Below are 72089 nucleotides of genomic sequence, written 5' to 3' on the forward strand. Positions count from 1 at the left end.
AGATTTCCCACATTTATTTTATTTTAAATATTTATTTGTTTGCTTGTTTGTTTGTTTTGGCTGTGCCGGGTCTTAGTTGTGGCTCATGGGATCTTCGTTGCGGCATGGGGGATATTTAGATGCGGTGTGAGGACTTCTTAGTTGCATCATGCGGACTCTCAGTTGCAGCACGTGTGCGGGACCTAGTTCCCTGACCGGGGATCGAACCCGGGCCCCCTGCATTGGGAGCGCGGAGTATTACCCACTGAACCACCAGGGAGTCCCCAGATTTGTCTCTTTTCAATATCATACATATGTAAGATAAATATCATAAATATATAGGATTACAATATATAAATATGTAAGATTACACTCTGAGCATTTACTAGGTGCCAGTCGATTCAATCAATGATGCTGTTATTTTCCCCAAACACACTTGGAAACCCTCTATCCTTCTTTGATTTCTTTGTCCTCCAAGATCCGTTTGGTGTTTCATCTCTTGTAATGCTTATTCATTTGATGTGCACTCACTTATTCATTTTATTCATCTGTCGCTTCATTTACTAATTATTCAGGAACATTTATGTAATAGACCTTTTTATTATTAATTTTTATTGGAGTATGGTTGCTTTACAATGTTGTGTTAGCCTCCACTGTACAACAAAATGAGTTAGCCATATACATACAGATATCCCCGCCCTTTTGGACTTCCCTCCCATTTAGGTTACCACAGTGCATTAGGTGGAGTTCCCTCTGCTATACAGTATGTTCCCATCATTTGTGTAATAGACCTTTTGTTGAGGGTGATATGGGTTCCAGTTATGACCAAGGCATAGCCCAAGTAGCTTATAATCTAGATGATGAAATAAGGCAAACCTAATAACCAAAATATAAAAGGTCCCTTCTCTGTCCTTTCTCTCCATCCTCCCCATCCTAGTCCAGGCTTGATTCTCTTCCCTATTTGGCTAGCCCTCCTGCTTTTGTTTTATTTTCCAAACCATGCTGCATACCTCTTTCAAGTTACTTTCTCCAAAATACTGCATTTCACCCTGTTCACAAAGTAAATGGCTCCTTTTTTTTTTGCCTACTAAATGAAATACAAGCTTTTAAATTTAGTTTAGCATTCAAACCCCTTCCAGACCTGTTTATTACCAACTTCTACCTCTCTCTTAAATTTCCCCCTTTGAACCCTCCTCCCCAGTGAGCTTTTCTGCCAAGTCATCTACACCCCAAATCCATGAAGCCTTCCCCACCTGTCCTATCTTCCTTTGAACAGCTAAAGTAATTATTAACTCTACCTCTGATTTTATCATCATCGTGTCCTATCTTATATTTTTAATAACCTTTTCATATGTTGATATCTCACATCCCCTACTAGAGTATAATCTCCTTGACATCAGGAATTGTGTCTTATACTTCTTTTTTTCTCAATACTTAACAGTATTAAATAAAAGGTGCTCAATAAAAGGGTGTTGATGAAGGTGAGAATATTGGGACGCTCTTGGAATATGGGGGTAGTTATGGGGGGTTTTCAACAACATTTCAATGGATTCTTTTTCTCTTATCATTAAACTAGAGTATATCCAAGTCTCTCCATCTTAAAGATGGAGATTAAAAATTTCCTATGTGCCAGTAGGTAATTGCCTCTCTCTCTCTCTCTCTCTCTCTCTCTCTCTCTCTCTCTCTCCCCTCCCCCCTTTCTCTCTCTCTTCATCCCTCCCACCCTCCCTCTCTCTCTTTCCCTTCACAGCCAGACTTCCTAAATGAATAGCCTACACTTGCTGCCTCTGCTTTTTCACCTCCCATTCACTTCCTCAACCCACTGCCATCTGGCTTCCTCCACCACTATACCAAAAATCTCCTGGCAGAGGTCACCTAGCACCTCATAGATGCCAACTCAGATGGACAGTTTCCAGTTCTTTTTGCATCTCATCTCCATAGCATTTGATGCTGTTTCCTCCTACCTCATTTGGGAAACTCTCCTTTACTTTGGGTTTTTAGACCACACTTACCACAGTTTTCCAGTACCTCTCTCTATTTCTTCTCTAGTTCCATCATGGGCTTCTTTTTCCCGAGTCATCCCTTGAATGTTATTGTAGACCAGGTTTCATCCTTGCCTGTCTTAATTTTCGTTCTCCCAGAAGCAGACCCTGAGACAAGGATTTACATGCACATGATTTACTGAGGAGATGATCCCAGGAGGGGAGTGGGGAAGTGAGGCAGGTAAGGGAAAGAAGCCAATAAAGCATGTAATATCAAGCCAGTTACCACTGTGAGCAACTGGAGCATAATCCCACTGTAGAACGCATGCTTCAGAATTATCCTGCTTGTGGAGCCACCAAGCCTATGAGTTGTTGGTTGAGGGCTATTTTAATTCCCTGGCACTATTCACCTGTCCTCAGGCAAAGAGTCGCAGTTGCCATAGTTGGAAGTCAGCCTGCTATGCACAGAATGTTAAGGGCTGAGGGATATGGTTGGGGCACCAACATCAGCCATCTTCTTTCCTCACCTTAACCATTACTCTCATCAATGATAATAAAATTAACAATGATAATAGCTAACATTTATGTACTAGGTTGGATGTTTTACCTATGTTAGCTCATTTAATCCTTACAACAGCTCTGTGAAATACCATCATCATCCCTATTTTATTGAGGAGGAAACTGAAAATCACAGGGGCTAAATTGTCCAAGGTTCTGATGTCTCTGCACTTATTTACAACCCATATTGCTCCAAGCTCTAACTAGTATTGCCATTTGCCAACTGGATGTCCTCACCAGGTTTCTATCAGCATCCCAAATGCAACGCATTCCAAATGAACCTATCAGAAATTCTGAAAAAGTCTTGACACATTATGATTCTTCTTAACTTTTTCCTTTTTGACAGCTTTTTGGCTCTTCACTTAAAGAATAATTTTTATCTTAAAATGAGTTTTTTTATCTAAAAATAAGGGATTATTATAGGGATTTGGGAAAATATGGGGAAGTATAAAGATTGCAATAAAATTCTCCATAGTTGTGCCACACAGTTGATACTGTGGGCATCTCCTTTTGCCCAACTGTCTATGTATTTTTAAGATGTCTGAGAATATACTCTGTGTGTATAAATTTGCATATTGCTTTTTACATTATAAGCATTTCCCCATGCCATTAAAAAATCCTTATAAACGTATTTTAAAGGCTACATAATGTTCCTGACATATAGATATACCAAATTTGCTTAACTCTTCCCTTGTTATTGAACATTTGTATTGCTTCCTTTCTTTACTCCTATGACAGCTGCTGAAATCAGTATTTCTATACCTAAGTCTTTATCTGCATTTTGGATTATTTCCGGAAGAGGAATCATTTTTAAGGGCAATAACATTTTTAGGGTTTTAATATGTACTGCTTTCCAGAAAGGCTGTACCAATTCACACTCATACGGAGAGAATGCAAGAGTGTCTTCCACCACACCCTTGCTGGCAATGAGTATTTTCATCCCTTTATAAACTTGTTAAATCTATAAGAGAAAACTACTTATTGGTTCCACATTCATTACCTCAGTTTCCAATGGGGTTAAATTTTTTTCACCTGTTTGCTGACCATTTATGTTTCCTTTTTGTAAACATTGTTGGCCAATTTTTCTACTGGTCATTGTGGTATTTCTTATCACTTTTACAAATTAGTGATAAGTCTTTATTATATTTATGGAAAAATTCCCATCTTGCCATTTGTCCTTTCAATTTTTTTTTCTTTTTTTTTACGTCTTTATTAGAGTATAATTGCTTTACAGTGGTGTGTTAGTTTCTGCTTTATAACAAAGTGAATCAGTTATACATATACATATGTTCCCATATCTCTTCCCTCTTGCACCTCCCTTGTCCTTTCAATTTTTACATAACAGTTTAAATGATGTAGCAGAGTAACTCCCTTGCTGCAGTCTTTTGAAAGTCAGCCCTCTACAGGAGGAGTTTTAAAAAAGAAAAAAAAAAGATTTAACTATTTTCTGAAGTCAAATCTAACCTTTCTATTTGAGATTATTCTGATTACATTTGAGCTTTGACAGTCTTTTGCCATCCGAAGTTTAGGTAAATATTCACCTATATTTTCTTCTAGTATTTTATGGTTTGTATTTCTGCATTACATTTCTTTTAAATCCAATAAAGTATTACATGAAACTGATTTCCCCACTCCCCCAAATGCAGTACCTGCTAGCCAACTTTTTATTTATTGAGTTCTTATACCCGTTGTTATATGATATCTCCTTTGTAATGGATCACATTGTTTCGATTGCTGAAACTTTGCAATAGATTTTAGTATCTGTCATAGGAGGAGTACTATAATCCTTCCCCGCTCCTAATATTTTCTCAGCTATTCTCATCTATTTATTATTCCGTATGAAATTTAGAATCATTTTATTATCAGGTTACAAAAAATTCCAGTGTGTATTTATTGTAATTACATCAAATATAAATATTAGAGAAGAATGGATCTATTTAAAATATTTAGAGCTTCCCTGGTGGCGCAGTGGTTGAGAGTCCGCCTGCTGATGCAGGGGACACGGGGTCGTGCCCCAGTCCGGAAGGATCCCGCATGCCGCAGGGCGGCTGGGCCCGTGAGCCGTGGCCGCTGAGCCTGCGCGTCCGGAGCCTGATGCTCCACGGCAGGAGAGGCCACAACAGTGAGAGGCCCGCGTACCGCAAAATAATAATAATAATAATAATAAACTATTTAGTGTTTCCATCCGTTAAGATGATGAATGATCTCTCAATTCATTAATGTCTTCTCTTGTGTGTCACACAAGCTCCTAAATTTTCTTATTAAGTTTATGCTAGTGTTTATGTTCTTTTTCCTATTTCGAGTGTATTCTTTTGTTTTACAATCTCTTATGACTGGTTATTTCTGTTATAGAGTAGATCTATTTATTTTTGTACATTTGTTTGTTTATCTAGCCACTGTGATGAAATCTCATTAATTATAATAAATTTTAGTTGATTCTTTTGGGTTTCTTCCTTTTTTTCATATCTACTTCTACTACTTTTGTTTTTGCTGTTTGGGGTTTTTGCTTTTGTTTTGTTTTGGTTTTCCAGAACTTCTAAAACAATGTTAAATAATAATTCTTTTGGTGTATCACAATTAATTAGGCATTTACTGCTATACTGAGATTAATATTATTATTCATGCTATGCTAGTTTTTCTTTCTTTTTTAAAGCTATTTTTAAAATCAGAGGTGGCTATTGAATTATCAACTCCCTTTTCAACATCTATTACAGTAATCATGTGATTTTTCTTGTTTGTCATCCTGATATGATGCATTATATTAATATATTTGCTAATATTATATTATCCTTATATCCCTGGGATAATGTTACTTGGTGAGTTATTCTTTTAATATGCTATTAGATTTGATTTGCTGCTGTATTATTTTATTGCATTACATTCATACTGAGATTAGACTACAATTTTTGTTTTCATAAAATAAGTTTAGTAATAAAAATGGATGGGAAAGGTTCTCATCTATTTTTTCTGTTCATGAACCGTTTATATAGCATGAAAATGATGTGTTTCTTGCTGCGTAGAAAGAACTCACCAGTAAAGCCATATGGCAAGGATAAATTTTTGTTATAATTATGAATATAGATAACCTGCATTGACAGGCAATTTAGGAAGAAATTAATTATTAATCATTAATCGTGCAACATTGATATTGTGCTTTCTTCATTTCTAAAGTACTCTTACATATGCTACCTCCAGTCATTCATTCCCCCATTCAAAGAAACCTTTATTGAACGCCTTCGTGAGCTAGATAGAATAGTTGATGCTGCAGAAAAAAGGTGAATTGCCTGTGGTCCTTGATTTGGGGAATTCTTTAGCTAAGTGAGACAGACATGTCAACCAATAAGTCTAATAAAATATGACAACTATTTTAATAGAGGCATGTTTACTCACATTATCTTTGGTCCACTTATACTAGCATCATTATGCCCTTTATACAGGTGAGGCAACACTCCAGGTCAGTGGATTTGTATTTGAATACCTCCAGTGACCAGTAATTCAGTACCTCCTGAGGAAAACACATTTATCTTTGAACCAGTCTAATAGTTGGAGTGTTATTCCGTACGTCTTCTATGGAATAGAAGAAGACATGGTTTAGCTTCTCCCAAACCATGTTTCTAGCCCTCAGAACCATACAATGAGTCTGATTCCTTTTACACAGAATGGTTCTTCAGATTTTTTTAAAAAAAATACTTATTTATTTATTTGGCTGTACCGGGTCTTAGTTGCAGCATGCAGGATCTTTCGTTGCAGCGTGTGGGACCTTCCTTGTGGCATATGGGATCTAGCTCCCTGACCAGGGCTCAAACCCTGGTCCCCTGCATTGGGAGAATGGAGTCTTAGCCACTGGACCACCAGCAAAGTCCCAGTTCTTCAGATTTTTAAAGACTGTTATAACCATACCCTCCCCCCACCGTAAGTCCTTTTAACCAAGACAAAAATAAATCTTCAGTTCTTTCAACCTGTCTTTATACAACACAGTCCTGAATAACTATCATCTTGGCCCCTTTTCTCTGTATGTACCTCAGTTTGTGTTGTTTCAGAATTCTGCCCAATACTCTACATATGCTCTGACAAAAACAGGGTATAGAATAAATACTACTTTTTTCATTCAGATATTACACTTACTAATGTAGTACCAAGTCAACTTGGTTTCTTTGGTGGTGTGACTGTCAACTGACATTGAAGCTGTTAGCCACTGAAAACTTGAGGTTTTTTACACATATGCTCCTGAGTCATATTCCCTTCACCCTGAACTTGAACAGTTGTTTCTTGGTACTCATACCTGATACCTCCTACTTTTCCCTGTCAAATTTGATTTTAGTTGTTTAAAATCATTACTTAATTATTAGAAGATTTTTTTGGATCCTGAATCTGCTATTGATTAGCTAATCTTTCTAGGTTCACTGATACATAAATACGATGATCCTGGCTCTGCAAGTCATGATAAGAATACCAGATATAAGAACACTAAGGACTGAGTCCCGTGCCATAACAGGAACCACTTGTCATGCTGGCATTGATCCATTAATTAACACTTGCTAAGTATAGTCATTGACAAAGTTACTTTATTATGTGATATATATTTTGTGTATATATATTGTATATACAATTCTTGCACTTGGCTCACACATCTCCATCTTGTTCACGGTTGCATATAAGACCTGTCAAATGTCTCTGACATTGAGATCATTGCTTACTAAGAGAAATTAAAACATACATCCATACAAAATTTGTACATGAATGTTCATACAGCTTTATTCATAATACCTCAAAATGAAAACCCCAAATGTTCATCGACAGGTGAATAGATAAACAAAATGTGGTATAGCTACACAATGGAATATGACTTGCAATAAAAGTAACATCCAACAGCATGGATAAATTTCAAAAACAATGCAGTGAGTGACAGAAGCCTGACACAAAAATTTATATACTATATGTTTACATTTATATAAAATTCTAGAAAATTGAAACTACAGTAACAAAAAGCAGATTAGTGTTTGCCTGGCACCAGGAATTAGAAGGGGTTTGACTGCAAAGGGACACAGAGGAACTTTTGGGGGTGATGGAATGTTCTGTATCTTGATCATGGTGATGGCTACATGGGTGTACACATTTGTCAAAATTCATCAGACTACACACTTTAAATGGGTGCAGTTTATTCGTTGTAAATTACACCTCAATAAAGATGATCCTGGGAATTCCCGGGCTTTCCAGTGGTTAGGACTCCGCACTCTCACTGCTGAGGGCCCCTGTTCAGTCCCTGGTTGGGGAACTAAGATCCCACAAGCCCCGCAGCACAGACAAAAAAAAAAAAAAAAGATGATCCTTTAAAAAATAATATTGCTTATTGCATTCCCTGGATTATCATAATCATCTAATAATTTGATTAAAGAAAAAATTAGTCTCATTTTTCATGAACCCCTGCTGGGTCCTAGAGACTGCTACATCATTTTCTAAGTACATGTAAATTATTCTTTTAATATGTTCTAGAACGTTTCTGAAAATCAATATCAAGTTCACCCAGCCATACTATGTGAAAGCTGTCTTCTTCCCCCCTTTGAAAATGGGAATTCTACTTCCCTGTCTCAGTTTTCTGTGACTTTTTATATTACCAGTTCCCACAAAGAAATAATGATTCTGTCACCTCATTTGTATGCTCTCTTAGTTCCCTGGGATGTAATTCACCCAAACCAGGAGATTTAAAACTTGTTTGGAAATATTTAGTGCTCTTTCATCTTGGGCTTCCTTTGCAAAGAGACTTTTGAGTTGTAGATACTGTGGGAGAATTTAGGCTGCAATTTAAGGAGCCGCTCGCCGCTTATGAGCCATTATGTTAGCCTCTGTCAGGATGTCTGGCTCCACGTCTGGTGCGGGCGATGTCTGAGGAGCTTTCTTTGTGAGAGCACCACAGTTTCCTGCCTGAGAGTTCAGTATTGATCTGGCTCAAACCACTAACGGATTTTTACTCTCCTTCACTTCTTTGGTGGCAGGAGACAAGGTTACTGATGCTTTTATACTGTGTTGATTTCATATATTCACGTGGAATAAATGCACGTATAATGCATGTCATGCTTGGCATTCTATGTTAATGTTACTGAGAATATGTTTCCTCTCTGTTTCTGCAGAAACATTTTGAGCCTGGAGGAGAAGAGAGAGTGAGGCGACAGTCTGCATTCTGAGCTGACAGCCTCTAGCTTCTATTTCATCCAGTCCTTCCTGGCCCATTGTAGGTCAAGTTACAGATCAGAAGGGAATGCTGGTACATCTGTGACAGGGAGCTATGCGCCAAAGGGTAAGATTTGGAAACCCTGGTAGGTGAGGAGCCCCGTGCCCTCCCTCTTCAGAGCACGGGATAGTAGACAGAAAAGTGGGCGTGGAAAAGTAAACAGTGGATGGAAGAAATCCTTTGTGCTTTGATAGGCATGCCTTTGGAACTGTGGCTTTGACCTTGTTGTCCATGGATCACACGATAAAGAGGAGTACTTACCAAAAACTCACCAAAACAGAATAGCCCTTCTTAAAGGGCTCTGGGTACTTCTGTAAGAGAGCTTATTTATACCACTAGAATACGATAACCCTAACAACACAATCCTCCCAAATCCTCAAAGCCTAAAGTACACTGGAAACAAAGGAAGATCACTGTGGCTCCTATGTCAGATTTAGAGATGTTTTCTTTCTGAATTTGGAAAGTCAGGATCACCAAGCACTGTGAGTGTTAGAATCAGTTGAGGGTTGGAAGAAATGTTTAGGTTAATCTAATCTATCCTCCCACCTAATGCAATATCTCTGACAGATGATCACCACGCGCCAGATAGATATTTAATGCACAGGAACTCAATTCTTACGAGGCTGCTCATTTCCTTGCTGGAACAGTTCTTTCCCACTCGGAACCGAATGCCCTCCCTGGGTAACTTGTATTCAGCGCTCTTACTTCTGACCTTTGAAGCCATATAGAATAAAACCGTATTCTTTTGAGTCTGAGAGTCGTTTAAATATCTGAAGACAGTGATCATGTTTTCCATTAGTTACAGCCTCCCTACTTTAAACATCCCTAGTTCCTTCAATCATTGCTCCTTGATACAGTTTTCAGATCCTGCCCTGGATGCATTTAAAATAACCAATACATCTCTTAAAGTGTGATCCAACCCTTAAACACAGTGTGACTCATTGGCGTGACAGGCACACGGAACACATACTGTACGACACTTCCATTAGAGCAGCTTAACAGTGTTTAGCTTAGAGCTGACAGCAAATAGCTGCTCTGGCATAACTGTTCTTTACTGTGGAGGGGTTGTGGAGTTCACGACCCAGAGACACAACTCCTTAGGCATGGGAGCCTTTGCTAAGACTATTCAAATTACCAATCTATTTTAATCTTTTAACAATGATCCCATCAAAGAATGTTTGTTCCTTAAAATGCATAGCGAACCATCTCCTGAAATGTGATGTAGAATAAGATTACTTTAATTAAAATATAAAAATATAAGGAATTTAGAAATGGTGAAATTATATCTACATAAGCAGATAAGTAAGGTTGCCCGTATATTTGAGTACAGAACATGTTGCTGGGGATCAAAGCCCTGGGGGCATTTCAGAGCTCATGTTAACTTTTTTGTTTCCCTGGACAACATTCCTCTTTCCATTCGTTGTGATTCTCAAAAACTGCATGGAAGCTGATGGGGGATGTTTGTTCTCTTAAGTTGGGCACTATATTATGTCCATATTTGTTAGAAGCAGTTTTGTTAGAAATGAAGGTCTATATTATTTGCTGAAAGTTCTGGACTTTAGAGTAGCTGGGCCCATTTGGGGTTCAGCACATTTCTCATCTTCAGCGAAACACGTTCTTCGTGGCATCGCGACACACAGAGATGAGACGCCGTGGGGTAGATGCTGTGGTCCCTTCATTGTGTCTCATTATGTAGTTGACTTCACACTACGTGAAAATGTGACCTAAAGGGTGAGTTACTTCGCTTTATCTAAGTCTCCTCTTGTTTATGGGCAGCTGATCATTTTTTTCTCCTCTTTGAAATCATGAGAGTGTGACTTCGGGGGTCTGTGTGATGGGATTTCTAATGTAGGGGAATGGAGGAAAGGGATTTTTGAAAACATGAGTCTATTTAATCTTTAAATAGCTCTCTCGTGTAGACGTGAGAAATGTAGTCTTGACAAAACAAAAGCAAAGTGATCCATTCAAAGTCATAGTTGATAACAGGTAAAGCTAACATTCAAATACACATGTTCCAGAGAATAATTCCCTGGAGGTCCAGTGGTTAGGATTCTTGGCTCTCACTGCCAGGGGCCAAGGTTCAATCCCTGGTTGGGGAACTAAATCCTGCAAGCCGCGCGGCGTGGCCAAAAAACAAAAAAAAGTTCCAGAATCTAAAGACTTAATTCTAGATGCTATGCGTTATGCTGCTCTGCGTGTCTCCCAAGAGTTGTAGAGGAGGAGTCCAAGTGTTCTTTTGCCCCTTCAAATTTGTGGACATAAAGACAGATATTGTCTTAACTTTTTCACAGGATACATACTGATGGCTGTGCATCCATTCTCCCTGCTTATTCTACTGATACTGATGGCTACCAACCCATTCATGATTTCTACTGATAGGAGCCTGTTATTGTTCAAGGCTGCACTGTGTCCCCAGACTCCTTTACAGCTAGTGTCCATGTGATCCATTTTTGTCCAGTGAAATGTGAGCAGATGTCAAATGGGTGAGGCTTCCCCAAGAGCAATCGCTCTCCTGATAGAAAGGGGGACACTACAAAGGGGCAAACTCAGTGTCTTTCCCTTCACCCTTCTCCTTCTTCCTCTCTGGGATGTGGGCACGATGTGCTGGTGGAGCAGCCATCTTGCAACCTTTGAGATGGTAGCCGTAGCCCAAAGATGGCAGAATAGAAAGATGAAAGTAACCTGTGTCCCTGGTGGCATCTTGTACTGCTACTCCTAGAATTCTGATTTTCCGTACATTAGAAAAAGTTACTATTACGTACAGACCAATGTAGTCCTAACTGATACATCGATTTTCTCCTTACTTCCCTTCCATTTGTCTACAAGCGCCAGACCATGGTTAAGAAGAGGGTATTCGAAGCCTTAATTTGGGAATTCATGTCAGAGTTGTTCACAGGATACTGTGAATTAAGATGCTTCTCCTCCACCACCCCCAAACCAAAATTTCATTGTACCTCCCACCACCCCCAATGCTGTGGGTGACCACATGCCTGAACTAGGGAAAAGCAAAATGGGATGAGGGGTGAAGAGAGAGAGGTAGGTTCTTGGACTCCTAATTATCAAGCAAGGGTGGTGTGTCCAGAGCCCAGGGTTGAATGCCCTGAAGTCTTCTATATTTCATCTGTATTGAATTTTAGAAGAAAAAGGTATGTAATATGATTTGCTTCAAAATTTCGTTTCTATGGCATTATCCCTGGATATCTTGGTGCATTTTTTTCAGGTGGAACTATTTAAGTCAAATTTATTTTAGTGTCCCTCAATTCTAAGAAGAATAAGCATATCCTATTTTAAACCACAGGGGAATTGTCACATTAAAATGAATGTAGAATATGTAGAATAAATCCACAAAAATAGATCAGAATAAAGCTTCCTGAGTGCCTCTTATCCAGTATGACCCTCCTATGAGAGGGAATATTTATTCAGCACATTCGTATACCCAGAGGGGATATTTACATGCCTGTAAATAAGAAAATGCTATAAGAGATGAGTAATTGTTAAAGTAGCATCTGAAAGTAAAGAGTTATTCATTATGGTCTTTTAAAATGTTTTCTTGCGTTAAGGACTAAAGATGAGCAAATGAAACACTGAAGCATGTCTTCTTTGCAAATTAAGATCAAAATTGCTGCATTATCCTTGGTTGCACTTATATCACAATGATAAAGGAAGTTAATGAAAGATTCTGTGTGAAGACGAAGGAGAAAAGGAAATTACAGAAAGTGGGCCTGTACTCTTTTTTTTTTCTTTATTTGAGCTATAATTTAGAAGACAACTGGGAGTAATGAACAGCTCAGTGGCATAAAGTTGGTCTGCCATGTGTCACCCATTTGGGCATGATGTGGCTAAATGAACTCACCCATGCGCCTGAATGTCAAGGGAGGGGGACAGAGAAGAGAGATGGTGAGGGTACATACCAGAAGTATTAGCCATCTGTGTTTCTGTCCATTTGGAGAATCCATTTTCAGGGCCCCAATCAGGAAGTCTCTCTTTCCTCAAACAGGAATGAAATAAAATACTCACTCTCTTCTCTGCCATTTGAGCAGAGCATATGCTGAATCCACAGTGGCAGGAAACCCTGGGAGAGCACAGCGAGTTGGCCTAGGGGATTCAGTCTCCTCTCTTGTCTCCCATTACTTCCTGTCATCATTTTAACTTACTCAACTCTCACCCCCCCTTAAATTAATAAACAGATCCATTGCTGTGACTTTGCATTCATCCCCAGCTGCCCCTTGTCTCTTTTCTCCCCTTAGCAATGAAACAATTTTTCATTTACTATAAAATTAATACAAAAAGAAGGAAATCCTCCCATTTGCGACAACATGGATGGACCTTGAGGGCATTATGCTAAGCGACATAAGCCAGAAAGAGAAAGACAGATACCGCATGGTATCACTTATACATGCAATCTAAAACAAACAAACAAACAAAAAATCAAACTCATAGAAACAGAGAATAGAAAAGTGGCTGCCAGGGGCTGGAGGGTGGGGGAAATAGGGAGAGGTTGGCCGAAGGTCAAAGGGTACAAACTTTCAGCTATAAGATGAATAAGGTCTGAGGATCGAATGTAAAACATGGTGACTATAGTTGATAACACTGTATTTTCTAAATGAAATTCACTAAGAGAGTAGAACTTAAATATTCTCAACAAAAATAGAAAAAAAGATAAATGTGTGAGGTCATGAACGTGTTAATTAATTAGATATAGGGAATCCTTCCACAATGGTTTCATACATCGAATCACCATGATATATACTTTAAATATCTTACAATTTTATGTGTCGATTATACCTCAGTAAAGCTGAATTTTAAAGAAACACAAACAATTTTTTTAAAAAATAGCAATACAATTGTACTATAGGTTTGCAAGATGGCACCACTGGGGGAGCTAGGTAAAGGGCACAGGGGAAATCTCTATTATTTCTTACAATGCATGTGAGTCTACATTTATCTCAAAATGACAAGTTTAATTTTTAAAAAGAAGGTATGTGCTTGACACAAAAACACTTAAACGCTACCTTGTTCTAGAGTATGTACAGTCCTGCTGCCACTGGCATGGTTTACCTACATCAAAGAATAACTCAGGGATATTTAATTCTTTTGTATGCAAGTTGTTTCCTTACATGTGAGAGAATCAGTTGGTAGACTGAATTAAAGAAGGCCAAAACAGGATTTATAAAAGGCTGGAGAGAGGGGGAGGGAACACCTGAAGCTATTCTGGAAATAGGGAATCTCCTTTGCACATTTATGGGGTAACCTGATTGGCTGACAGCTAACGGAGCAGTCCCTCTGGGCATCTGGCCTTGGTAAGGGCTTCAAAGAAAACAATTTCATTTGTTTTTGGATTCTCCATCACATTTTGAGGGTCTAGCTGGGGAGCACCCAAGTCGGGTTTCCTAGGTCTGCCCATGGCCTTTCACCAGCACCTGAACCAAAGTTAGGCCCATTTTGCACCATTGTGCACAATAGAATCTCTCCCCAGCGTGGAAGAGCAGGCCAGGGCTGGCTTTGGAATCAGGAGTAATAGTTGGATTGCAGCTTGACTCCACCATCCATTCATCGAGAGGCTTGGCCAAATCGACCTCTCCAAGGCTCTATTTCCCCACCTCTAAAAGAAACAGAGTATTGTTGTAAGAGTTGAATGATAGCATAATGATGGGTCAAGTCCTCTACATGTGCTATGTATTTCTCCTGCTGTCGTCTGTGCATTCAGTATGAGATATATAAAAACACATAGGGTCAATTTCTGCTTGTTCTTCCCACAAGGAAGTTGTAAAGTTAACATAATTCCTACCTGTTTAATATAGGCCCCATAATTAGATCTGTATTATCGATTACAAAGAGCTTTCAGTGGCTGTTTTAAACCCTGGCTGAAAAGGATATTACTTTCACAAGTTTTTTTTTTTTTTTTTTTTGCTGAAACACCATGCATCATTTTTTTTAAAAGGAAGCAAAAAAAAACAAAAACACCTGCTTCTCCAAGCCTCGAGACCTTTGACCCTCAGGCGAGAGCTACCATTATAGGCACCAGCTGGGTGTCTGGGCCCTGTTGGCACAGCTGACAAAATGTCAGTGCCCGTCATTTCTTCTGGGAGCTCTTGAGAGCTGATTGAGCAGATAGCTCAGTCTTTTTCAGAAACAGTTCTCCCCTACTGCTTTATTGATCCCTGCCAGGTACCTCATTTTTGATCCTTTAGCTTGATGTGGCCAATTCTCCATTGAGTTACAGTGGAGGACTGTGGTATTAAATTGTCCAGCTGGAAACACTCCCGGTCCCACTCCCATCACCTCTCCATTTTTTTTTGAGCTGGCTCTGAAACAGCTTCTCAAAAATGAAGAATTGTCTGTGTCGTATAGATAACACTTCTTTAATTCCTGGTGTCTCAAGATTAAATTAGCTATTTTGATGGGCTCATATTCTGAGAACACTGTGTTTTTGAAAAACAACCTTTTATCATGCTGGGAGCCATTTGAAAGCTTTGAGTGAATCTTTGCCAGACCTAAGTATTGATCTTTGTGGCAGGAGGTAGAGAAAGAAATGTGGCAGACAGGGCAAACGAATAGGAATTGAAAGGTTAGAGAACACCGCTGAGTTCCTCTGTGTGAGGAAAGTGCTGTTGTGAGGAGCAAAATGGGCCAGGGGAGGGATACAGGCACATCCTGGGCTTCGATGATTTTCTTAAAAGCGGCCCTAATGGTTCTCAGTGACCACCAGGGAAGGAACCTTGTAAACGTCAGAAAAAACTTATTCTTACCATCTTCAGTTGACAGTAATCCTCCCTCTGAACTAAGTTTTTGTCTTCAAAGGTTGATTTAGTCTAGGGTGATCAGCTCATTTGACGCTTTGGTCAATGATGTCACGATCTGCATTGTGTTATTGGGGCATCTTAATAATATTTCCCTCAGTAACAGTTAACAATGATGATAGTCTAGAATAAGGGCCAGCAAACAATGGCCCACCACCTGTTTTTGTACAGTGCCATCAGCTACACTTTCAAATGGTTGGGGAAAAATCAAAAGAAGAATAATATCTTTTGTGCCATGAGAAAATTATATGAAATTCAAATTTCAGTGTTCATAAAGTATTATTGGGAAACAGCCATGCTTGTTCACTTACATGTCTTACATGACGTTGTCTGTGGCTACTTTCACACTACAACAGCAGAGTTGAGTAGTTGTATCAGAGGTCATACGGCCCACAAAGTCTGAAATATTTACTATCTGGCCTTTCCCAGAAAAGTATTTCCTTCCCTTGCTCCACACCAGTGCTGCCCAATAAAACTTCCTGCAGTGATGGAAGTGTTCCATAACTTTTACTGTCTAATCCAGTAGGCACTAGCCATGTGTGGCTAGTTAAATTTAAACTAATTAAAATTCAGTAAAATCTAAAATTTATTTCCTCAGTTGCTCTAGCCACATTTCAGTGCTCAATGGCCACATATGGCTAATGGCTACCATATTGAACAGCACAAGTCGAGGATAATAAATAATCTCTATCAAGGAGCTCCATTGTTTGTTCCGTGGAAAATATAGACCTCTTTCATTGCTTCTTCCTTTTTCTGGTAACTTTTTAGGGGTCACTTTTCTGCTTCATTTTACAATCAGAGGACAGTAGCTTTCTTAGCTTGGTTACTTCTGTTCAGCAGCCTAAGACAAGGGTTTGGTTGCGTGTGGTTTATATGGAAGGAGATCCCAGAAAGCATCAGTAGGGGTGTGGGGAAGTGAGAGAGAGAAGGGAAGAAAGCCAATTAGTAGTGTGTTAGCCATCCAGTCACCAACGTGGGCAACCGGAACTCAATCCTACGGGGAAACTCTAGGAGATGGTGTAGAATATGCCTCAGAATTATTCCACCTGAGGGTTAAGGAAGCTGGGGCACTTATCTACCAATTCCCCCATTAGTTGTTGGTTGAAGGCTACTTCTGGGGGCATTAGCTCCTCAGCACTGCAGACTGAGTATGCTTTACAACCATAAAACTTGCCCTGAGGCAGAGAGTCACAGGTGTTCACGGTAAGTAGCCCACAGTAAACAGCAGTATTGCCAAGGAGATATGGGCAGGGCACCGATAGCATCTGCTACAGTAAGGCACGGAAGGCATAGCACAGGAAACTCAAAGTATGGCTCTGCTCCTCTGTAATAGCTTTGGTAAAAGGCTGGTGATAGTCGTTAGATAAAGTTAGTGGCTAAAATTGAGACTTGGGTGTATCTGTAAATGACTAGTGTCCTTTACACTGAAATGTGCCTGTAGTAGCACCACCTGACCATACTCTTTGAGGTCATGGCAACCAGCATTGCTGCCACATGTCCTGCTGTGACCACATGGAAATATCCCTACTGGCCAGCCCATGTTCTTTGACAGTTGAACATTGGTTGACAATTGAGCATTCTTTCAGGATCATGCCAGAGGCCAGTACAATATTACATGTACAATATTAGATGACTGACCCAAGAGGGCTAGGTGGAAAGTGGGAACTGAGAAATTAAAAAGTGGTCAAGAAGCCAGGAAAACCATGAAGATGGATTGACCAATCTAGGTGGCCTTGAGAAGTTCCAAAGGTGCTACAGATGCCTTGGATAGCTTCTGATGCAGTTCTTATGGGCTGGCTTCAACATGCTGGCACCCTGAAGCAGGACAGATGAATGATTCTGAATATGACAATTCAGAACAGCAGTACCCAGCTTGTAATTGATGACAAGAAACAGAGAAGTATACTATATACCAAAAAGTCTCTGGGAATTCAATACAAAACCTCAGTGCTAAATATTGGCCTAATTTTGGAGGAGATCAGTCAGGTCATATGTTTCTAATTATGTAGGGTTTTAAAAACTTTTTAAAAATATACGTTTTTCAAACTTTCCAAATACAGGCTGTTGCAATTGGGAATCAAATTTTTAAAAAATTTAAGGAGTTAACCACCCTTTCTTCCTGCATCTATGTAATTGGGAGAAATGGGGTCACCTTTTGTCTTTCTTTCTGGCATGTTTGTGTGCTCAAAGGAACTCTGCCCAGTCTCCAGGTGCTTAGGCTTTGGGCCGAGCATGTATCTGAAATCCCTTCCTTCTGGGGAGTCAGAACGACTAAGTCTTTAAAATTATGTTATCACAGTGGAAAACTAGAAAAAAAATCTAAACAGGTCATCAAGTAGATGTGAATAATAATTTTGACAGCCATATAAAAATGTCTCTTCTATTAGGTTGAATTCCATACTAGTTAAGTTAAAGCTAGCTGTTTTAATACGTAAACCCTATAATCTTGGTGGTTTAACAAAACAAGTTTATTTCTTGATCATAAAAAGTACAGTTGGTACAGGGAGTTGGGGCTAGGGGCCTCTGTGTTCTCTCAGTATTTGGGACCTCAGGCAGAAGAAGTATCTAAAATCTTTAAAACATGGCTTCCAAGATTACTCCGAGCATCAATTCAATCAGCAGATGGTAGGGAGGGGTTAGATAGAGGGAGAGAGAGTAAGAGAGATCGCTTGCACAGGAGGAGTTAAATGGCCCAGGCCTGGAAGTGGCATATGTGGCTTTTCTACCCATATTGCATTGGCCAGAACTCAGTCATGTGGCACGACCTAATCACAGGGGAGGCTGGGAAATGTAGTCCAGTAAAGGGCCAGGGGGAAAAGATGAGGGTTTGTTGAATAGCCAGTCAATTTCTGCCACACAAGTTCTATCTCTTTTCTTCTTCCCCCTTGACCTTTCTCTACCACAACTGAGATATGGAAAAGCCCTTATGCCTGCCCCCACTGGTTGGGGCAGTGTGTCCCCAGTGGATCCCTTCAAAAGCCAAGTTCTAATCTCTTTGCCTTTTCTCTTGCTTTTTAAATTCTGCTAATCTCTCTGGTTTCTGGGAAGAGCCTGAGGACAGGCCAATGGTGAGGAGCGGAAGGTAAAAGCCACGAATTCTAACCGTGGCACTCCCACCAGAGCCATTGCTGGATCCCTGGCATCACACCCAAAGGTACAGATTCTTGTGGGCCCAAGACCTCAAGCGTGTAGTGATGTGTACTTCCTGCTCCCAACATCCTTGAAAGGACTGGAGATATTGTCTGAAGTGACCTGCTCCATTGATAATGCACCTTGTCTTCCAGGGATGGGAAGAGGATTCATTCTTCAGAGGGCACAAACAGCAAATTCTTTTTTCGTCTCCTATGAAACAGAGTAGGAGTGCTGTAAATGCCAAGCAGTATGGATTTTTTAGAATGATGAGTCACTGCTTCTGGTTTTTTCAAGGCAATTATTCATCCAGTCTGAATCTCTTCAAGATGAGCCATTAAGTCTGTTATATAGACAAAGAGCACGGCTGAGATTGCCAAAAGATTGATTTAGGTCAAATAGTAAAGCTGGAACAAATAACTTTTAGAAATAGTGCATCTGCTTTGAAAAAAGAATTGAAATTCAGAACTCCAGGGCTGAGACTGCTGGCCAGTGTAACCCTTGGCTTCAGTGATCCTCTGGCACCAAAGGTCTGGGTTACATTTGTGCGAGAAGGAATCCAGCTTATGCTTCACTTTCTTCAGGCAGGTACCCAGCTCGTAGAAAATGCCTCCTCAGCTCAAAGCTAGAGAGAGAGAATTAATTAACAGACAACGATATCATGAATATTAAATCTGCAAGTTGTGTAAGGAAACAAATCCCCTCACCCCCAGTCTTGTAAATACCTCCATTTCTTACAGTTTCCCCATCCGTAGTGTACCCTCCACACACACCCACCTACACCCTCCTTTTATGCCTACAGTTTTCCTCTGCCCTGAACCAGTTTTCCTCTGCCCTGAACCACCATCTTTTGGCTCCAAAGTTATGATTCCAGCTTAAGCTGTTCCCTAGGCTTCTTTAAGTGCCCAGAAAATCACTGCCTGTTGCCCTTTGCACACCCTTAATCCTGGTGGGAAAAAAGTCCCCTCTGTTACTTATAAAAACTGGGATTCCTTCCATTTTTTAAACTCTATCTGTTAAAATGGGATGATAAACCATGGCTTGCTGCCGGAAGAAGAGAACGAAACATCCCCACCTTAACTCCTCCCAAAGCAGGCCTACTCCCTAGCTTACGCACATGCCAAGCCAACCAGCAAACAATAGACCTATTGCTGCCTTGCATGGATCTGTGAGCCCAGGAGCCTGAACTTAACTCATGAAGAATTTTTGTGTTCACTTGAGTGTTGGGAAGTCTGGGATACTTTACATTTCTTGTGCCACCTATGCGCCATGTGGCACAATCCTGCATTCTAGTCCCTGTACATACTATAGGAGACATCATTTGCTCAGCGACTTTGGATCATTGATGCCTTTACTTTTTAATGATCAATAAGAAAATGTGTTGCAACTAAGAGATTGTAGAAAATGTCAAGTTTAAATCTTCAGCATCATCTTTAAAGACTTCAAAAACATTAAATATTATTCCATTTTGCAAGGATTAACTAATTCAAAAACTGAGTTTGGGAAAGGCAAAACAATGGCACAGATGTTGAAATTCTAGTTACGTAGTTAACACTTTGCGAATGGGATTATACCAATTTAAGTTCTAACTCCTAGTTTGACCTGATACATCCAGCTTGGGCACACATAGTGCAGAGAAGCAGGTGGGAAAAGGTTACATCCTAATGTCAAAGTCATCAAGTACTTGCCCACCCTCCAGTTCAGTGGATGAAGTTTTTGTTTTTTAAAAATTTCACTTTACTATTATTTTTATTTATTTATTTATTTTTGGCTGCGTTGGGTCTTCGTTGCTGCACGCGGGCTTTCTCTAGTTGCAGCGAGTAGGGGCTCCTCTTCGTTGTGGTGCACGGGCTTCTCATTGCGGTGGCTTCTCTTGTTGCGGAGCATGGCTCTAGTTGTCCAGGCTTCAGTAGTTGCAGCACGTGGGCTCAGTAACTGTGGCTCACAGGCCCTAGAGCACAGGCTCAGTAGTTGTGGCGCACAGGCTTAGTTGCTCCACGGCATGTGGGATCTTCCCGGACCAGGGCTCGAACCCTTGACCCCTGTATTGGCAGGTGGATTCTTAACCACTGTGCAACCAGGGAAGGGCCCCTCAGTGGGTGAAGTTTTAACCCACCAAGCCTGGGTTGTGAATCCTGGAGGCTTGGACTCAGTCTAGTTCTTTGCTCCAACAGTACTTAGCAAGTTGCTATCTGTCAATAAATATCTAGCTCTAAAATTCCACTCTGTGCATCAGTTTTTCTAAGTCATGGATTTTTTTTTTCATTCTGCATACTAAACATTGACTACATCCAAAGCTTGGTTTAAAATGACTTCATGGGGTATCTTCTCCTCAACCAAAAGACGTTGACTCATGCCACACTTCTCCATGCAGATTTAGCTTTTTGGTGTACTAAAAATGGGCAGAAGTTCTTAGTCTATAAAGCATATGGAGTGTCGGGGTTTGGGAGGAACAAAGCATCTTAGAAGGGCTGTATTTTTCCTACTTTAACACCTAGGGAATGCTTCCTTCCCCTCTAATTTTTCAGCAAACTTTTCTGTCGGTAGAAGTAAGCAAAAGCATTCAAGTCAAAACATCATTTGCCTTGGATTTCAAAATCATAATCTGTTTTGTTTTATTGTGCCTAGCTAAAACCCTGTGGGTTAGACTTCGTTGCACTGTAAAATAAATAAATAAATAAAAAATAACCTTTGATAAATGTGATGATGAGAGCACACAACTATAAATTCTAGCACAGCCTTTGTGTAAGAAGTTGTTCCCTATTCTGCCCCTCTTCTCGTATTTAAAGTAGGAATCATCTTCACCTAGATATTCATTGACAGATAACATCTTGCTAAGTATTGTTGGAACAAAGAATTACACTGATTCCAAGCCTCCTAGACTCACAACCCAGGCTTAGTGTGGTAACACTTTACCCACTGAATGGGAGGGTGGACAAATACTTGATGAAATGCTTCTGCTGATTCCTGAGGTGGTTGAAGCATCTCTTTACTAAATCACAGGTTCATGGGCAAAATCTGGAGATGACTAAAACTATTCACAGTTCTGATGGCCAGGATTTTTGGATGTATCTATGGGAGAATTGTGCAATAAAAGTTCTCATGGATATATCTGAGTAAATGATTATGGGTTTAAGGCAAAGCAGAAGGACTGTTGCAACACTGTAGTATTGGGTGGCCACCAGTGGGCTTATTTGGACTGCTAATATCTGTGATAGGGACCAGGAGCTGTGTTTTCCTATCAAAGAAGATGCTGAGTAATTGTTTCCAATATTTCCCCGCCTCACCACCCTGTTACATCCCAGATCTTGTGTTTTTATTCTTGTTTAGATGTCTGTTGTTGTTGTTATTGTTGTATCTGCTCAGGTTCATTCACCCACCTAGGAGAACCCACCAGGTCCCCACAGTAGCCAGAATGGCCTTTTAAAAATACCAATAGGAAATCAAAGAGGATGGAACCCTTCCAAACTCATTTTACCAGGCCAGCATTACCCCAATACCAAAGCCAGACAAGGACAACACAAGAAAAGAAAGTTACAGGTAAATATCCTTGATGAACATTGATGTAAAAATCCTCAGCAAAACATTAGCAAACTGAATTCAGCAGTACATTAAAAGGATCATACACCATAATCAAGTGAGATTTACTCCTGGCATGCAAGGATGGTTCAACACATACAAGTTAGTAAATGAGATACACCACATTAACAAAATGAAGGATAAAAATCATATGATTCTCTCAATAGATGCAGAAAAAGCATTTGACAAAACTCAACATCCTTTCATGATGAAAACTCTCAACAAATTAGGTATAGATGGAATGTACCTCAACATAATAAATGCATACAGTCGTCCCTCAGTATCCACAGGGGATTGGTTCCAGGACCCAGCACAGATACCGAAATCTGAGGATGCTCAAGTCCCATAGTCAGCCCTCCATATCCACAGTTCGGCATCTGCAGATTCCACCAACCCCAACCGCAGATCATGTAGTTCTGTATTTACTATTGAAAAAAATCCATGTATAAGGTTGGTAAAAGGGTACAAACTTTCAGCTATAAGATGAATAAAGTCTGCGTATCTAATGTATAGCATGGTAACTATAGTTGATAATACTGTATTGTATAGTTTTTAAAATTGAGATATAATTGACATATAACATTGTGTAAGTTTAAGGTGTACAACGTGTTGATTTGACACATTTATATATTGCAATATGATTACCACCAAAATGTTAGCTAACATCTCTACCATGTCACATAATTATCTTTTTTTGTGTGTGGAGAGAACGTTTAAGATCTCATAGCAACTTTGAAGCGTATATTGAAGTTTGTTAAGAGAGATCTTGAGTGTTCTCAGCAAAAAAAAAAGAGGCAGATATGTGAGGTGATGGATGTGTTAATTAACTTGATTGTGAATACTCTTTCACAATATATACATAGTATACAAGTATCAAGTCACATTGTACACTTTAAATATATTACAATTTTATCCATCAATTATACCTTGGTAAAGCTGAAAAGAATACCAATAGGATCACAACAATCACAGCATTCCCCTGCTTAAAACCTTTCAATGACTTCCTATTGATCCCAGAATAAAGTCCAAACTCCCTTAGCTCATGAGCATTTTCCTTCTGGATCAGGCCCTTGCTTACCTCTTTTCTACCTTATTTGTATGCTGCACTCATGCTGCATCCAGTTATGGGCATGTTCTCTTATGATTTGCCCATTGAGATTTCCTCCCTCTGAGATCCTTCTTTGCTCCCTTCTCTGTCTGGCTAATGCTTATTTGATCTTTAAGACATGACTCAAGCATCACCTCTTACTGGAAGCCTTCCACGATCCCTCCCATCCACAGACTGAGACAGGTACTCACCTCTGTACCACTGCAGAAACCTCTGCTTACATCTGACCCTATGTCAGAGCCTCTCCCTCATCATACCTCGAGATCTTTGAGTGCAGAGTCTGTTTCTCACCTCAGTGTTCCCAGTGTCTAGCATCCTTCCTGGATCTGAAAGACTAATCAAATTCTTTTGGGAAACAGATAAAGTGCCCTTGAAAATAGAGATTCCATACAAGCTACTGTATATGAAATAGATAAACAACAAGGTCCTACTGTATAGCACAGGGAACTAGATTCAATACCCTGTAATAAACCATAATGGAAAAGAATATGAAAAAGAATATGTACATGTACCCATAACTGAATCACTTTTCCATACACCTGAAACTAATACAATATTGTAAATCAACTATACTTCAGTTAAAAAAAAGAAAATAGAGATTCCATATTGCATGAGGTTTTTAAAAACATGTAGTGAAGGATAGCATTGAGAAAACTACTCAAATAAACCTGTATGTAACTCAAGAAATAGAGCAGTGTCAGCTACCCAGAACACCCTCATCATGCCCCCTTTCAGGCATTATTGCCCCAAGATAAGCACTATCCCGCCACTATAAATTAGTTTTGCCTGTTTTTTACTTTAAATGAATGGAAACATACAATATGTACTCTTTTGTGTCTGGTTTCTTTCACTCAACATTTTGTTTATGAGATCCAGCACAACGATGTTGTGTCTAATTGTAATTTGTTCATTCTCATTTCTGCATAGTATTCCATTGTGTAAACATACCACAGTATATTTATCCAACTATCATCAGGCAGTATTTGCACAGTTTTCGATTTGGGGCTTTTACAGAGTGCTGCGATCCATATTCAGGTTTTAGAGTTCTTCTGTTAGTCACTTATTTATTTTGTTGGTAAAATTACTTTTCCCAAGAAATGCCTTCAGCAATGTCCTTAATTCCAAACTAATCTGCACATTCTTTTACTTGAGTTAATTAGAGCTGGATCAGTGAGGTCAAAAATGGCAGATCAATTATCAAAGAGCTGGTGAGTAAAATCAACCTCCTAGGACAAACATAGCTTAAAAGCTTAAGCAAACAAGCACAATTTTCTACCCCAAACATTCTAACATGCAGTTTCCTGTCATAAACATTCATAGTCTCAGGGTTACAAGTCAACAGTCTTTAGAGTTACTAAAACTAACCTTGCAAGATTATAGAAATGCTCTTTGCCCCTTTTCGGTAAACAGCCTTAGAAAGTCAACTTTATAATGACCATATATAGAAGTAAAGATTTAGCTTAAATGTTGTGAAAACTTGTAGGTAAATATTTGCTTATCTTCTCCCTTATCTGTCTAAGCAAAGGGTAATGGTTAATCCAGTGTTTCGAACTGTCAAAAATGCTTGTGTCACGTCTTAACCTTTCTCCCCATGTTTTTTCATATCCTCCTATTTGAAACTCCTATTTGATTTCAATGTTTATCTCAGTTGAGCTTGAATCATAGATACTCAGGACTTGTTTTATTATTTTCCATAATGGTGTATATATAAATTTATCTGATAATAATTACTCAGTTTCACTGAATTGAACTGAATTAAATAATGTTTTAGAAAATAGTTAAGACGCCCAGCAGGTGTTCTGACGGTTTCATTGCATTGCCTCTTTTCAGAGATGTATACTAGGAAAAGGTGGTATGGTTAATAATGATCGACTGTTAAATTAAGGTGAAGTCAAACATGACCTTGAGATATCTTGAGCAAGAACCTAATATAGAAGAGAGAGAGAAGAAAGGTATGGAAAATACCAGGAGTGTTTCTTTAACACATTGAGTTAGGGTGGCTAGACAAGCCACCATCAGTCATAAGCAAAGTGGGAAAATTAGCAGATCTGAGAAACAGTGAAAGGATCCCAAGTTAAAACAGGGAAAAGCGGAAAGATCTCTAAGGATAGGAACATATTAAAAGCAAGTAAGTAAACATTTCTGCAATACACGTGTGTGGAGGGGAGACAGGAATCTGTGAAAAGATTTTCTCTCAAAAAAACTTACAGCAAATCGGTAGAGAGCTAAAGGCCCCGACGGAGCTTGTTGGATGTCCCAGATGTAAACCCTGAGAGGAGAATTCACGTGAAAGTGATTTATTAGTAGGCGTTCCCAAGCAGGCGAGTGGGAAGCGGGTGTGGGAAGGAAGGAGGCCAAGCAAGAGTGCAGCAGCCCGCAAGCCCACAGAGGGTAACTTGGGCTCAGTCCTGAGGGAGCTCCGTGGACAGTGGAGGTCACACCTCAGAGCTGTCCCCATCGGGAGCACAGGGACTGGAGTTGCTCCTCCTGGCCTGTCAGTCAGTGGTCAAGGGCTACCCTGGGGGGTACCCCCAGCTCTCTTTGCCCAGGCAAAACCAGATTAAAACTGGGGCAACAGCTCCAAAATCGATAGAGCAAGTAGGATCGGAGAGTGAGACATGAGATGCTCTGTGGCTTTGTCCGGGCCGCTCTGGACATCCGGGGAAGGCAAGCCAATCTGAACACTTCCCTGGGGCGCAGCGACCTGGAGCTGAGAGAGAGAAACGCTTTGCCCTCGGCTGTGGAGTTGTGATAAGGTAAGCTGGAGCGTCAGTCACCCATGATGCGGATCATTGAGAGAGTGAAGGGACACCAGATTGAGTGGCAGCGGAACCGTCAAGGGAGCCCTGAGGGCATTCGAGTCCTTAGTTCGATTATTCCTCCCTTTTGCTGTGGTTTGGATTCAGAAATCGATTCTCCTCTTCACTTTATTCTTCAAATATTTATGGAGCTCCTACTATATACCAAGCACTGCTCAACGGCTGAGGCTGTGGATGTGAACAGAAAAGATAAAAGCCCTCTGCCCTCATAGAACTTACAGTCTAGTGGACAGAAAGCCAACTATATGTGTGAATTGTGAATTAGTTGTTTCCCCCACTAGACTGTAAGCTTCATTTTATATATATATATATATATGTATATGACAATGTCCTATTGGGACAAGTGCTATGAAGAAAAAAAGCCAGTCAGAGCAAGCGGATAGAGTGAAGAGGGAGGTGGTTATTTGGAATAGGGAGGCCTTTCTGCAAAGAGATATTTGAGCAGAGACCTGAGTACAGTGAGGGTGTGAACTAGGCAAGGATGTGGGCAGGAGGTGAGTTTCTGTCGACTGCAACCAAGAGAGTCTTGAAAGTCTTTCTGACGATTTTGAAACATGGTGGTTCGTGGGATTGTATTTGCGCAGACCTGCCGTGGTCCCCAGGGCTAAGGGGGGTGTGCGTGTTCCTTCTGTGTCCAGTCTTGCCAAGGCAGCTCTAAGCAGGAGTTGGGGGCCTTTGCTGGGCGCTTTGCCTTGCTACTCAGGGCTGAGTGTTTACAGGGCCGTGGCTGACGCCACCCGCTGAGACGTGACGGTCTAGGAGATTTTCCTTTATGGTCATTTGGATTACAATGTTGGAACTTTTCTTTCCTAGTTCAGTTGTAAAATCAGGTTTTTAAATCTGCTTATGTGCCCTCTTACAACATCAGACTTCCTGGTTCAAGGGTGTGTTCTTTCTGTTTTGGTTTAAATCATGTTTATTAAGGTATCATTGGCATACAGTAAAAAATCACCCATTTTAGGTGTACAGTTCTCTGAATTTTGACAAATACACACAGTTGTGTTACGTGTACCACAATCATGATACACAACATTTCCATTGAAGCCGAATCTAGCCTCTCTATCCCGACACTGAATTAAATCTCAGAGACAGAGTTTTGGGTGAAGTAGAGAATAGCTTTATTGTTTTGCCAGGCAAAGGGGGCCACAGGTGGCTAATGCCCTCAAAACTGTGCGTCCCAACGTGGAGGGGGTAGTGAGAAATTTTATAGTAATGGTTCAAGGAGAATGTGATGAGCTCGTGGACATTCTTCTGATTGGCTGGTGGGGAGGTAAGTGGGCGTCAGCATCATCCACCTTCTGGTTCCAACTAGTCTGGGGTCTACGTGCTGCTGGGCAGCATAGGCAGCATACTGTAATTAACCGTTAACTTCTCCCACCTGGTGAGGGCTTCAGTATCTGCAGAGCAGCTCAAAGATACTGTTACAGTGTGTGTGTGTATCCCTTGGGGGGAACCAGGACCCAGCCCCAAAATTACACTATTGTTTCTCTTGACTGTTCCTCCCTTGTCTCTGTATCCCCTCCCTTCCCTAATTAGCATCTGTTTGAACCTGCTCCTCCGCACTCAGGGAAGGTCGTGGAGGCTGAATGAAGCCGGTTTCCTGTAATCAAGGAATGGGGGACACAGAAAGGCTTTTGTGCCCAGGAGCCCCACAGGGTCCTGCTGCGCATCACTGTCACCCCAAGGATGTGTCCTGGAGAACACCTTAGGTCCTTTTTCTTCTCTCTTTGCTGAGAAGTTGGGGATACAAAGATACACAAGCATGGAAAATAAAGTTAATACTTGAAAACTGAAACTGAATATTTGGGAGTTAAGCTACAGCAGATAAACTATTATGTAATCTTTACTAAACATGTTTTTATATTAATTGAGCTGTTTCTTCTAGATACGTAAACAAAATAGTTAATATGTGAAGATTATAATCTTCACCTGGACATTTGAATTGTAGAGGATTGACTGTTTTTGTTTTTTTTTTTTTGCCGGCTCCTTGGAGTTTATTTTCCACTTGGTGCAAGGCACAGGGTTTTGGGGTGTCAGGAAGGCTCTTGTGTGGCTTGGATAGTAAGGAGTGGGGTCCTCTCAACTTCCTTTTTGGTGTTTTGCTGTTTTAATATTAAAAAACAACTGCTTCCGCTGGCTGCAGCCCGCTTAGTGTCGGGAGGGAAGGGGGGGCTCTGATGAGCCTAGTGCCTTGGAAGGAAGCCTGGCAGCTGTTGGGGGCCACTCAGGACGGGGGCCTACAGTTGGTTTTGCCAGGCTGCTGCTTCCCCACGGCTTCCCGAGGCAGGTCATAGGTGATCGTGCTGGCGGAGGCCTGGGCAGATTCCGAGTGCTCTGAGGACGCAAACACTGTGGCCATGAACGGGAGAGTGGAGTTCCTGAAAAAGAAGCTAGCCCACCCGTGTCCTGGGTGGGCTTTGGGGAGAGCGGGCTGGTGGGGGACGGCTTCCCCAGGGCACTCGGCACTTCCGTAGGAGCTGTTACTGGAAGTGGCACCCAGGCGGCGCCGGTAGTAGTCGTGGGTGGCCACGAGTGGGCCGCTGGAGGGCATGGCTGCCATGCTTTTGCCTGTGGGCTGGGAGAAGCCTCGGCGACGACCCCTCGCGGGACTGGGAGCGCGATCACGGGCGGCGGGAACCAGGGCGCTAGGCCACGGAGCCCATCTGCGCAGGAGACCGCGGGTGGCCGTTCCACCGACAAAGTTTATCATATAATAATGTGAACATGTATGCTTTAAGAATAATTCAACTGTTTCTTCTTGGTAAGAAACTACTATTTAGTGGAAGTGGGATATTCCTTTAAGAATCATCTTGGTTCCAGTGCGTTCAAGACACTCGCATTCAGATGAGCTGTGGATGTGCTTGTTCCTTCCCTTATCCCCACTCCCTCTCGCACCCTTGATCAGTGCCCTTCACTAACTCTCCAGGGATATCTTTCTTCCGTTTTCAACAAGCCAGTTCTCCTCTATCTGGGGGGGAAATCGTTTAATTCTTCTCAAATATAGCTGGGTTCCCAGTAACTAACATTTGTTGAGTGCCAGTAAATTGCTAATTGCTTTTGGTCATTATCCCACTTTATTCTCCCAAACCCTGGTTGCAGGTAATATTTTACAGAAGAAAATATGATGGCCATGTGCCTAGACTTTCGGTGTTATGAAATCCCAGCAGGTCATCCCAAAGGATTTGCTGTGAGAATCAAATGTAATCAGTGAGGAAACTGAGGCTTGGGAGGGGCAGGAGGGTGTATATTTCAGGCTCTTGGGAAATCTGCTTCACGTTCCTCTTGCAGCTTGATTGCTTTGGCTTTGTCCCCAGTCTCTGCAGCATGGCTCCATTTCTCCTTCATTCCCTGTACCTGAAACTCTTGGCCTTTACTCGAGGTTTTTTGAGGGCCACATATTGCGAGAAGTTGAGAGAATTTGAGAAATTCTCTCAAACTGGCTTAAATTTTAAGAGGTAAATATAAAGATAGGGGAGTATCTCACAGAACACAAGGTAGAAAGTACTGTTAGGCTTCTGACAGCACTGGCAGCAGGAATTAGAAAGCAGTCAGGAATGAGGGCAGCATCGTCTCAGTTACTTGAACATGAAATCCTTTATACATAGGATATCTTTAACATCCAGTAACTAGTGTTCCTTAGAACCTTGTCACACCAAGTGTGACCCAGGGACCATCAGTATCAGCTGAGAGCTTGTTAGAAATGCAGTCAGGCGGCACCCCTGGCCTACTGCAGCAGATTTTATATTTTAACAAGATTCCCCAGGTGATTCGTGTGCACATAAAAGCTTGAGAAACCTTAGCACTGGCTTACAGCACAGTTAGGGGAAACACTAATCTATCAGGCCCCCATCAAATTGGGAGATTCAGCAAATGCCTTTATAGTTTTTAACCCCCTGAATGGGAACATTGGCAAACTTGTTTGGTGCATTCATCAAGAGGCCTCCACTGGATAGTCCATTAGAATATGAGCCCCATGAAGCAAGGGCTTTGTTTTGTTATAGCTGTGCTCCTTGCACCTAGAACAAGGCCTGACATGTGGTAGGCACTCAGTTGATACTTGTTAAATTTTTAAAAAGCGCCACAGGACAAAGGGATGTAATAGAGACAGTCCCCTCACTCCCTCAACATTCTGTGGTGCTTGACTTTACTTCAATAGAAGGCACTGTAATGATTCACTGCATGGGACGTACGCTGCTTGGGATGGACTAACTGCTGAACCAAATAGACCTGAAACTATACAAAGGCTCAAATGCAGCAGAACTTGATTTCTTGCTCACTAACTAGTGCTCGACAGGTAAACGAGTCAACAGGGTACTCTCCTCCATGTAGTCATTCAGGACCCAAGCTGATGGAGGTCCTACTACCTTTAACATGTGCGTCCCAAGTGGCCCTGAGAGTTGTTTCATTTCAGCCAGCTGGCAGGGGAAAGCAGCACGTGGGAGTTCTTTCTGTAGGAAGCATGAGAGTAGTAGAGAGCACTTCCTCTGGTAGCCAGCCTTCAAGATAACCTCTGCTTCCTGGTCTTCATGATCATGCAGAGCCCCCTCCCACAATGAATGGGATTGACCTGTGGAACAAATAAGATATTGCAGAAATGACAGTGTGTGACTTCCAAGACTGAGTTTTACTATCTTGAATCACTCACTCTGAGGGAAGCTGGCTGCCATATGATGAAGACATTCAAGTATCCCACTGAGGGGCCCAGAGAGCTCCCACCAATAGCCATGTGAGTGAGCCAGCTTGCAAGTGGATCCTCCAGCCCAAAGCAAGCCTTCCGGTGACTGTAGCCCTGCCCACACCTTGACTGCAGCCTCATAAGAGGCCCTGAACCAGACCACCTTATTAATAGACTCCTGAATGCCTGACCCTCAGGAAGTATGAGATAACAAATGTCTGTTGTTTTAAGCAGCTTAGTTTCAGGGTAATTTGTTATGCAACAGTAGATGATTAATACATTTCCACTCATTTCATTGGCTAGAAATCAGCCACATGGCCACACATGACTGAGAAATGTAGTCTAGCCCAGAAATAAGAGGGTTTTGCTAAGCAGTGGGCAGAGTCTTCCACAGGAGTAGACAGAATAATCCAAAGATAAAATAAGCAGAAATAGAATTGAGAACCCAGGTTCAAACCATAGAGCTAAGTGGACACATTTTGCCCTTCTCTTCATCTTTGCAAAGTCCACCTACTCTTAAAGGGCCATCTCCAGTCCTTGCCTTCTTCTTGAAACTGTCTCTGTGCACTTCAGATCACATTCCTCTCTCTCTCCCCTCTGAACTTCTGTAGCTCTTCTTGGCTTGATCTCTTCTGTATACAGCAATAAATGTCACTGGTTCAGAGATGGGAGGCGTCATTTGACATTCAATCATGCATTTCCTTGTGATAGCCCTTATATCACTGTCTAGGACAATTATTTAACTTTTCATGTCTATATCTTGTTTTCCCAATTATATTTAATATACTAGAGGGCAGAGACCAGTGGAGGTGGATGATATATGATTTGTGACCACATTAGCTCAATAATCTGTAAAGTGATTTATTGAAACCACCAAATCTAACCTTGTTGGGAGTTGAATTTAAATAGGAATTCGGTCCCTTCCCTAGATTACTAAACATATGATCACAACCATGTATTTAAAATTCCGTTTGCTAAGCATTAGATCATATCCTCAGTGGTACCTAGCACAAGGGTAGTCAATGAATATTATTTGAATATAATTTTAACAGTAACTGCAAATGAGAAACTTGATTAAATTTTGTATAAACTCTATAATGATATTTAGAAAAATTCAGTGACAGTAGTTTTTAATCTAGATTTGGCACCACTCACCTGTGGTTTAGCAGATCCTAATCAACTTTAAATTTTAACCACTTGGTCTTGGTTTTATAAAAGCAAGCAATCATATTGCCAGCAAATGTTATTTCATTTACTCTCATTAGCCCCTCCTTGTGATATATATTAGTCATTTAAAATAATTGCAGAGGCTTTATGTTCACCTTCGATTTGAATCTTAGCTTGATGCCAAAAGTAATGACTCAAGGACTGACAAATAGATATTGCCTGATAATAAATTTATGAAGAGTTTATCAAGTGTGTGCACTGTTCTTTGTCAAGCATCTTGTAGCTAAACATAGCAAGCAGGCCATTTAAAGTAACAATGCTCACAGTAGAAGCTTTTAAGAATGATCACAGAATACAGCTCCTAGAAAGGGCCGAGATAAAAAAAAAATCGCCCTGTGATCAATTACTTCAGCTAAAAAATACTTTGGTGACAAGTTTGTTATTTTCTATTCTGGAAAAAGAACGCTTTATTTTCATATCGTTGAATTTTTTGAAAGACCGTGAAATATTAGAATAATGTACACTGGTTGAACTCATGGAATATGTAGTCTAACTGGCTCTGTAAATCCTTGAAATCAATTATTTATACTATGTGTAAGGATTGTTCAAGGAAACTGAGGAATTTCGATTTTAAAATACTGGACCTTTCAGTGTGAGAGGAAAAAAATATGACTGTGAGCTTTTCTCCAAAGATAATGTTCTAAGCTGACTTGGATCACTACATGTTAAACACACATTTTTCCTCTGCTGAATTAAATTAGGGAGTTGATTTGTTTTACAGATTCCATATAAATTACAGTGGCTTTGAACACCAGGCAAACTTACTGAGAGTACAAAGATCATTGGTTAAAAGAAAACTTCTTTGTGTTATGTCTTCATGTGTTCAGATCCCAGAGTCCCTGAAGCAATATCAGCTAAGTATGCCACACTGTGATCTTGTAAATAAAACATGACAATCTGAAGGGCAGAAACTGTTTTACCAGGGTGCTCTGACTGTTAAAAGTAGGACCCATGATTGACACGCGTCTTCTGTACAGTTGTGTCCTTTACTCTAAGTCTGACCAGAGTTCAATGTATAATCACATTTCATATGCTCCCTTCCAGAGAATTTAAAAAAATATGTCCATTGACTCTTAGCTGTTATAGCTATTTCTAAAATACTGCAAGTACCACAGTATTTGTTAATTTGTTCATATCCTGTAAATTTACCATGATTTCATCATTAAAATGTTAATAGAGACTATAAAGCTGATTAGAAAGGAGTACTATAAAAATATACACCATGCAAAATGAAATTAAATTACAATATACTGTTATCACTCACAAGAAACAATAGTGGACTATTTTTGGAAAAATATATCTATTTTGAAATAATGCTGTTATCACCGATCAAAACGATTCAATGTCAATTGAACACCAAATTATTATTTTGTGTGTGTGTGTGTGGTATGTGGGCCTCTCACTGTTGTGGCCTTTCCCATCGCGGAGCACAGGCTCTGGACGTGCAGGCTCAGCGGCCATGGGTCACGGGCCTAGCTGCTCCGCGGCATGTGGGATCTTCCCGGACCGGGGCATGAACCCGTGTCCCCTGCATCGGCAGGCGGACTCTCAACCACTGCGCCACCAGGGAAGCCCCCAAATTATTTTTAGTTAGAGAACATACAAATCAAAGGCACTAATAGAAGGTTTACAGAGGAAGGGATCCCTTCAGACCAGAAGAGGACAAGTACTGAGCAGGGATTTAAGAAGGAGTGGTTGTCCCTTCTGGGTAGTGCCCTGCATTGGGTTCTGGGGCAAGAAAGACCCTTTAAGTGCAAAGAAACTAAGTGCTTGCTTTCAATGATAACAAATGGGGGGCTGAGGAGACCCCATCCAACCCTTCCACCAGTTTGGGAGAAACCCCTCAAGAAGGGGAAAGCTTTATAAAAGAAAGGAAGGCCTTAAGCAAAAGAGTGATACATCATGTCCCTTAGAAGTGGCCCAGAGGGAGTTCCCTGGTGGCCTAGCGGTTAGGATTAAGGGCTTTCACTGCCAGTGGCATGGGTTCAATTCCTGGTCAGGGAATTGAGATCCTGCAAGCCATTCAGCACACCCCACCCCACCCCCCAAAAAATGGCCCAGAGGTAGAACTAGTGGTTGACCCATGACCTTGCTGGGCATCTTCGTAACTGGACAACAGCAACCACAGAGCTTGCTGTGACCCATTGGCCTCTGGATGAGCCATCTTCCTCTGCCCCAGCCCTAGATGAGCCCACTTGCTGCTAGAACAACATGGCAGCTGAGAGCTCCAGAATTTTATGGCAAGAGAAATGGTTGATGCTAGGCCTGTCAGTGGTGCAGACATATTTTAGAACAACTTCTGAGATTTCTAAACATCATTAGGGACCACTTGGCTATGGGTTGAAACAGTCATTTGAAATCACCAAATTCTGTTTATAGTTGAACAGCAAAGGGCTTTACTTATGAATACTGAAAGCTTTCACTGGTATATAAGAAATTAGAGAAGTAAATATGAAGTATGTATTCCAGGCAGACTCAAGATAAAAATAAAACTCCTTTTAAAAGCTCAAGGCAAACACAGTAACACATTCGAGGCATTTAACAAAGAGCTGTTTAAGAGTCAGAATATCCAAGTGTTATATTTTTTAAATTAAGGCTATCATGATTATATTTGTTAGAATATGCACTGAGCTGTTATTTCTCTATTCTGAAATACATTGGGCCTCCCACAGAGAACAATTTACCCGTCATCTTTGCCTGTAGTATACCAGCATGGCTGTACTTTGTATTATCATATCTGAGACTGAGTCAGTCAACAAAAGAAGATTTAATATGTGACTAACAGCACTCATTTTTCTTTAAAGAATAAAATCGAAAAAGAATAAAAGAATCAGATATAGAAGCCATGCATCTTCATATGGCTTAATATGCACTAGGATAGACCTTAATTAATATCGTAGTTCACATGTCACATAGATCCGTGCTTCTCAAGCTATTGTCACAGACCAATGACTTTATAAATTACAATGAAAGTAAATTATTAGGAAAGTATTAAAAAGCATGCAAAATGTAAGCGCACCGATCACACAGTGTTACAGTGATCTCAAATTTTTAAAGAAGTTTCTACATGCTTCTTCTCAATCCCTGCGCTTACCACAGATCTGTAACAGTTTGTGGGCTAGTGATGGTGCAGGGACCATTCTTTGAGTAACACCGGTTGGTGTAAGTTACATTCACTCCAAGTTTCATAGGTCAAAATTATTTTTTTAAACTTTCTGTCACATGTTCCTTGAAATAAGAGAGCCATTGACAGTGACTTTGACATCATCACCCCTTTTCCAGTAACCTTTACAATATCACTTAATGTGTGTTCAAAATATGACACATCATTCTGCACTGAATAACTTTTGTAAGGTGAAAGCTGCCTTCTCTTATTTGCCTGGGTATTTATTTATACCACCAGCCCCCAATCTTGTTCCTTAAATAATTCAAGAAAAAGGAGTATTGAATGTGGTGTATACCCGTGTACTTGGTCTTTCAACCTTATTTGCAGAAGTTTCATGCAAATTCAGTTCTGCAAATGTGTTCACTTTAACCTCAGTGGTGTTTTTGAAGCATTAGACTTTCAGTGCCTCTAAGTGAGGCATTGTCAGTTGCTCAGCCCCACATACATGAGTTACCCGGCTCTCAGCTTTTGGCTTCTTAACCAGGGTATCCTGCTGTAGTGGAAGAGGATGTGTGGGAGGCCGGATCCACCTGGGTTAGAATGTTGGATCTGCGACAGATGATCGTGGTGCTTCCTATGTGACCTACACAAGTTGCTTAAATGCTCTTAGATTCATTTCCCTCTTGTAAAATGGAGATAATACTTAGATGGCAGGGTTCTTGGGAAGGTTAAATGAGGCAAAGTAAATGCAATGCCTGGCGTGTGTAGTTGAGCACGCAGTAATATTCCCGTCCTTGTCTACCTAACCATGCCTCATTTCCCCTCACCCCACCCCGCCCCTTCTCTTTGCACCCTTGGTATTTTGCCTCTGGTGAGTGTACTGCTTCACTCTGCTAAAGAGGAGGATAAAATGAACCCATCAAAAATATACCTTTACTAACTACAGAGGAAATACTATGCTAATAACTTGAAGCTTGGCCAACTAGAAAAAGGGATGACTCAAAGAGGGCACTAAGTGAAAAGGAAAGCTCTAAAGGAAAGAGCTGTGGAAAGCACCTCTCTCAGAATTTAAAAAATTCACCGAAACAAACAAACAGTGAGTGCTCATCCATCTAATGGAGCCATCTTCCCCGCCCATCTCACTGACAGCATCATTGCCTGAACAGCGCAGCACATTCAAGGGAGTATCTCAAGTAACCTTGAGGAAACTGCTCCGAGGGGGTGAGCGGGGAGCTAGGTTATACAGGAGTTTTGCAACAAAAGGCAGGTAGTCTGAACATCAGAAGATTATTGTTAATTAAAGAAAACCAGATTATCTCAAATTAAGGAATTTAGCACTTTTCTTTATATGGGAAGATGTAAGATTCTGGGCTCACTGAAATCATTCCTTTGATATGCATCTCAGCTGTCTGGGGCCAGTATCCTGTGTTTTCACATCCTGCATTTCCTCAGGGCTCACCGTGGGGAGTGGCTGCAGTCCGATGGCTGCTAGATGGCAGGTATTCTTTGTTTCCTTCCTGAGTTCCCTCAGGGCTCACCCGCTCACTGTAGGCGTTGGCTGCAATGGGCCTCGGTAGCTGATGACTGTGACATCCTTTGTTTACTGATATGGCAGGCAATATTTTATTTCTCACTGTGAACCTGAAAGTGCTCTTAAAAAGTAAAGTCTTAACAAAAAAAAAATGAAAGCTACCCCCACCACAAACCACTACCCCACTCACACACCCCCAGTCACAACACCCTCCCCCATCCCCACCAAGGTCTTTCCAGCCCTAAGAGCCTGCTCATTTCTGCCTTATTGCCCAACTCAGTGTGAAAGTTGAGGCATAACCCAGTCATCAGCCTACCCCATTCTGCTTTTCTCCATGAAGTGTCTTGCTCCTTCTCTTTTTTACTTCTACCCCATGACCACCTCAGATACTAGAATCCACTTGACTACGAATTCCAATTTAACAATAACAAAACAGGAATTACTAATCTTTTATTGAGGTATAATGGACATGTACACTGAAACTAATATGTTATAGCATAATGATTCAACATTTGTATTACCACACAATAAATCTAGTTAACATCCATCACCACACATAGTTACATAATTTTTTGCCTTGCGATGAGAACTTTTAAGATCTACTTTCACCAATTTTCAAATATGCAATACAGTATTAGTAACAGCAGTCACCATGCTGTACGTTGCATCCCCAAGACTTACTTATTTTATAAATGGAAGTTCATACCATTTGACTCCATTCACCCATTTCACATGCCCCCTCCAGCCCCTGCGTCTGAGAACCACCAATCTGTTCTATCTATTAAGCTTGGTTTTAGTTTTTAGATTGCACATACAAGTGAGATCATTCAGAACTTGTGTTTCTCTGTTTGATTTATTTCACTTAGCATAATGCCCTCAAGGTCCATCTGTGTTGTAACAAACGGCAAGATTTCCTTCGTTTTTTATGGCTGAATAATATTCATGTGTGTGTGACATTTTCTGTATCCATTCATCCAATGATGGACACTTAGGTTGTTTCCATATCTTGGCTATTATAAATAGTGCTACAGTGAACATGGGGGTGCATGTATCTTTTTGAGTTAGTGTTTCACTTTCTTCACATAAATACCCAGAAGTGAAACTGCTGGATCATACTGTTCTGTTTCTAATTTTCTTTGAAGAACTTCCGTACTGTTTTCCATAGTGGCTGTACCAATTTACGTTCCCACCAACAGTGCACAGAAGTTTCCTTTTCTCTACATCCTTGCCAACACTTGTTATTTCTTGTCTTCTCGGTAATAGCCATTCTAACATTCTGACAGATGGGAGGTGATATATCATTTGTGGTTTTGATTTGCATTTCCCTGATGATTTGTGATGTTCAGCATCTTTTCATGAACGTGTTGGTCATCTGTATGTCTTCTTTGGAAAAATGTTTGATTAGATCTTCTGCCCATTTCTAATCAGAGTGCTTGTTTTTTGCTTGTTAATTTTTGTTCTTTTGGTTTTTTGCTATTGAGTTTTATGAGTTCTTTACATATTTTGGATATTATTGTCTTATCAGGGATATGATTTACGAAAATATTCTCCCATTCCGTAGGTTGCCTTTTCATTTTGTTAATGGTTTCCTTTGCTGTGCAGAAGCTTTCTAATTTGATGTAGTCCCAGTGTTTGGTTTTGCATTTGTGGCCTGTGCTTTTAGAGTCAGATCCAAAAAATCATTGCCAAGACCAATGTTAAGGAGCTTATTGCCCATGATTTTTTCCAGAAGTTTTATGGTTTCAGGTCTTACGTTCAAGTCTTTAATCCATTTTGAGTTAATTTTTGTGTATGGTATAAGATAGTGTCCAGTTTCATTCTTTTGCATGTGGCTGTCCAAGTTTCCCAACACCATTTATTGAAGAGACTCTCCTTTCCCTATTGTATATCCTTGCCTCCTTTTCCATAAATTAATTGACCACATATGCATGGGTTGGTTTCTGGGCTCTGTGTTCCATTGATTTCTGTGCCTATTTTTATGCTAATGCCATACTGTTTTGATTATGAAAGCTTTGTAATATAGCTTGAAACCAGGAAATGTGATCCTCCAGCTTTGTTCTTCTTTTTCAAGATTACTTTGGCTATTTGGGGTCTTTTGTGATTCCATACAAATTTTAGGATTGTTTGTTCTGTTTCTGTGAAAAATGTCATTGGAATTTTGATAGGGATTATACTGAATCTGTAGATTGCTTTGGGTAGTATGGACATTTTAACAGTATTAATTCTCCCACTCCATGAACACAGATAATCTTTCCATTATTTGTGTCTTCAATTTCTTTCATTAGTGTCTCGAATTACTAATGTTTTAAGACACGTAAAATTGTATTATGCATGCTTTATATTGTATCCAAGCATGAAGACATAACAGTTTGCCTGAAGTGGAGGTAGAAGTCCCCTTACAAGTCTTCCATTAACTGACTAACTGACCATATCATTCCTTCTGTAAAACAGGATGATCAAAGCCCATGATACATGGAATGCCCACATCCAGTCCACCCATGCAGCTCAGCTTCCATTTTAAGCATAAGTTGTATACTTAAGAGAAGATCTGTTGGGTTTCTGTTCTCAAGTTTGTTTATTCCACTTGTAATTGTAGGTATGTTGTTTTAAATACTATGCAAGCTAATGAAATGTGGGTGCTAGTGAGGGGAGGGAAGCAGAATTGTACAGAGGGAGAAATTGAGTGGCAATGTGTTGATCCCAGGAGCACTATTTCATAAATGTCTTGCCCACTAAACTCCATTTCAGGATCTGCTTCCCAGGAAACCCAACCTACAACAGTGTTGCTATGCATCACAGCACTTAGCCTGGGGAAATAAAAATGTTTATGTCCATTCAGCTTAAATACAATTTCATCTAAGTATGGTCAGACCTTAGATCAGGGAATATTTAATTCAAGGTACCCACTAGCCAAGAAGAGCACAATGTCTTTTATGGATATAACCATCTCTTCTCATGAGCTACACTGACTGATAACCATAAAAGATGGGCAAACTGGAATTTTTAAGACATATATCCTAACAATCAAATCTTACAGGAAAGGAAATTCAATGTAGTAAAATATTTAGGTTCAGAAAATCTAGACATTCCCTTTTAATATTAAGATTAGAAGTCCTGCATGGATTAGAAGCTGTGAGACTTCAAAAAGAAGGCAATAAAACACCAGGAATTCAACATTGCAACAGAAATCTCTAGATCTTTTTCTAAGATGATAAATTTAGGGAAGGGAATGATTGCTCCTCATTACTGATGAAAAAAGAAATATGCCTGACAATAGCTGTGGGTGGACTTGCTACTTGGTCCCCAAAGCAGTCAAGATTAAAAAAGAAAAAATAGTCATTATTTGAAATTTTCCATAGTGGTGACAGCTATTACAGTGTGCTCTCTTTTGACCTAACAATCTAATCTACCTGATTTGCTACTGGAAAGTTTCACTGATGACTAAAATGTTTATTTAGCTAATAAAATTATTCACTGTCCCTAGATAGAATGATAAAGATTTATTTTAATGTGAATAGTGACAAGAAAAGCGTCATCAACTATTTGCAAGAATAGGCAAGCAAAGAAAATAGAAAGGAAATAAAAACATTGTAATGCGTCACCTCAAGAATTATCCCTTTACTTTTCTTCATTATGCATAGGGACTTCAGAGATATTCATTTCCCATATTCTATCAGGGTGAAAAATGACATCTTTCCTATCTATAAATAGAAAATTTTATGACCTGCTAAAATTATACTATATACCCAAATCCTACATGGAATTATAAGTAGAAGGGAAGTTAGGAATTGACGTGCTGTTGCACTGAGAAGTCTTCATCACCAAGAATAAAGAGGTTAACCTGTTTCCCCTCCCACCTACTTTCCATTGCCTGTGCTTCTTTTATCAGAATCATCTGACCATAAGTTCTGATTGTTTACCTCCAGTTGGTCTAGGACCTAGTACCACCTTTGATTTCTTAGCAGAAACATTTTAATCAAGCATCCCTAAATCTTTTCTAATGTGTGTTTTTAACTGATTCTGATGAAAATTTGGAAAGGCATTGAATCTAAAAAGGAATGTACATTCCTAATGGGATAGGGCAGGTATGGCAAAAGCAACAGTCTATATGCTCCATACTCCTAGGGCTTCTTGGGGAGAAAGGGGATGTACCAATTAGCTATGGCGACAGTAATGCTGTGTAACGAACAACCACAAAATCTCAATGGCAAACAGTAATAAGCATTTAGCCCATGAGTAACCGAGTCAACAGGAGTTCAGCTGATCTAGTCAAGGCTTTAGCTGAGTGACTCTGCTGATCCCTGCTGGGCTTACTCATGCATCTGTAGGGTTGAGCAAATATCAGTGGATCTCTCTGGGCTTGGCTTGAGTGACTTGGCTCTGCTCTACATGTCTCTCATCCTCTTTCTGGGACCAGCAGGCTAGCCTGGGCACGTGCTTCTCAAGGTGTTGGCACCAGGGTAAGAAGGCAAGCCTAATCACGTAAGTGCTTCTACTTTTGGGTCATCTCACATTTGCTAACATGCCATTGGCCAAAGTTCATCCCATAGCCAGACTCAAAGTCAAGTATCAGAGAAATATAGTCCACCTCTTTAGTGGGAAGACCTGTAAAGTCTTATGACAAAGGGTGTGGGCACAAGAAGGAGTAAAAAAAAATTAGGGCCATTAATTCAGTCTACCATAGGGGAGGAGCAGAAGCAGTTGCTTTGATATCAGAACTGCCACTTACTGATGTGCAGGCGTGTCCTGCACAACAGCACCTGAAAAAGGGGTGGTAGGGACTGGAATCCAGCCAACACTTCACTCCCCAAAGCCATGCACCCTGGCATGGGGCTGTGTCCTTTTTCTAACAAAAGCGCTCTGTGGGTTAGTGGAGCCCTGTTTGAAACTCACCATTGAAGGCTTCAAAAACTACTGTTGTATCACTGTCTACCCACTGGATGCAATTGTAAACTTTCTCATCAGGTTTTTCAATTCCATGTTGTGCTACTTCAGTTACCCCCTTCTACCCCTAGACCACCCCCTCCAGATATCATTTACAACACATGCAGTATATACCAATCCCAGTACACAAACCCAGGTTGCCAAGACATTTAACTTATCTTCTATAGCTAAACTTAATTTCCATTTTAGACCCTCATTTCAGTCAATGGTAGAAAATTAATTCCAGTCAATTCAGCATTACCCCTTCTCCACAGTTGTGTCAGCCACGTGGGGGACTTACATGCTGTCATGCAGTCAGTGGAAGATCTGGTGTGTGGTCATCACATAGCCCATGAAATGTGAGGATGATGTGCACCCATAAAATCCTCTCACATGCAGTCTTCATGCTCCTTCCCTAAGCTGAAACCTTAGAAACCATGAGTCAAAGATGACAAGGCGGCAAGAGGGTAGGAGCTTTGGATCCCTGAATCATCACCTAGAGTAGAGCCACCTACCCATCAGGAACACTCTTTGGGGATTTACATAAGAAGAAAGAGGGACTTCCCTGGCAGTGCAGTGGTTAGGACGCCGTGCTTTCACTGCTGAGGGCGCGGGTTTGATCCGTGGTCGGGGAACTAAGATTCCATAAGCCATGTGATGCAGCCAAAGAAAAAAAAAAGAAGAAAGAAAGAAAGAAAGAAAGAAACTTTTATTGGATTAAGCCACTGATATTGGGAGTTTATCTTTTCAGTAGGTAGAATAACATAAATACAGACAATTTAGACAGCAAGTTGACTGGGAAATGTAGGATGACCAGGCTATACCTCGAACTCATATGAGTTTGATCACTAACTCAAAGTGCAGATCGTTAGCATAGTTATGGTTTTGTTCTCCAACACGTTACGCTTCTCAGTGCAAATGTGGAGTAAGTAGAATCCCATTTTGAACCTCAGGCCTCTTAGCCTCATCCTCAGTGAATTTGACACCCAGATAACTATCTTTCTCGCCAACTTAACTCCTGTCATAATTCTTGGAAATTTCAGTATCCACATAGATGATCCTTCTAGTACCCTGTCACTGCCAGCTCACTTGGTAAGAGGCATGTGTTTCTCCAGAAACAGAATCTGAAATGGAGATTTTTGTGCAAGTGATTGATTGAAGAAGTGCTCTCAGGAGTAAAGAGCAGAGGGAAGCAGGATAGCACAGAAGAAGCCATGAAAGATGTCGTTTCAGCTCAAGTCTAGCCTCAGCTTGATCCCACAAGGAGCTCTGGAGTCTGAGTGGCACCACAGAGGTGTCCTACCTGGTGACAGGGGGGGACTGGACTTTATACTCTCCCCCAAAGCAGGCAGTCATTGGCTGTGAGAAGGCCTCATAGGAAGGGCATAATGTCCCAGGCAATTTCAAGGAAAGCAGCTTCAACTGGCGAAGGACAATTCTCCAAGGAACAGTACAACTATAAGCCGTAAGCTGCCAACTGTCATAGGAAAGAGCATCTGAGTGGAACACCAACAGCTTACTACCGCATGCAACCAAGACTTATCCTCCAGTAAGCAAAATCAGTTTTTCTGTGCGTGACCGCATTCTTCAGAAGGAATCTAACCAGACCACTTCTCTCCAAGATAATTTGGCCAGCTGCCTGGCATAGCTACCCGGTGAGCCTCACTGCCAGTCCAAGGTCGTATCAGACAGATTGTCTACATCGTAGTAGCCACTTGGGAAGGGGTAGTGTTAAAAGCTAAATCTCCACCTAGAGTAAAAAGCAGTAACATGCAGGTATTGGCCTGAATTGTTACCGCTCCCACCTTGTTTCAGCTGAAATAATTTGATATAGCCCTTAGCTCTCTTATTAGGAATTTCGTGAACTTGATCTGCAAAATAAAACTGAAGGGAAGACGATTTGCGCTGCTGAGCTCACTGAGGTCCACAAGTTTTATGCAACGTTTCCCGTGTAACTAGCTTTTCCATCACTTCCCAGAGTATTTTCAAGTTATGGCGACAGAATTATTCTTGCAATTTAAAAAGCCGTTTCATGAAGAAACTTTGGCTCAAAGCATGCTCAGAGAGCTCTTGAAATCGAATTAACAGAGTGAATGGGGGCCCTTGTCTTTCCAAATTAATCAAAGAAGACCTACTTCCCCTCCATAATAACAAAATACTCCTAAACTCACTTTTTTCCTTGCTGATGATTTATCAGCCCCATTAAAAAAAAAAAGTCCACCTAACCAGTCTATAAAACTCCAGGAAAGAGCTGTGCTTTCGTTCAATTCCACCACCTACCAGTTTCTCAAATATATTCAATATATATTACACATATATACATACATATGTATATAAATACATGCAAAAAGCCAAAGTTATCATTGTACCTCAAGTATCTTATTCAATGTGACAAATACTTATTTAGCATAAATGTGCCAGACACTGTGCTAAGTGCTAAGCTTGCAAAAGAGAATGAGGCATACGTCCCATCCTCAAGCTGCTCCCAGATCATTCGTTGGGCGAGATGGACCTGAATTCAAATAACTCACAAAAGAACTGTGGCATATGGATAAAACAACTTTGCATGGGTTAGTTTGGGAAAACTTCATTGAGAAGGTGGCATTTTATGTGAAGTTTAGAGGATGAACATGTGTTGTCTAGTAACTGGGATAGTTAAAGTAATATCCCAGTGTATAGAATAATCAACGAATCCACCTTTGAAAATCCAGAAGGGTCACTATTTTTCAAGATAAATTAGTTCTGAAGCTTCCAATATAAAATGCCTTATCCAAAAACATAGGTAATAACATTTTTGCCATCTAAAGCCAAGTCTTGCTTAGAAAAAAAGAAGCGAGCTTGATACAGTATAAATAGTGATAAAAGAAAGTAAATTATATAGACCTTATTGTTTTCTACCAAACTATTTTTTTCACTCATTCAGCTCAACAAACATTTACTGAACACTTTCCAGAAGCCACACATGGCAATATTTAAGATGAAGAAGAATAGTTGAGTGTGCAAAAATCCAAATTTTGGAACTTTAGAACAAAACCTCTGGCAATGAAAACCATTTTTTTAAAAAGGAAAGAAATGATATCCATAGAATTGTTTGATGCAGTACTCATATTTTTCTTTACCAAAGACTTTTCTTGCAGCAAAACTTAAATGATTCTCTAGAATACATAAACTGGAAGCACCCCAAGGATGACAGGTACATTAGTCAATGTAAGGAGCATTCCCGCCTCAAGGGAGTCTGCCGCCTGAGTAGTTGCAGACTATGCAAGATGGACTAGGCATTGTTGACAACCATGAAATTGATGTAGCTAGAGAATGCTTCGAGCATAAGAGTCACAGTCATAGTCATGGGATTTAGAGATGGAAGGAAATCCACTCATCAGGAACAGACGGTTGTTTGTCAGACATTCATCCAATTTAAATAGCTCTTCCTGTACTGATACCATAGGTCAGGATTAAAGCATTGGGGAAAAAATTGGCGTTTCGACCCACAAGCACAAGGTGGGCAAGAAGAGGCCACCCACTTGAGCTGAAGGGATTTCAGGGCTCCCAACCTTTAATACACCGAGAATGTGCATACACACGTGTACACACTCTCACATGCTCACACGCTCATTCACCTAAACACACAATCTTACTCTATATCTCAAAGCACAGTCTGAAATCCCACACTTACAGACTCATTACAGTTTAAATCTTGAATTCATTCCTGGACCCAGTTAGAGTAAAAATTCCTCTGGAAAATAAAATGACCTTTTTACTATATGATCCAGCAATGCCATCCCTAGAGGAATGAAAACTTACATTCCTACAAAGACCTGTACAGGAATGTTCATAGCAGCTCTACTCATAATTGCCAAGAGCTGCAGACAACTCAAATGTCCTCCAGCAGGTGAATGGATAAACACTCTGTGGTACAGCTACAGCCCAGAATACTACCCAGCAACAACAAGGAGTGACTAACAATGCAGACAGCAACATGGGTGAATCTTATAGGCATTACGCTGAGTGAAAGAAGCCACTCTCAAAGGTCAGCTTCACAGTATAATTCTCTTTACATAACACGTATAAGGATGGAGAACAGATCTTCAGTTGCCAGGGTTCAGGTGTGGGGAGCAGGGTTTTGCAAAGGGGCAGCTCAAGGATTTCTTTCTTTTTTTTTTTTTTTTTTTTGAAGTGATTGAACTGTTCTGCATCCTGGTTGTGGCAGTGGTTACACAAACCTACCTGGTGTTAAAGCTTATAGAACGCTATATTAAAACAATTCTATAATATGTCAATTTTTAAAAAAATTTAAGACAATGCATGCCAATCTCAAAAAGAAAAGAGAGATGTATATTTAGCTACAATGTGGAAGGATAATCAGATCCTCCTTCTCTCCAAAAATCTGTTTTATATAAAGTGAGAGGGAAGAAAGATGAAGAAGGCATTTGGAGCACCTGGAGGTGGATTTGCAGAGGATGTAATGCGTGGGAAAGAAAAGGCATGCGTGAGGGAGGTAAAGAGCAAAGAAAATGGAGTCTGGGAAACCAGGGAGTTTTCTGACATCTCCATTTTGCCCAAGGAACAAGTCTGAGACTCAGAACCATAACAGCACCAATTTCAAAACTTGAGCAGATAAGATGATGCTTCTTAAAAGCAATTACACAGCCCTCAATTTTTGTTCTTCAAGAAAACAGAGGCTGAGAAGAAGAAAGCTAATAACACAGGAGGAGCAGGGGGAGATCAGCAAACTAAAAGAGGATATGTTCCCCTGAGTACTTTCACAGTGAATTTTGCTTTTCACGTTGAGTGTTAAGTGCAGAGGTGAGTCACCTCTCTGTCAATGGTAGCGTTGAGATCACCTGCCTTTGCCGAATGAACCATACAGCCTCTTGTCAATTCTCAACCCTTGAAAGAAAATTATCCATCTACTTACTTCCTCTTTGGCAAGAGGCTGATTTTGACAAAGGACAAAGAATCATCATCAACTAAACAAGCCTTCCGATCTTTAAGTCTCTTAGTGAGTCACGTGCATTTGGGAGCATACGTTTATTCCATACCTAATTCTAAATCAGTGGTTCTCAACCGGGGACAGTTACGCCTTCCACGGGACACTTGGCAGTGTCAGGAGACATTTTTGGTTGTTACAACTTGGGAGGGGATGCTACTGCATCTCGTGGGTGGTGGCCAGGGATGCTGCTAAACAGCCCTGCAATGCACAGGGCCAGCCCCACAGCGAAGAATTACCCAATCTCAAATATCAGTAGTGCCCAGATTGAAAAACCCTGTTCTGAACGTTCTAGTAAAACTTGAAATGTTTCCATTGTCTAATTTACATGCCACCTTTTCCTGAAATAACTTTTACTCATTAGAAGTTTTTCTAACACGTGTGGTGTGGCTGGAGGTCTGGTTGGGTTTCTTGACTTCACAACTAAAGCTGCTGATCACCACAGGAAGCTGCGAACTAAATACAGTTGCTCCAACTTGAAAACCCAGGCGCTGTGGGGCTGTATGCTCATCCGCATATGTTAAGTGCATTTTCCACATTTGGTACTTTTTATGGGGCAAATAAAACCCATGCTGCTTTCCCAGGATCACACAAAGATCAATCAATGTTCTCCATGGAAACATCACCCAGCTCAGGGCAAAGCAAAGCAAATGTGTCCCCTCTGTATAGGGACAGTCCTTCTTGTTTCAAAGGCTAGTGACAGGTAAGATGATAAGTATTTTCATGCCTCCTCAAAGTTTAAAAGGCATGAATTATCTTCTTTTCAATGTAATAGCCAGAACAATCTATTAATTTTCACTTTGCTTTCTCACTGTAGAACAGAATCTGAAAGACCTAGCGGAATCTCCAAGCTCCCTCTGTACCCCCTTTCCTGTCTTCATCACCTCTCTCTCTCTTAAAGCTGCAACTGTCCTCAGTTGGGCAATGACAAATTCCTTCTAACCTGAAATGTAGACCAGCAAATTCTCTGCATCCTCTGAGACACAAGCCAAAGTAAACCCAAGTCACATCTCTTTCAATGAAGGTTAAATAGAAACATTAAGTTGCTATTCATGCTTGAATGAATTCTTTCTCTATATGCTGAACCTTCTTTTCCTGCATCACAGACACTTGGGTTTTTCATACATTTGACTGCTGTCTCTCTTTCACCTCCTGTCTCATCCAGGCTCAAAGCATCAGCACAAAGGTACATTATGTTGCTGTCTTGGTTCCTTATTCGGTGTCTTGTAAAGAAAGACAGCAATGAATGGTGTCAAGCGTAAATGGAAGCAGGTGTGCCACACCTTGCCTTCCATCTCGTGTCTGACATTTTCAAACACATAATAGAAAAATTGTGCTCTAACAGGGCCCAATTTGTTGCCATTTCTAAAATGCCTAAAGCACTAGATGGATGACTAACAGCTCTAGTTCATTTCTTCCATCTATGCATTATTATGAGAGCAATACATTCACTGGGGATGACAAGGACATTTATTCAAAGACCACCTGCCCCCAAAGGCCTAGTTTTCTATGTAGAGACTACTTCCTATAAAATGGGTAACATTTCAGCCTGCACTTAAGAGCCACCTTACTATGATGAGCTCTATAAGCTGCCTGTGTTTACGGCATAGTGAAGTTACATCAGCAGAGAATGATCACCTAAAGCACAGTTCTGGTTAGAAATTTTGGTCGCTGCGGATTTGAGGATGTAGGGTAGGTGCTGTGAAATACACATATTAAATCAGCAAACAGTAAGTCTGCCATTCGAGGTTCTATGGCAGGTTTAACATGACCTGCCTTCAAGGAGTTTAAGATATAACTGAAAACATAAGACAAATATACCCACACCAAAAAATAAAAAGACAAACTAAAGCTAAATAAGGGCACTACAGATGTACATATTTCACTTATTGCAAACTCTATATGATGGTGGTTAACCCTCAAATCAAAAAAAGCCAAACTTCCTTTGGGGAGATTCAAAGAATATGATATCATATGATATCCAGATGACATCAAACACAAATCAAGTGCGGGTTTTCTGAAGACATCAAGGTATGGCAGCCATATGTGGACGATTTCTAGAGTAGTCCCAATTTCAAGTATTTTATCATCTTGCCGGATCCGGTGCTGATTTTCAGTTCAGAAAATATGGTCACAATACGTAGAGTGAAATGCTGGATTCTCATCAGTGGGGTACCTCCAAACCTCACTGTAGGAGGAATTTCCTAGAGAAAGACTGCTAGGGCTAAGGAATCCCACCTTGACTGGACGATTGTCTCAAGGAAAGAAGGTAGCACTTGGTTTTTCTACCCTTATATTTTGAGAGGTGGTTCTCACTTTTGAACCTTTGGGCCTCTAAAAATCAACTATATTACCTATCACGATAAGGACTCTGAAAGCATGAGAAACAAGCAATGTATTTTTGCAAGCAATGTACTTAAAGAGCAACAACCCTCAGACACAATGAAGACATTGTTTTTTTTTTTTTTTTTTTTAAAGCAAGGGATATTTTTATCCTGGTCAGGCTCTGACATTTATGTGGGGTTACATAAAATGAATTCTTATTCTCCAATTAGCCGCAAAGCTCCTGACCCGAGGTTATGCTTATAAAGGAAGCGAAGAGAATCAGAATTCAGAAAGAAGGATGGATGCCTCAAGCCCAGTAAATCCACCGAAAACATCCCAATGTGAAGGACCTTCTGTTTTGTCGCCAAGAACAATTTCTTTTTCCCATCTCCCTATTTTTCTCTTGCTGAGTGGAGGATTTTCAAAAGAACCGTTGGGTCAATGACAAATTGACGGAAAATGCTTCAAGCCACTTGTTCTGTCAGCACGTAGAGACTCCTTTAATTCTCAAATGACTGTCTTCGGTAGCCTTCCTGTTGTTATGAGTTAGGAGTATTGCTGCGTGATGAATAAATTGCACCCGTTGGTTATTGTCAGGAACAGAGTTAAATTACATGTTGAAACTGGCATTCCTTTCTTCAACCTTATCGCTAAATGAAGCATGAGTGATATGACTACGAAAGTCCTTCCTGACTCAGAGTAGAGTAAAATAAAAAACAATTTCTAGATTACCGACCCCTTACAAAATAGGAAGAAAAATCCACAACACCCCAAAAACATCAGACGACCTTCTGGAGATCCTCTTAGTGCTATATCTCTTTCCTTCTACTCTATCTCATGAAAGCTCATATTTCTATGTAAGACCAATGGTTAAATGCTTGAGCTCCATTTGAGAGGAGGATTAAGATAAGAATTAACTGATTTGTGAAGTTAGAAATGGCTAACTGAAGCCTGTGCAGGCTGGGCATCATTGGCAATTCCTCATGCTTTCATGGGACAAACGGTGCTCTAGTTTTTCACAACCTCCTGTGATTCCTTACTCTTCTCCTTGTGACTTTTAATGGGAATAGAAAATAAGAAAGATGTTCCAATCCACAATCCTATTAATGAGGATTCAGTCCAAATTCAGGATTTTGTATAAATTATATATTAAGTACACCTTAAGTTACCTCAATATATTTGAAATGGGAAGTGAAAACAGGTTTATGGAGTTTTTTTTTTTTTTTTGGCCACGCCGCATGGCTTATGGGATCTTAGTCCCCAACAAGCCCTGCGCCCTCGCCATTGAAAGCCAAGAGTCCTAACCACCGGACTGCCAGGGAAGTCCCAGATTTATGGAGTTTAAATACCTACTGATTGCTTACCAAATGAACTTGACTTTTAAAAATCCACTTGATAACCCGTATCCCCAACACATTTTTGTTCTGTTGTATGGAATATTTAGTAATCAAAACTGTTTATTTATTCAACACACTATTTTTTCAAGTAACATTTCCAAAGTTTCTAGTATCAAACTGAGACTCAGTTCTTAATCTTAAGGAGCTCAGTCTAAAGGGGAAATTTTATCTAAGGTCAAGAAGAGTCATAAAGAAAATTTGAACCATTCAGTAGTTTTATTCTTATACCTAACTGTGGTATTCTTATCCAGAAACTACTTTTTTTTTTAATATTGTAAGATAAAACAAGTAATTATGTTAAGAATCAAGATTTTCAGAGTAAGAGAAAAGAATTATAAAATCAAAAAAAATTTAAGTGATATTAAAGTTAATTGGATATATCACTGAAGTCATTTGTAAAAAGAAATTATATATATATAATTAAAATGCACTGGGCTTCCCTGGTGGCGCAGTGGTTGAGAGTCCGCCTGCCGATACAGGGGACACGGGTTCGTGCCCCGGTCCGGGAGGATCCCACATGCCGCGGAGCGGCTGGGCCCGTGAGGCCATGGCCGCTGAGCCTGCGCGTCCGGAGCCTGTGCTCCGCAACGGGAGAGGCCACAGCAGTGAGAGGCCCCCGTACCGCAAAAAAAAAATTAAAATGCACTAAAGTGACCTCGAAGCAATGTCACCCCAATCGTCATACTTAACCTTGAAACTTTTTTTTTTCTGTCTAGTACCCATTCCTCACTCAAAGGAACTCCTTGGAGAAATGGCTGATTGTAGGCCTGGGGCAGAGAAGGTACAATTATAGTCTGAAGGTACAATTATAGTTTTCTTTTGGGCAAGAAAGAAAGGGAGCTTTTGAAGATTAATTGGGTCACCCCAAAAGGACACAGGAGCCAGATTGAAAGTGCCCCACCTACTGGCCAAAGTTGTGACAAATGAGCATCGAAAAGAACAATGTAGTTATTTGAAATGTATTGAATCTATGAAAATCCATAAATCAAAAAAAGAGAAAGCCAGGAAAAATCCATTTGGCACCATCAAGGGCAGCTCTAAAAACAACTACTTTCTTTGACAGTTGGTGATTAAAGGAAAAGAATTCAGCATTTATCCTGGAAAGGTAGCCAAATAGCTCTAATTGATAAAAGACAACTCTTCATTCCATAACGATGCCAGTTAATACATGTAAAAGGAATGCTAGAATTATGCAATTATTATTTTGAAGCCCCCAAAGAAATTATTGATTTGGGCAAGGATGATCAATTGGTGTTTAAAAAAATAAAACTATTAGGGGAATGTTTGATGAGGAATGAGGCATTCATATGGTGCCAAGAAAAACCAAACAGTTTTTGAACTCTGGTCTTGAAGAGTAAAACTTAAGTGTATGGCAGAGGGATCAAGCTGTCATCACTTTAATCCAGGGTTAAGTCTCTGCATCACCAATGGTGGAACAAGCAGATATCACATGTCACCTGATGTGACGCATTATAATGTACCCATCATCTATGTATGATGAATTCTTGCAGCAAAATTTAACTTGTACCCATCAAGGTTTTAGAGCCAACTTCCACTTTACAGGAAATACAGCCAAATACAGCAAAGTAACACCACAAGGAATCAACCACACAAATCCAGAAAGTGAAATATTTTTATGGGCAACTTGCCCATCAGTAAGTCAAGGTCATGAAAAAGAGACTGTTTTGGAATAAAAGAGACTTAAAGGAAATAGCCACTTGCAATGGGTGGTCCTATAGTGAATTCTGATCGATTAAAGGATATTTTGGAAGCAATTGGGAAAATTTGAATATTGACTGCATATTAGCTTTAGTGAGCATAATTTTAGCTTTAAGTGTGATAGTTATTTTGCCCAAGATGATTTTTTTAATTTTATTTATTTTTTTATACAACAGGTTCTTATTAGTTATCCATCTTATACATATTAGTGTATATATGTCAATTCCAATTGCCCAATTCATCCCACCACCACCATGTCCCCCGCCACTTCCCACCTTGGCGTCCATACGTTTGTTCTCTACATCTGTGTCTCAATTTCTGCCCTGCAAACTGGTTCATCTGTACCATTTTTCTAGGTTCCACATACATGCGTTGATATACGATATTTGTTTTTCTCTTTCTGACTTACTTCACTCTGTATGACAGCCTCTAGGTCCATCCACGTCTCTACAAATGACCCAGTATTGTTCCTGTTTATGGCTGAGTAATATTCCATTGTATATATGTACCACATCTTCTTTATCCATTCATCTGTCGATGGGCATGCAGACTCAGTAGCCTATTTAGACTGGTGTGCAACACAAGCCCAGCCTAGAGCTAAGTGTGGTCCATGAACCAGTAACATAGGCATCATCTGGGCGCTTGTTAGAAAATGCAGGCTCTCAATCTTCACCCCAGACCTACTGAATCAAGAGTCTTCAGGTCAACAGGATCCCCTAGGGATTTCTCTGCACAGCGCAGTTTGAGAAGCACGGTTGTGGTACATGTATCTTGCTACAGGGGAAACCACTGGAGAACGTTGTGACAGGGATGTCGGTTGCTTCTGCCTCCAGCTCCCAGTGCACTGATGTACTCCATCCCAAAATGGACTGGGGGACTTCCCTGGCGGTCCAGTGGTTAGGACTCCACACTCTTACTGCCGAGGGCGCGGGTTCAGTTCCTGGTTGGGGAACTGAGATCCACAAGCCTCAAGGCCAAGAAGAAAAAAAAGTGGTTTGGGACCTAGCCCCTTAGTCCACAGGACTCAGCCTCTAGTTTATCCATCTACTCCCTTCACTCTCCCCCTGTCTTATCACTGCTCCTAGTGGCTCCCAAGTTTCAACTCCAGGGGTAAAAAGAGTCTGGTCAGCAGAGATGGTATTGTACTCAGTGGAGTGAAGCAGTCATCCACTGAATATGGAAAATTCTCCTGGGGGCAGCCAGAGAGACAGTGTCCTCTGTGACTTGTTTCTGTCACAGCTCTTTCCTTCTCGCCCAGGTTCTGCTTAGTTCAGAGTGAGCTCTGCAGGTCCCCTCTTAATCTTCTCCAGGATTTAGTGCCATCCCGTACTGGTATACTGGTTCAGATGGTGCCCGCCCCCCGCAAATTCATGTCAACCCAGAAGCTTAGAATGTGACTTTATTTGCAGATAGAGTCTTTGCAGTTGTAATCAAGTTAAGATGAAGTCATCTTGAAGTTGCATGAGCCCTAAATCCATTATGACTGCTGAACTTATAAGAAGCAGGAGATTTGGACAAAGACACACAGGGAGAATGTCATGTGAAGACAGGTAGAAATTGGAGTGATGTGTCTACAAGCCAAGGAACGCCAAGGACTGCCAGCAGACAACAGAAGCTAGGAAGAGGCAAGGCAGCATCCTCCCCTAAAGCCTTCAGAGCCTTGCCCACACCTTGGTTTCAGACTTCTAGCCTCCAGAACCGTGCAAGAATAAATGTCTGTTGTTTTAAACTACCGAGTTTAAGGTGCTTTGTTACCGCAGTCCTCGGAAACTAATACACTGAGCAATCCTCCCATCCTAAATTGAAAGGAAGAGTATGAATATTAGTTGACATTGATCAAGTGTTTATTATGAGCAAGACACCAGACTAAGTACTTTATATGCAATTATGTAATTTAATTCTAAAATCATCCTATCAGTCAGATAACTTTATCCTCCATTCTACAGATTACAGAACTGAAGCTGTGGGAAATCAAACACCTTGTATAAATTTATAAAGTTAATGAATGGCAGAGTGGGATTTAATGCATCTGTCTGATTCCACAGCCCATCTGCTTAATCACCGTGCTGTGAAGGTCAAGATGAAAATAGGATCATATGTTGACCAGGATTTTTCAATGTGAGTGTCCCATGATCATTTCTCATATGGATTTGTATCATTTCCCAGCCAGAAGGCAGCAAACGCTAGGGCCCTGAAAAACTAGGGACCCAGGGACACTCAGAAGGCCACAAGTCCCGGTGTTTCGGTTACCCTATCAAAGTGGATTTTTTATTCTCACTTACTGGTGTCTCCATTATTTCTGAATACAGCTCATGTCACAATTGAATCTAAAATAGCTTTCAGTCAGCTCTATCCTAATAGATACTCAAAATTCTCAGTCTTTAATTCTTGTTAGGACAGAGATAAAGCCAAAAATTATGATCCAAACCGTACAATACCGTTGCCTAGGTAAAAAATGCCTGAGTTAAATAATCATTAGCTTCCTACACTAGCTGAAAGCCAGAAAGCTTGGTTTAAAATACACCAGTATTTTTACTCACTTGCCTCTTTGTCTCTCCTGCAAAACCCAGAGACAAATCCTCATCATTATCAAGAGCAACATCTGGGGAAAGAGACTGCTAAGGAGCAGGTCAAAGTTACCTTTGAGTGATTAACAACTTAGATGTGAATTTAGTGTTCCAGTAGTCTCAATATTTTATGAGAATTCTAGGCTTTTGAATTACTACTACTTAAGTGTCTAAATAACTAGTGAACTTACTTTATAAGAATCCTAAAATGATTAAAGTGGCTTTTTTGTTTTAGGGTAGGGAGGCTGTTGTTGTTTTCAGTGCTAGAGCCCAGCAAGGTGGGGGATTAGTCACAACTTGAAGCCAGAAATATTTGGGTTTTCCTTTCTTTAACTGATTTTTTAAAACCATTTTAACAAATATCTTATTGATCTCAAGTTCTTGAGACTGCTCTATTTTGTTTTGAACTCCTGTGTTGTGTCTCATGTAACCTATTAAATTAGCCCAGGGCAGAGGGTGATGGGGAAGGAGTGGATCATGTATGATGCTAGAGTCAGTCCTCAGCTATGTTACATTGTCTTTATTTCTTTCCACTTACATAGAGCTTTAGAGTTTCAAATCTCTAATTGTATTTGCTGTTCACAATACTTATAAGAAGTAGGCAGAAAAGACATTACTGTGGTGGCCCCTTGTGAAAAGAGAGCTTGTTTTGAGGTTCCAGCAAGCGAGCTTTGGGACGCAGATACTGCTGACCAAAGAAAAGGAAGACTCCACTCGACCCATAGGCTTTCGGAGGGGCTGACATAAGGAGGAAAGGGACACCCACTTAGCCAGTCAGATCAGTGGAAACAATCCTGGCAACCAGTTCAGTAACAGATGCTCCGGCCAGATGGCCCTTTCATTCATTTTACACATGAGGAAACTGAGGCCCATTCACATGACAGATTGACTGGACAAATATTTATTGAACACCGAGCTTGGGATACAGTATCTAGAGTTGCATTCTAATGAGGGGAGTGGACGTTAACCTAATAGATAACTGCTCTGAAGAAAAAGGGTAAGGGGATAGAGAGGGATGGGGGTGCTGTTTTAGATAAAGCACTTGAGGAAGTCTTCTCTAAGATGCCATTCAAACATATCCCTGAAGGCAGTGGGGGAGTTAGCTCGTGGATGTCCAGAGCAAATATATGCCACTTACAGGGAATGGCAAGGGCAAAGGCTCTGAGGCCAGAACATACTTGGAGAGTTCAGCAGCTGGGAAGTCAGTGTGGCTGAGCAGAGAGAAGGAAGGGAAGAGCGAAAGGAGATGAGGTCAGTCTCATGGTGGGGATGGGCTGGGGGCAGGGGATATTATGTGGGGCCTCATACGATGTGAATTCTCAATTTCTTTCTAAATGCAGTGGAAAACCATTGTAGGTTTTGGACAGGGCAGTGACATGATCTGGCTGGCACTTTTAAAGGATCACTCCCCCTGCTATGTTGAGAATAGGTTGAAAACTGAACAAGAGTGAAAGAAGGGGTACTGGTCCAGGCAAGAGATGATGGTGGGAAAAATGAGAGATGATGGTGGTGATGAGAAGACAGCAGAATCAGAATATTTTTCTGAGAGAGAGCTGAGAGGATTACTGAAGAATTGGGATGGAAGTATGAGAGAAAGAGAGGAATCAGGAGTGACTCCAGTTTGGGACCTGAATAACTGAGTGAACTATAATCCCGTTGATTTAGATCAGGGGTCAGCAAGCTTATTCTGTAAAGGGCCATATGGTAAATATCTTCAGCTTTACAGGGCAGATAATCTCTGTTGTAACTAATCAACTCTGCCGTGAAATGTGAAAACAGCCAAAAGTAATAAGTAAATGAATGGGCATGGCTGTGTTCCAGTAAAACTTTATAAGACGGATTTGCTCATGGTCGCATAGCTGATAGGAGCCAGGGTGAGAATTTAGATCTACTGATCCGCGCTCTGCTGTTCTTTCTGCTGTTCAGCCTCTTCTAATAAAATTGCTCCTACCACCGACAGTATATGAGAATCACAATGTACAACGCCAGCACTATTTGAAACACCACCAGGCAGTCAGTGAGTACCATCCACTGGGCATCTACAAATGGCAGAGGAGAAGTTCAGCAGTGCACATCCCCAAGAGAGGGCAGAGAGTCTCCCATTGCACCCCTATTCTAAGTGCTATATTCGAGTTTGGTCCTGCGCCAGCATCCTATGCCAGCCTCCCGGGCTTCCTCCCTGCACAGCCTGTGAGTGACAGCCTTTCTCTCGCACCTTACTGGGCCTCTGGGGTGAGGAGGTGCTGCACGAAAGGAAATCTGAGGCACAGAGAAGTTAACTGCCTAGTCCAAGATCACAGAACTACTGTGTGGCTGACAGGGTCTTGGTGCTCTGGCCTGGTGTCAGGCCTGAGCCTCTGAGGTGAGAGAGCCAAGTTCAGGACACTGGACCACCAGAGACCTCCCAGCCCCACGTAATATCAGATGGTGAGAGCTCTCCCAGAGATCTCCATCTCAATGTTAAGACCCAGCTCCACCCAACGGCCAGCAAGCTCCAGTGCTGGACACCCCATGCCAAACAACTAGCAAGACAGGAACACAACCCCACCCCATAGCAGAGAGGCTGCCTAAAAGCATACTAAGTTCACAGACACCTCAAAACACACCACCGGATGTGGCCCTGCCCACCAGAAAGACAAGATCCAGCCCACCTACCAGGACACAGGCACCAGTACCCCCCACCAGGAAGCTTACACAACCCACTGAACCAACCTTAGCCACTGGGGGCAGACACCAAAAACAACGGGAAGTATGAACTGCAGCCTGCGAAAAGGAGACCCCAAACACAGTAAGTTAAGCAAAATGAGAAGACAGAGAAAAATGCAGCAGATGAAGGAGCAAGGTAAAAAACTCCCAGACCAAACAAATGAAGAGGAAATAGGCAGTCTACCTGAAAAAGAATTCAGAGTAATGGAAGTAAAGATGATCCAAAATCTTGGAAGCAGAATGGAGAAAATACAAGTAATGTTTAACAAGGACCTAGAAGAACTAAAGAGCAAACTAACAATGATGAACAACACAATAAATGAACTGAAAAATTCTCTAGAAGGAATCAACAGCAGAATAACTGAGGCAGAAGAACGGATAAGTGACCTGGAAGACAAAATAGTGGCAATAACTACTGCAGAGCAGAATAAAGAAAAAAGAATGAAAAGAATTGAGGTCAGTCTCAGAGACCTCTGGGACAACATTAAACGCACCAACCTTCGAATTCTAGAGGTCCCAGAATAAGAAGTGAAAAAGAAAGGGTCTGAGAAAATATTTGAAGAGACTGTAGTTGAAAACTTCCCTAACATAGGAAAGGAAATAGTCAATCAAGTCCAGGAAGCACAGAGAGTCCCATACAGGATAAATGCAAGGAGAAACACACCAAGACACATATTAATCAAAATATCAAAAATTAAATACAAAGAAAAAATATTAAAAGCAGCAAGGGAAAAGCAGCAAATAACATACAAAGGAATCCTCATAAGGTTAACAGCTGATCTTTCAGCAGAAACTCTGCAAGCCAGAAGGGAGTGGCAAGACATATTTAAGGTGATGAAAGGGAAAAACGTACAACCAAGATTACTCTACCCAGCAAGGATCTCATTCAGATTTGATGGAGAAATTAAAACCTTTACAGACAAGCAAAAGCTAAGAGAATTCAGCGCCACCAAACCAGCTTTACAGCAAATGCTAAAGGAACTTCTCTAGGCAGGAAACACAAGAGAAGGAAAAGACCTATAAAAACAAACCCAAAGTAATTAAGAAAATGGTCATAGGAACATACATATTGAGAATTACCTTAAATATAAATGGATTAAATGCTCCAACCAAAAGACATAGACTGGCTGAATGGATACAAAAACAAGAACTGTGTATATGGTGTCTAGAGACCCACCCCAGACCTAGGGACACATACAGACTGAAAGTGAGGGGATGGAAAAAGATATTCCATGCAGATGGAAATCAAAAGAAAGCTGGAGTAGCAATTCTCATTTCAGACAAAATAGACTTTAACATAAAGACTATTACAAGAGACAAAGAAGGACACTACATAATGATCAAGGGATCAATCCAAGAAGATATAACAATTGTAGCTATTTATGCACCCAACATAGGAGCACTTCAATACATAAGGCAAATGCTAACAGCCATAAAAGGGGAAATTGACAGTAACACAATCATAGTAGGGGACTTTAACCCCCCACTTCCACCAATGGACAGATCATCCAAAATGAAAATAAATAAGGAAACACAAGCTTTAAATGACACATTAGAGAAGATGGACTTAATTGATATTTATAGGACATTCCATCCAAAAACAACAGAATACACTTTCTTTTCAATTGCTCATGGAACATTCTGCAGGATAGATCATATCTTGGGTCACAAATCAAGCCTTGGTAAATTTAAGAAAATGAAATCGTATCAAGTATCTTTTCCAACCACAATGCTATGAGACTAGATATCAATTACAGGAAAAGATCTGTAAAAAATACAAACACGTGGAGGCTAAACAATACTTACTAACCAAGAGATCACTGAAGAAATCAAAGAGGAAACCAAAAAAACCTAGAAGCAAATGACAAGGAAAGCACGACCACCCGAAACCTATGGGATGCAGCAAAAGCAGTTCTAAGAGGGAAGTTTATAGCAATACAATCCTTCCTCAAGAAACGAGAAAAATCTCAAACAACCTAACCTTACACCTAAAGCAGTTAGAGAAAGAAGAACAAAAAAATACCCAAAGTTAGAAGAAGGAAAGATCATGAAGATCACATCAGAAATAAATGAGAAAGAAATGAAGGAAACAATAGCAAAGATCAATAAATCTAAAAGCTGGTTCTTTGAGAAGATAAACAAAATTGATAAACCATTAGCCAGACTCATCAAGAAAAACAGGGAGAAGACTCAAATCAATAGAATTAGAAATGAAAAAGGAGAAGTAACAGCTGACACTGCAGAAATACAAAGGATCATGAGAGATTACTCCAAGCAACGATATATCAATAAAATGGACAACCTGGAAGAAAAAGACAAATTCTTAAAAAACCACAACCTTCTGAGACTGAACCAGGAAGAAATAGAAAATATGAACAGACCGATCACAAGAACTGAAATTCAGACTGTGATTAAAAATCTTCCAACAAACAAAAGCCCAGGACCAGATGGCTTCACAGGCGAATTCTATCAAACATTTAGAGAAGAGCTAACACATATCCTTCTTAAACTCTTCCAAAATACAGCAGAGGAAGGAACACTCCCAAACTCATTCTACGAGGCCAACATCACCCTCATACCAAAATCAGACAAAGACATCACAAAAAAAGAAAACTACAGGCCAACATCACTGATGAACATAGATGCAAAAATCCTCCACAAAATACTAGGAAACAGAATCCAACAGCACATTAAAAGGATCATACGCCATGATCAAGTGGTGTTTATTCCAGGGATGCAAGAATTCTTCAATATACGCAAATCAATCAATGTGATGCACCATATTAACAAACTGAAGCAGAAAAACCATATGATCCTCTGAATAGTTGCAGAAAAAGCTTTTGACAGAATTCAACACCCGTTTATGATAAAAACTCTCCAGAAAGTAGGCATAGAGGGAATCTACCTCAACATAATAAAGGCCATATATGACAAACCCACAGCCAACATCATTTTTTTTTTTTTTTTTTTTTGCGGTACACGGGCCTCTCACTGTTGTGGCCTCTCCCATTGCGGAGCACAGGCTCCTGACACGCAGGCTCAGCAGCCATGGCTCCCGGGCCCAGCTGCTCCGCGGCATGTGGGATCTTCCCGGACCAGGGCACGAGCCCGTGTCCCCTGCATCGGCAGGTGGACTCTCAACCACTGTGCCACCAGGGAAGCCCCAACACCATTCTTAATGGTGAAAAACTGAAACCATTTCCTCCAAGATCAGGAACAAGACAAGGTTGCCCACTCTCATCACTCTTATTCAACACAGTTTTGGAAGCTTTAGCCACAGCAGTCAGAGAAGAAAAAGAAATGAAAGGAATCCAAATCGGAAAAGAAGTAAAACTGTCACTGTTTGCAGATGACATGATACTATACATAGTTAATTCTAAAGATGCCACCAGAAAACTACCAGAGCTAATCAATGAATTTGGTAAAGTTGCAGGATTCAAAATTAATGCACAGAAATCTCTTGCATTCCTATACCCTAATGATGAAAAATCTGAAAGAGAAATTAAAGAAACAATCGCATTCACCACTGCAACAAAAAGAATAAAATACCTAGGAATAAACCTACCTAAGGAGACAAAAGACCTGTATGCAGAAAACTATAAGACACTGATGAAAGAAATTAAAGGTGATGCAAACAGATGGGGAGATATACCACTTTCTTGCATTGGAAGAATCAACATTGTGAAAATGACTCTACTACCCAAAGCAATCTACAGCTTCAGTGCAATCCCTACCAGTGGCATTTTTCACAGAACTAGAACAAAAAAATTCACAATTTGTATGGAAACACAGAAGACCCCAAATAGCCAAAGCAGTCTTGAGAAAGAAAAACAGAGCTGGAGGAATCAGGCTCCCTGACTTCAGATTATACTACAAAGCTACAGTAATCAAGACAGTATGGTACTGGCACAAAAACAGAAATATAGATCAGTGGAACAGGATAGAAACCCCAGAGATAAACCCACGCACATGTGGTCACCTTATCTTTGACAAAGGAGGCAAGAATATACAATGGAGAAAGGACAGCCCCTTCAATAAGTGGTGCAGGGGAAAATTGGACAGCTACATGTAGAATGAAATTAGAACACTTCCTAACACCATACAAAAAAGTAAACTCAAAATGGATTAAAGACCTAAATGTAAGACCAGACACTGTAAAACACTTAGAGGAAAATATAGAACACTCTATGACATAAATCACAGCAAGATCCTTTTTGACCCACCTCCTGGAGAAATGGGAATAAAAATAAACAAATGGGACCAGATGAAACTTAAAAGCTTTTGCACAGGAAAGGAAACCATAAACAAGATAAAGAGACAACCCTCAGAAAGGGGGAAAATATTTGCAAGCGATACAACTGACAAAGGATCAATCTCCAAAATACACAAGCAGCTCATGCAGCTCAATATCAGAGAAACAAACAACTCACAATCCAAAAATGGGCAGAAGACCTAAATAGACATTTCTCCAAAGAAGATATACAGATTGCCAACAAACACATGAAAGGATGCTCAACATCACTAATCATTAGAGAAATGCAAATCAAAACTACAGTGAGGTATCACCTCACACCAGTCAGAATGGCCATCATCAAAAAATCTAGAAACAATAAATGTTGGAGAGGGTGTGGAGAAAAGGGAAACTTCTTGCACTGTTGGTGGGAATGTATTGCTACAGCCACTATGGAGAACAGTATGGAGGTTCCTTAAACTAAAAATAGAACTACCATATGACCCAGCAATCCCGCTACTGGGCATATACCCTGAGAAAACCATAATTCAAAAAGAGTCATGTACCACAGTGTTCATTGCAGCACTGTTTACAATAGCCAGGACAGGGAAGCAACCTAAGTGTCCATTGACAGATGAATGGATAAAGAAGATCTGGCAATATATACAATGGAATATTACTCAGCCATAAAAAGAAAAGAAATTGAGTTATTTGTAGTGAAGTGGTTGGACCTAGAGTCTGTCATACAGAGTGAAGGAAGTCAGAAAGAGAAAAATACCGTATGCTGACACATATATATGGAATCTAAAAAATTAATGGTTCTGATGAACCTACGGACAGGAGAGGAATAAAGACGCAGACATAGAGAATGGACTTGAGGACACAGGGAGGGGGAAGGGTAAGCTGGGATGAAGTGAGAGAGTGGCATGGACATATATACACAACCAAATATAAAGTAGATAGCTAGTGGGAAGCAGTTGCGTCGCATGTGGGGATCAGCTCAGTGCTTTGTGACCACCTAGAGAGGTGGAATAGGGAGTGTGGGAGGGAGACGGAAGATGGAGGGGATATGGGGATATATGTATGTGTATAGCTGATTCACTTTGTTATACAGCAGAAACTAACACAACATTGTAAAGCAATTGTACTGCAATAAAGTTAAAAAAAAAAAAGTGGTATGTTCACACATGCACTTGTATAACGTGTTCCATCTTGTCCTGCTTACATCACCTTTCAGTAAGGTCACTGCAGTGAACTTGGGGCATGCTCTTCTTTGTCTGAGTAAATTTGCAAAATATTGCCAGGCAAGAAAGGAGAAAAATATCCTACTGCATCATTTCAATAGCTCTAACAAGATGAACCTAAAATCGAGGTTTCTTTTTTTCTTTTGGCTTCTGCCAAGAAATAAAAGAGATTCTGGCTGTATCTCCTGTAATAACCTGTAATTACTGCAGTGATTAAGAGCTGCCACCTTTTCTGTGTCTGCAGACCTCTTCTGTTACGTCTCTGACTGCAGGTCATAATGGTTAGCAGTATCATGGCTTCAGCTGGAAGTGTCTGATTCTCAGTTGTTATTGGCTTTTATCATCATTGGCAGCCTCCACATTTGTATCTACAGCTTATTTCTGTGTGGGCATCAGTGGCCAGTCATTCAGAACTCTCCATGGCTTTCTCATCCTAGCCTCAAGGCCCCTCGAGCTCTTCCAGCCCACGTTGTGAACCACTTCCATAATGCTTTCAGGGTGCAGGAGAATCTGGATCTTCTCTTATACCACTAGGAGGTGACAAGGGACATGGGAGTTGGTCTCATGCCCTTGCTACCTGGACTCTCCTAGATGAGCCCCCATTTCCACTCTAGATGACACATAATGGGGAAACCGTAGGCTCTTTGACCTCTTTCCTGGTTCAAGCCTAGAAACGGAGCACAAGATTCTCTGCCCTCAGATTCCCAAACTTGTGTGAAGGATTTCCCATGCTCATACCCAGTGGCATGCTAGATACGGCTCATATGGACTCGCTAGAGCCAAATGTGTATATTTCTTTGCAAGTGCACAATCAGTGATGTTGTCTTGGTAACTTGAAATTGGCCATGCATGGTGGGAGTAGTTACACAATAGAAAGTGGAGAACACTATAATTCGGGCGTTTTTTCTTTGTTTTTTCATCTGTTAAACATTTACCAGCACATCACTGCCCATACCCACTTCATGGCCTGATGGGGATGGGGGATGCTGGGGTCACAAAGGCCCTTCTCAAGGACATATGAATGTCTAAGCTACTGTCTCTCTCTGTTTCACCTCTCCTCTCACTTGTCAACCTGTGGAAACTTCGAAGTGTAATGCAGTAGAACTTTCATCAGGAATCCTTCCTAAATCTACTGTTTAAGGCACCTAGTTCCCACCTCCACACATTCCAATTTCATTGGTACAGGTGCAACCTTGGCATTGGGGATTTTAAACTCTCCAGGTGATTGTAACATGCAACAAAGTTTGGGAACAACTGTTTTAAGGCATTGGTTCTCCACTCTGCTTGCATGTTAGCATTACCTGGGCAATTTGTATATATATATATATATATATATATATATATATATATATATATATATATATATATATATGAATACCCACCAAAAATCGATTAAAGTTGAATCTTTTCAGGTAAAATCCAGGTACTGGCAAGTTTTAAAGCACCTGCAGGTGATGTCGTTGTAAGGAGAAGATTGAGAACTGCTGGTTTGTAGCATAAATTTCTACTCCGATGGTGTTAAAAACTATTCTGGTAAAGCTCAATGCCTTTTCTCTGAATCTATTTAGAAACTCAAAAGCTGTGAGATGTCATGTCTTTCTCTCTATTTGCCTGCTATAACCATCCTACCTTGTGAATCTGTATAGAAAGGTTTCACTGCTGCCTGAGTGGTACAAGAAAGAGAGAGGTAAATGTGAATTCCTGTAGATGAGTAACACACGGGTTACTCTCTAAATATCACTCCACTACAAGGCTTTAAAACAAAGCTTTAAAAACTAAATTCACTAGTTTTCTTCAAGAGAAAAGGAAAAATGGGGTAATCTCTAGGTATCTTAGTCTGTTTGGGCCCCTATAACAGAATACCATAGACTGGATGAGTCAAAAACAGCAGACATTTATTTCTCACAGTTCTGGAGGCTGGGAACTCCAAGATCAAGGCACTGGCAGATTCTGTGTCTGGCAAGGACCCACTTCCTTGTTCATACATGAGTGTCCTCTCACCGTGTCCTCACATGGCAGAGGAGTGAGGGAGCTCTCAGGGTCCATTTCATAAGGACACAAATCCCATTCATGAGGGTTCCATCCTCATGACTTAATCATGCCCAAAGGCCCCCACCTCTTAATACCATCACACTGAGGGTTAGGTTTCAACATATGAATTTTAAGGGGACACAAACATTCAGTCCATAGCACTTGGCTTCTGTTGTCTTGTTGGTTTGTTTGCTTTTTAGAGTTTAGGTTGTGTTTCATTCTGGTTTCATTTTTCAGAAGCTCAGATCACTTTAATGATCTTGTGGCAATGAGTCTCTACAGGCAATAAGTCTCTAAGTTAGTTAATAAGTTAGTATAACTTATTTCTAACTTAATAAGTTAGTATAACTTATTTCTGGTTCTCTCCCAACCAATTTGGTTACTTTGTAGCCAAATTATTTCACATTCTGGAAACTTGTTCCTCTACAATGCACAATTAAATCCTGTCCTGTTTTTTTTTCCCACTAAAAATGCAGTTAGATACTTAACTCTTGTTATTTGTATAATCTCACAGCCCAGTGAACCTTCAAATCACTTCTCCCTACAAGATATCTCCCCCTTCCATTGATATTTATCCAGGCGTTCGGCCAACAGATCTATACAGTCAGTGATGGTGGTGGTGGTAATGGTGTTGGTAAAAACACTAAATTAGTTACTAGCTTCATTGTTTCAGTGTGATATTGAGATGTGTCTCATAAATACATCAACATTACTACCTCAACTAAGTTATTTGGCACATATAACAAGCTCAAATGAAAAATGGGAAGCAACACTCTCAAGTCAGACTGACATGGATTTGAATCCCACCTCTGCCACCAAATAGACATGTGGCTTTGGCAAGTTATTTTTCCTCTCTTGGGCTCAGTTCCTCGTCCATTAACCAGAGATAGTAATACTTTTCTTAGAGATGTTATAAGAATCACAGTTAATGCATTTAGACCTAGCAATTTAATACATTAATGGGTCTTTTAAATTACTATTTTCAGGTCTAAGCTTAGCCACATGACCACACCACATACTGTATTAATGTGCTTTCCCACAAGCAGAGAGAAACAGTAAGCTTTCATTTTCCCTTTTAATTTTAATATATTAGCAGCGACTAACCTATACCTAGCATTCAGTGTATCATGTGTGTGCCAGAGGTTGTAATAAAGAAAGGGAGACAAAAAAAAAGAAAGGAGTGGGTAGTACACTGCACAAATAAGCAACTTTCATTTTCAAACCCCCAAAATCACGAATAAAGATTAATATGCAAAGGGAAATTTGTTCCATCAGAAAATTATTCGGATACCACCCTCATTCTTATTTCCAGAGTTCATCGTTTGTCAGTGCTCTTCTAATTCTTCTGATGACATAGAGAGCTTCTGTTGGGTATAAGAGCTATTTTCTCCTCATGTGTGTTCCTCCAGCAGCACTTTGTTTTTACATCTACAAAACACTTTTCTTGTTTTAATCTAAAACTTCCCTTTACAGATTTGTTTCTTTTCCCCTCTCTAGTGTTTCTCAACCTCAGCTACACTTTGGAATCACCTGGGGAGCTTTATAAGATATGCAAGTCTGGGTTCTATTCCCCCAAATTCTGATTTTATTGAACTGGGGGAGCAACTTAGCCATGGGCTTTTTTTTCAGAAAAAGCTCTCCAGGTGGCTTTAATCTGCAACCAAGTTTCAGACCCCCTAGCCAGCACCCTTTCTAGACTACTGTGAGCACCATGAAGGCAGCGACTGTGCCGTACTCAGCTTCATGTGCCTGGTGCATAGCACAGTGGCTGGCACGAGAGTTGCTCACTAAGTGCAGGTGGATATTTAAGATCTTGTCATTTCTGATTCTCTCCCAATCATGGATGGAAATGATCAGGATATCCCTAATATTCTGATCCTAGAATCTTGGGTCCACCAATCCCAGGGGCTCTAGTAATTAGATTCTCATGTTCACTAGTTGGCTCGGGACCTGGATACTGATGACCTAGTGGTGGTCCCCCAACCCTTCTTTCATGTAGTAAATAGATATAGAATAATTTCATGTCATTTGGAAGCCTGAGAGAGAGCTATCATCAATCCTATTCGCAAAGGAAAAGTGAGATTGTCCTCCCAGGAGATGCTTAGTGGAAACAAAAAGAATACTGCAGCAAAATTTCCTTCTCAGTGGATAACTCCATCCGAGTTGAGGCATGAAAGCCTATCAGTAAATATGGCAACGGGGCTTCCCTGGTGGCACAGTGGTTAAGAATCCGCCTGCCAATGCAGGGGACATGGGTTCGATCCCTGGTCCAGGAAGATCCCACATGCCACAGAGCAACTAAGCCCGTGCGCCACAACTACTGAGCCTGCGCTCTAGAGCCCGCGAGCCACAACTAGTGAGCCCACGTGCCACAACTACTGGAGCCCGTGCTCCGCAACAAGAGAAGCCACCACAGTGAGAAGCCCGTGCAAGGAAGAGTAGCCCCCGCTCACCGCAACTAGAGAAAGCCTGCGCGCAGCAACAAAGACCCAACTCAGCCAAGAATAAATAAATAAATTTAAAAAAATAATGGCAACTAAATGGCAACTAAATATGGCAACGTGTGACCTTGTTCCATAATCTCCACTGCAACTCCTTATTCCTAGTCATGTTTTTTCTGGGAAATGTTTACTGAATGGATATTTTGTGTGAGGTTCTGAAATAAGTGCTATAAGAAATATAAGGAAGATCTGGTATAATAAAAAATATATCAAAATTACAGAGTACTTTAAATTTACAAAGTACATGACACTTTCTAAACTTTATACTTCAGAAGAATCTTGTTCAACTCAGTCATACTCACAAAATTGTCCAGTCCCTCCTTCCCTCTCTTTGCCATGGTTACGGAAAATTCTAACACTTTAGTTTCTACATCTAAAGCCAGCCTCACAGGAAAATAAGTTATTACTTGCCTGGGCATAATTTAAGAAGTTCTAGAAAGATCTCACAGCCAAAAACACCTACCTTTCTCGCCCACATCTGAAATTCCAACATTTGAGATTCTTCCCTTCTTGATATCCTATTGGGAGGAGTAGGAGAAAACTCTTACAACCTAATGAATTTATCAGCTGCTTCCTTATCCCGGGGAGCTTGGGAGAAGGAGAGCAAAATCAGTGAAAATCTGGAGGAGAAGGAAGAAAGAGGTGCTGGAGAGCCTGAAAAACAAATTTCTCTATCTCCACATCACACTTAGGTCAGTGCTGAGCACTGCCCCGTTTCTGCTTTGGGTAAAGTGATCACACGCTGAAAATGTCCAAAAACAGACTTAACTCCACTCCTTCTGTCTCAGTAAGCTCCCTAAGTCTGCTTTCACTTGCTTGACATATTTTGTTTGTGTTCTTAAACCTTATGAATAAGAATTGCATGTAAACGTCTCAATATCGCCTGAGGGGGGGGAAAAGTATTTCTCAACCGGGCCCTATTGGCATTTGGGATGGGACAACTCTTTCTCGTGCTAGACATTTTCCCTCCCTCCCCCACCTCAGCAATTGGAAGTAACGCACCCCCCACCCAGTCATTGTGACAATCAAAAATGCTCCCACACTCTTCCAAATGCTCACTGGAAGGGTGGTACTGGCGTGGGTTCAGAATCGCTCATTTTGCATCCTGAACAAGCAAGACACAAAAGGCTCACAGCCGTCTTCTAGAGGCATTTTGCCTGCAGAACTTTGAAGATGAAGTTGTCATCTTATCCTGCCACCTTCAATAGCAAAGCAAAAATTAGAAGCTGTCCAAACACATGACACCTTTCTACAAGAAATAAACCAAAAAGGAGTCCCCTCTCCTCTTGCAAGAGCTTAAACATCACGTATATTCCTCTTAAGCCTTCCCTGAATTGAATGTTCAATAAAACTCCAAAATAACTTAATTTTAGTTTGAAAGCTTTGAAGGGAATTACTGAAGTAGTGATGTCAGAGACATTACTCAACCTAACTTGAACTTGACCTCAGACAGGGAAGTTATGTCTACAGAAGGAATATTTCAGTGGCCCCCAGGGGGCACCATAACCCCTTCACAAGTCTACCAGCCCTCTGTTCTGTGGTTAGGCTGGTCTGCAGCCCAGTTCCATTATCAGCGGGTTGGTAGCAAAGAATAACTCTCCAGTGTGATTGCCTGGAGACCAACCAGGCCAATTCTGGTAAGCCCACGGCACTTGGGCTGCACTGAAGTCTCATAGTCCATCCTGCTTGGATCTCTTCCAGTGACACAGTTTGAGTATCTTCAGCTATGACTGATCTCAAGGTGAATCAAACTGTCTTGTTTCCAAATGATGAAACCCAAATTAACCCAAGTTCCAAGGTACTGAGCATTCCTTTGCAAGGGCTCCTGAGCACTTCCATCCATTCAGACATTCAGTGCCTGTATTCATCTCACCAAGAAAGAATATGAGTTGTTTCTCCAGTTCCCCAAGGCTAAGCAATAACTTGAGATATTCCAAGTCTAAATGCTGAAACATTGCCTTCAGGCAGTACAAGGTTTTGTTCTCACCTTGCCAGAAACAGTTAATAGACAATCACTTTTTCTGTACCCTTCCAACTGGTATCCATTTTAATTTTATGTGTGTGTCTTGTAAATTTTAAAGACAGACCCAGCACTACTACTCTTGGGTATATATCCAAAAGAAATAAGTACCCAAACAGCCCTGTTTTGTACACTGTCCACAAAAATACTCTTAAAAGAATGTTTAACTCAGTTTTTCTCATAGTAGGCAAAAAACCCAGAAAAATTCAAGAGAGACTAAATAAACAAACTGTGGCACATCCCTAAAATTGGATACTACCTAGCAATAAAAAGGAATGAACTATTGATGTATTGTTGTAAACTACAACCATCTCAAGTGTATTATGTGAAGCAAAAGAAGCCAGATTTTTAAGAGTACGTCTATTTGTATGAATTTTAAGAACAGGTGAAACTAATCTGTGGTGTTAGGAGTCAGAAGATTGGTTACCTCTGGGAGAGGGTGTTATTTGGGAAGGAGCACAGGGAACTTTCCAGGCGATAGAATTGTTCTATATCTTTGAGTGGTAGCTATATGAGTGTATAGATAAAAATTCACGGAACTATGCACTTAAGATGTGTACATTTTACTGTAGGTAAATTATTCCTCAAAAAAAAATTCCAGGGCAAATGCAAAATATTAAAGATGGTTAGAAGCCTCAGTGAAGCATTTCTCTTGTATGCAGTAATTACATGTGATGTCCACCGTGTATACTAATATTTCTGTCACCTATGTCATATGTTGTGAAATCATATTTTTATGCTCTCCTCTAAATTATGTAACTGAACAGGGCCTTTTGAGCTGGGGCGGCATCCAGGAGAGGAAGCAAAGTTCCCTAAGTCAGTGCGTGGTCTCAGTTTAAAATGGGATTTGCTGAAGAGGCATTTCTTCCTTATCCTCCAAACCTCGCCAGGAATCTTCGAGACAGGCCTCCTTTTATGAGGCCTACTGAACTCTCCAACGACTGTTGGAGCAATAATTGCCCTCTGCCCCAAGTTTCTTCCTTTTTAAATTCAGTCTTTGCTCCTGTGAATAATTTATGACAAGTCTGGTTTACAAGACAAACACGCAGGCTCTACCTGATTGAATGCCCCTTTCCGCTTTTCAAAATTCAATAAAACAATTTAGTGACCTCAAATTGTTTTCCCAAGCAAGCATTTAATTACTGCACAATTACCTAGACCCTGCATCTGAACTGGCACTCCCTAACTCTATAGCAAGAATAATTAGAAAATCATCTTCCAGTTGTGTACAGCAGCACAGTGCACTTCTTGCCTGCTTATCACATTTCTTTTTAATCACAGTAAAACAAATTAGAATTTCAAAGGAAGTTATTGCAGCATTGCTTACAGGGTTTTTGTTTCTCAACAGGATAAGAACTTGATGAAAGCTTGATTTATTATTTCATGTCAGAGTTCAAGGCCACTAGCTGAGCTCAGCAGAGGCAAACCCACCAACAACCTAGGCTCAGTAAAGGACACTCCAGTAATCCTTTATATTTTATCAAAACGTGAATGCATTGAGCCCATAAGTTGCCACTGCAAACCCTGAAGAACTTTTAATTCACACCTCTTTACAGGTCATTAGAACGTATAAATTGAAGGATAAAATTGGAAAGCAATGCTTTCTTCAGAAGGAGTTAGAACCAGAAAATCAAGATCTGCCAGTAGATCTTCAGGGTCAATCTGAGATACCTACACACCCATTGCTGACCCCAGGACTTTCTTCTTGGGTTTGTTGAAGTATTGTTCTTACATGGAGTGCTCTAAGAGTAGAGCCTGAGGCTCAGGTGTATATGTACGTGATTTATAAAGGAAGAGCTCCCAGAAGAAACCAGTAAGGATAAGAGGGAAGCAGGATGGGGAAGGGGAGCAAGTCTGACAAGGGTATTATCTCAGGCATCTGGGGCTCTCAGCTCATGTGGATCCCATGGGGGAGCCCTGGAATGTAAATCGTACCTTGAGGCAAGAGAACATCATTCAGTCATGGCCTAGAGGACCTGGGGTGGAGGTAGGAAGAGAGAAACTCCCAATAACTTTGGGCTCTCTCCTAGTGTCTGAAAGTGGGCTCCAGTAGCCCAAGGACAGGCCCCTAAAGAAAGATGAAGGCCGTTGTGTACTGGTAAATATTTAACAACTGGCCGGGGCTAGGGAGAAAGAGCCTTGATTCGTAGCATTTGCCAATTTCTGTGGTGTAAATAGTCCCACTGTGGCCAATGTCAGACTACCAACTTGCTATCACTGAACATGGGGACTTGGAGAGAGATGCACAGCGGCACCCTCCGTTGTGTAATATTTCTACTCCATGGATACAGCACACATAAATAACCTCAGGAACATAGACGATAGCAAAATCATTAAGAAATGAGGAATTTTGAGTATTTGTTACCTTTTGTGTAATATTTAGTATAAGTTTATACAGTCAGTTCCCATTATTCATGATAGTTATGTCCTATAAAGTCGATGCAAACACTGAATTAGCAAATGTGAAATCATTGCTTCTAGAGGAAGTACAGGGTTAGGTTCCTCCAAGCCTCTGGTCAAAACATTTTGTGAACTGATTGATGCGTAGCCTTGTTTTATGTGTTTCTGTTTAAAGACACCTTATTTAATATATCTTACTGATTCATGAACAATGGACTCATGGCCAGCAGCAGTAATTCAGGCCTGAACAAAGCTTATCTAACGCATGTATTTTCTCTGTAAAGCACATCACAGCCTTTCTGTGCTTGGGAACATT

General features: G+C 40.7%; 1 protein-coding gene across 1 annotated transcript; it reads right to left on the reverse strand.

The window, feature by feature from the left end:
• Positions 1–27711: 27711 nt before the first annotated feature.
• Positions 27712–28804, reverse strand: LOC137216730 (pancreatic progenitor cell differentiation and proliferation factor-like). The gene is made up of 3 exons (XM_067722760.1): positions 28613–28804; positions 28425–28575; positions 27712–27783 (listed from the first exon to the last, which is right to left on the reverse strand). Exons 1-3 carry the CDS (start codon positions 28741–28743, stop codon positions 27712–27714), a joined length of 354 nt encoding a protein of 117 aa, XP_067578861.1. The 5' UTR covers positions 28744–28804.
• Positions 28805–72089: the final 43285 nt, after the last annotated feature.

This window comes from Pseudorca crassidens, chromosome X, assembly GCF_039906515.1.
Source record: "Pseudorca crassidens isolate mPseCra1 chromosome X, mPseCra1.hap1, whole genome shotgun sequence".
NCBI classification, from domain to species: domain Eukaryota; kingdom Metazoa; phylum Chordata; class Mammalia; order Artiodactyla; family Delphinidae; genus Pseudorca; species Pseudorca crassidens.

Excerpts from the sequence above, each read along its gene's own strand:
- LOC137216730 (XM_067722760.1), bottom strand. The coding sequence starts at position 28,743 with ATGGCAGCCATGCCCTCCAGCGGCCCACTCGTGGCCACCCACGACTAC. Across the intron at positions 28,576-28,612 it reads GAAGCCGTCCCCCACCAGCC|AGCTTCTTTTTCAGGAACTC; the intron begins CGCTCTCCCCAA and ends CACGGGTGGGCT. Across the intron at positions 27,784-28,424 it reads GCAGCCTGGCAAAACCAACT|GAAACCGGCTTCATTCAGCC; the intron begins GTAGGCCCCCGT and ends CCTTGATTACAG.